The following is a 69394-nucleotide window of genomic DNA, read 5'->3' on the forward strand; positions in this document are numbered from 1 at the left end:
GGCTATTCTAGTACATGTGAAAGATGATGCTACAACAATAAAAAACAGAAAATGTATGCTCTTTCTTTCTCTTTTCTTCCACCAGATCTACTGTGTTATATTCTCCTACATTCAATTAACATTTCCACAAACTTCAGAATGTTTCCATTCAAATGATACCAAGAATATGCATATACAGTGGGGCAAAAAAGTATTTAGTCAGCCGCCAATTGTGCAAGTTCTCCCACTTAAAAAGATGAGAGAGGCCTGTAATTTTCATCATAGGTACACTTCAACTATGACAGACAAAATTAGAAGAAAAAAAATCCAGAAAATCACATTGTAGGATTTTTAATGAATTTATTTGCAAATTATGGTGGAAAATTAGTATTTGGTCAGTAACAAAAGTTTATCTCAATACTTTGTTATATACCCTTTGTTGGCAATGACAGAGGTCAAATGTTTTCTGTAAGTCTTCACAAGGTTTTCACACACTGTTGCTGGTATTTTGGCCCATTCCTCCATGCAGATCTCCTCTAGAGCAGTGATGTTTTGGGGTTGTTGCTGGGCAACACAGACTTTCAACTCCCTCCAAAGATTCTCTATGGGGTTGAGATCTGGAGACTGGCTAGGCCACTCCAGGACCTTGAAATGCTTCTTACGAAGCCACTCCTTCGTTGCCCGGGCGGTGTGTTTGGGATCATTGTCATGCTGAAAGACCCAGCCACGTTTCATCTTCAATGCCCTTGCTGATGGGCATGTCACGATACATGGCCCCATTCATTCTTTCCTTTACACGGATCAGTCGTCCTGGTCCCTTTGCAGAAAAACAGCCCCAAAGCATGATGTTTCCACCCCCATGCTTCACAGTAGGTATGGTGTTCTTTGGATGCAACTCAGCATTCTTTGTCCTCCAAACACAACAAGTTGAGTTTTTACCAAAAAGTTATATTTTGGTTTCATCTGACCATATGACATTCTCCCAATCTTCTTCTGGAACATCCAAATGCTCTCTAGCGAACTTCAGACGGGCCTGGACATGTACTGGCTTAAGCAGTCTGGCACTGCAGGATTTGAGTCCCTGGCGGCGTAGTGTGTTACTGATTGTAGGCTTTGTTACTTTGGTCCCAGCTCTCTGCAGGTCATTCACTAGGTCCCCCCGTGTGGTTCTGGGATTTTTGCTCACCGTTCTTGTGATCATTTTGACGCCACGGGGTGAGATCTTGCGTGGAGCCCCAGATCGAGGGAGATTATCAGTGGTCTTGTATGTCTTCCATTTCCTAATAATTGCTCCCACAGTTGATTTCTTCAAACCAAGCTGCTTATCTATTGCAGATTCAGTCTTCCCAGCCTGGTGCAGGTCTACAATTTTGTTTCTGGTGTCCTTTGACAGCTCTTTGGTCTTGGCCATAGTGGAGTTTGGAGTGTGACTGTTTGAGGTTGTGGACAGGTGTATTTTATACTGATAACAAGTTCTAAAAGGTGCCATTAATACAGGTAACAAGTGGAGGACAGAGGAGCCTCTTAAAGAAGTTACAGGTCTGTGAGAGCCAGAAATCTTGCTTGTTTGTAGGTGGCCAAATACTTATTTTCCACCATAATTTGCAAATAAATTCATTAAAAATCCTACAATGTGATTTTCTGGATTTTTTTTTCTGTTGACTTTGAGATAGGTGTTTTGCGGGTACTATTTAATGAAGTTACCAGTTGAGGACTTGTGGCATCTTTCTCAAACTAGACACTAATGTACTTGCTCAGTTGTGCACCGGGGCATCCCACTCTCTGGTTAGACAGTTTGCGCTGTTCTGTGAAGGGAGTAGTACAGTGTTGTACAAAATCTTCAGTTTGTTGGCATTTTCTCACATGGAATAACCTTCATTCATTTCTCAGAACAAGAATAGACTGACAAGTTAAGTTCTGTTTCTGGCCATTTTGAGCCTATAATCAAACCCACAAATACTGATGCTCCAGATACTCAACTAGTTATCGTCATTAAATCAGAACAGTTTAGCTGTGCTAACAAGGGTTTTCTAATGATCAAGTAGCCTTTTAAAATTATAAACTTGGAATAGCTGACAACATGCCATTGGAACACAGGCCCATTATCAGCAACCACCACTCCTATGTTGATAAATATATATTTTAAATCAGCTACATAGTCACTTACAACAATCTGATGTTATTTTAAATGGACATTTCCTAGTGGCCCTAAACTTTTGAATGGTAGTGTATATATATATCTATATTTTATTCATTTTTGTTTTAAGTACCCACCTCCAGCCAACAATTGTAGCCATTACAGTTCAACATGTAGGTTCTATACATTGTTAATGTCACATTTTCAGCAAATGGCATTATTGTTAAATGCTTTGGCCATTTAATTCATTTACAGACAACCCCCTAAATGTATTCCCCCCCACACACAGCATGACACATTTACAACAGGTAGTTTTTTAAAAACCTTTATTTAAGTAGGCAAGTCAGTTAAGAACAAAATCTTATTTACAATGACGGCCAACCCCAGCCAAACGACGCTGGACCAATTGTGCGTCGCACTATGAGACTCCCAATCACAGCCGATTGTGATACAGCCTGGACTCAAACCAGGGTCTGTAGTGACGCCTCTAGCATCGCCACTCTGGAGGCCCAAGTTTAAACATTTCACATTTATTTAATTTACTCAATCTGTTTATTAGTAGTAAAATAACAACTCGTACAACTGGATTGGTCATAGGGGAATGTTGTCATTGCAGGAATGAGAAGGGACGGGACGTGTACAGGTGACATTTTCTGCATTCTTTGGTCCTTGTCTGACATGTGGTCTAGTTAGTAGACGTAGTTAGCTGTGTGCAGGGACTGCATGGAGGCCTGGTCAGCGCTGCTCACCACTGTGTACTCTCCCTTGGAGGCAAGGCCATTGCTCTGAAAATGTACATTTGTGATTCAGTAATCAAGGTATGTGGTTCCAGAATGAAGCATTGAGAGCGAGAAAGGAGACCGCAAATGGGACACTACTTCAGGATACAAGAAAACTACACCATACAATAGCGTTCCAATGATATTCATGTAGCCTGCACCTCTAAGCAAGGTGTCAACCCTACCCTAAAATAGCATAGCCCCTCCATCTTACCTTGGCTCTGGAGGTGAAGGCATCCTGTGCCGCTTTCTTGTTGGCGGCCTTGCCTTTCCAGGCGGCGAGGGCGGAGGCCTGGAGTGCACGGCCGTAGGAGAAGGAGAGTTTCCAGGGCCGGTGCAGGGCCGTCTGGTTCATGGCGTTCAGGTTCTGAGTGGCCTCTTCCTCGCTCTGGCCTCCAGACAGGAAGGTGATGCCTTGGGGGGGTAGTAGTATGTTTAGCAATTTGGTGATGGTTTCATTTTGGCATCACCGATCAACCAAATACCGTTTTTACTTCAAGTTTCAAGTCTACCTTTTCACCTAACCTCACCTGTTTGGGACAATCACTGTGTTAGATCACATCCCAATACTTACATTATTATCACCACCTCGACAAACCCCCAACCCAGTCTCACCAGGCACGGCGGCAGGGACAGTGCGCCTCAGGGCAGTGACGGTGGCCATGCCGACCTCCTGGGGGGTGAACTTCTTGGGGCAGGAGTGTCCGGCGGTGACCATGTTAGGCTTCAGCAGGGTGCCCTCCAAGTAGACATGATGATCGTTCAGGGCCTTGTACGTGGCAGCCAGAACCTGGTGAGGGTTGGGTTTAGAGAGGCGTTTGGTTCAGGTTCAGTGACGTGAACTTAAATTGGGGCATGACTAAGAGGAGAATGAGGGATGAGTTTGTAATTCCATGCTGGTAAACCAGTACAGCACTGGCTTTGTGGAAGGGAGAGAAAATGACAAATGTGATTCACAAGTGTTTAACTGAAGGCCAACAAAGTATTTGAGAGGACAGCAAGATTATGATCACCTTCTCTGTGACGTACTGAGTGCACAGCAGGTCATGGTCTCCATCAGGCAGAATCTCTGGCTCCACAATGGGCACCAGGCCATTCTGAGGAGAGGACAGTTATCACATGTGGACACAGTATATGGACAAATCTTGCCTTTGAGGAATTTCTCAGTTCATTTGTTAGTTTTGTGCGTAAAGTCAGGTAGTGTATACAGTAGCAGTACTGTGTGTCTAAGACAATTTCCCCCTCTGGGACATTATATTTTATCCTACCCTAAACACTACAGTTTTAAAACAAAGTTCTCATGGCATGCACACACCTGTTGGCAGATACTGGCGTATCTGGCAAGTACGTTAGCATTCTCTGCGATAGCGAGGGCTGAGGGGCAGGCGTCTGAAATCTTGAGCACACACCTCCACTTGGCGAAGTCACAACCGTCCTTCTTGTACTGAGCACAACGCCCCGAGAGTCCATCAAGACCTGATGAGAGGTTTTTATAATACATTGCTTCCATGGTCATGCCACCATGTCAAACTGACTAAATGTGGGCTAGGGAGATTGGAGAAGCTGGTTGATTTTAATGTATAGCTTTAATGCATTTGTTACTTAGAGTTGCAAAAGAAATGAGCTATTCTTACCCTGTGTGGTCATCTCTCCATCTGTTCCATTCAGACCAGCTGTGCCATTGTCCACCTAGAAAACAAACAGTCAAACTATAACCCCTTTCCTAGGGTTGGGTGGTATCCAGATGTTCATACAGTGGTAGCGATTTTGTACCATACCGGAGTATGTACAACCAAAAGTTCACACAAGGGGCACTATTTTCCCAAATGGGGGAAATGGGGGGGCACAATACAATTTAAAAAATCTAATTTTATTAGTCACATACACATGGTTAGCAGATGTTATTGTGAGTGTAGCGAAATGCTTGTGCGTCTAGTGCCGACAGTGCAGCAATAGCTAACAATTCCACATGTTGGGTTCCGAGAATGAAATATGCTTACACAGGTCACTGAGGGAGTGCTGAGGTTTAGAGGGTCTAGTCCAGAAGTTCATGGTTATAGGAGGAAGGTATATAGTGTGGGCAATTAAGCTTGGAATGTGTTGAGTGCAGGGAAGCGATTACATGTGGCAGGCATTGATAAGGGGAGAGAGCCATGGATCAGTGATAAGTGGGGTTGAGGTCAGGTCACCTTTAAGGGAAAAATACAAGTTTATGGCCTGTATCACTTAGTGTCCTGCCTAGCAGTAAAGAATGATGTGTAGGAGGAGACTCAGCCTATGAGGAACCGTTTAATATCAGTGCTTGTGTGAAAATGTTTTTGTCCGATGCAGCTGTATTGACCCTCTGGGAGAATAAACTTGGTTAATTAAGCTTTCATAGTGTCCGTTTAGTTTTTTACTCAGAATTAGAACCTCAACTACCTAATACACACATCTAAGTAAAGACATGGAATAAGAATATATACATATATGGAGGAGCAATGACAGAGCGGCATAGGCAAGATGCAATAGAGGATACAAAATACAGTATATAATGATTTCAAGTCTGTATGTAGGCAGCAGCCTCTGTTCGTGATGGCTGTTTAACAGTCTGATGGCCAAAAAAAAAAAAAAAAAAAAAAGCAGTTTTTCCAGTCGCTCTGTCCCAGCTTTGATGCACCGGTGCGGACCTCGCCTTGTGGATGGTAGCAGAGCGAACAGTGGTGGTTATGGTCCTTGATCTTTTTAGTCTTCCTGTGACGTCGGGTGCTGTAGGTGTCCTAGAAGGCAAGTAGTTTCCCCCCGGTGATACGTTGTGCTCTGCTGTTTCCTGAAGTCCACAATCATCTTTGTTTTGTTGACGTTGAGTGAGGTTGTTTTCCTGACACCACACTCCAAGGGCCCTCACCTCCTCCCTTTAGGCTGTCTTGTGGTTGTTGGCCATCAAGCCTACTACTGTTGTCTGCAAACTTGATGATTGAGTTGGAGGTGTGCATGGCCACACAGTCATGGGTGAACAGAGAGTACAGGAGGGGGCTGAGCACGAACCCTTGTGGGGCCCCAGTGTTGAGGATCAGCAAAGTGGAGATGTTTCCTACCTTCACCACCTGGGGGCAGAACATCGGGAAGTCCAGGACAAAATTGCACAGGTCGGGGTTGAAACCCAGGGCCTCAAGCTTATTGATGGGCTTGGAGGGTACTATGGTGTTGAATGCTGAGCTATAGTAGTCAATGAACAGCATTCTTAGATAGGTATTCCTCTTGTCCAGATGGGATAGGGCAGTGCGATGGCGATTGCATCGCCTGTGGACCAATTGGGGCAGAAAGCAAATTGAAGCGGGTCTAGGGTGACAGGTAAGGTGGTGGTGATATGATCATTTAGGCAACAGGGATCTTGATCGAGGAAGGGATTGAATGTCTCGGCTGTAACCAAGAAGCTTGAGCTTGACATTTAGACACTTAGCAAACATAAATGCATAGCTTGAGCCCTGATCTGGAAATAATTCATTTGACACATCATAGATTTTAGTTATACTTAACTTAGCAATAAGTGGTGGCATAGCATACACTTTCAAAATACCCTGATATATACAGTATAGAGCCCAAGCCTACCCTTTCCCAGTAGTGTTTGATTGTTATAATGCCATTATATTACATCACACACACAATCTTGATAAGTGAAACCGGTATATACTCCAGTAGTGAGTTGTTGGCTGGTTGGGCATATGATTATAATTGCCTTCACCTAACCAATCTTATCAGTAGACTATGGGAAGAGTGTGGCCATGTCCAAATACCCACACTAGCCTACTACATAATTAAACTGCATACTAATTTCAGCGTTTGATCTAGTACAATTCACTTCCCTGATCAAGGATTGAAGGATGGTATTGCTGGTCCTCTCACCTTGATGCCGACCACAATGCCCTTGTCCTTGATGACCTGGGGGAAGAGGACACCCTTGTCAGACTTCTGATACAGTGTCTCGTGAAAAAAGATGATTCCACCAATGCAGTTGGGGTCAACTGCAGAGAACAGGAGGTCGCGGAAAGTCCGACGGTTCTCCTCAGTGTTCTCTACGTTAATCTTCTGCAGGCGGTTACTCATGGTGCCTGGACGGAGAAATTGGCAGGGAAGAACATTAGTGGCATTTCAGGGGGGAGAACAAGGCCTGCAAGAATGACAGATTCCTGCAACTTCTCAAATTAAGGCTACCTCCAACTCTTACCCTTCAGATGCCAAACTCATACAGGCCACCACTACTTGCTGAGAAAATACAACACCCACTTCGCCAACACCCTCTCCACCCCACTCATCCAGTCCTCCATGGCCAGTTTGGCCTACTCACCTGTGGACTCATCTGCTGCCAGAATGCCCTTCCCTGGAGCCACGATCCTCTGGGCTATGTCAGAGAGTTCCTTCTTCTGCACCGGAGAGAGGGATGGGAACTGGGTTGTCATCCTGTGTATGTGAGAAAAGTCAGTTAACAGAAAAAAAGGAATTGAATCAATTCAATCCAGTAACCTATATTTGCTTACATAGGCTAATTTGTCTTGATGGTGGTTCAAGTGTGGTTTATTCTCAGACACTGACAGTACCCACCACCTCTGTACAGGACCTTCACCCTCCTCCCTCAGCAACTGTCAATATATGGCTTGAAGTTTGAACTTTAGTCTGAAAGCTGGGGTGTATTAATTATGCCGATTCTGTTGAAAAAACGTTTAGCTCAGTTGGGTCTATAAAAAAATAAGTGGATGGATGAAGTTTGAAGGAACCGAAGACTTTACTCCACTTTAGAGCATAGAAACATCGATCATGAATATATGTGTAGCTTGTGACAAACACGTCGCCGACTTTTCAGATTGGAATGGCAACGTGTTTAAAACATTACATTTTAACTGCTACAACTTTGTTTAATAATGATTAGCGATTAACCGACATTTATTTTTTGCCTGTTTATTAAACTACTAATTGACCGAGTTCTGTTCAATTACTTGAATTCCATTTTGTTCGTTTTTTTTTTTGAGCCCAACGTGCCTTTTCTCTAGAGAAATCAAATAATTTACGAGAGAAATCAAGTCAAGAACTATGTGGGACGCTGGGCTGAAAGGAGTTTTAGTTTTCATTAAGCAAATATTCAACCTAGTTCTGCGCAGAAGAGTGGTAATTAGCTACCATAATCAGCGCCTGTTTCCGGCTCGGACAGAGACTGATCAGAGATCTATATATAATGACGAGATGCTCATGTCTCCGCCCTAAAAATGGGAATCGTTGTCCCAAAATAACCCATAAACGCATTTTGGCAAGAGTGAAACCTCTCGCTTCAGCTCTTCCCCTATAGACATATACTATTACGCCTGCTACTGTCGATAGACTGCATAGGAGAGGAATGTACACAACTAAATGACAGGTTGAAAGTGTGCTATATCTACTTTGAAGAACTAGTAAAATGATTGTCAATGACAGCGCTGCAGCAAAGGCAGGCTAGCTACACAGGTTGGCTAAAGACAGTAAAGCCTGGGGAGCACAGATAACGTTAGATTTGTCTGGTTGGCTGCCAGACACTACTTGAGCAGAAATTAGATGCCTGCGGAATTAAAAATAGTCAAATAAAAACGAATATACACAAATTACATTTGATTTAATTTCCTATTCTTCTATTGATGTCTACCCAACGTGGACCTGACTGAGACAATGTAATAGTTTCAATGTTTTGGCAGTTAAATTTTCACTTATTTCTGTTGTTGTCTTATGTCTGTGCTTTGCCGCATTTTTTTAAAATCCCATTCCCCGTCCCCACAGGAGGCATTTTGCCTTTTGGTAGGCCGTCATTGTAAATAAGAATTTGTTCTTAACTGACCTAGTTAAATAAAGTTTACAAAAAACATTGACTTTGGAATTTCCATTAAAAGCGCCAAAAATCAGTGTCATTATTTTCTAATGCATTTAATGTTTTAAAAATAATAATTGTAATCGAAAACAGTTATTATCCTAATAGAACTGAAAACGGCCTCGAAATGCATTAATCACTCAGCACTATCGTTTATGTACCCACCAGCTTTTACGTCACCTTTAGTGTTTGGTATAAAACGTTTTGCAACAGAATCTGCGAAATGAATACACCCCTGATAAATTACCCTCTCCCTGGGACAAATAGGTTCACAGTAAACCGGGAGTCAGTCGTACCATTTAAAATATAATTAAAAAGAGCATTCCGGAGGACCAGAAAGGTATATTTTGCCAACATATTCGCGATAACAAGATTACCCTACATCATTAACACAAGTTAAGCCAGCCAGAACATAAGCGCAGGTAGAACGCGGATGTAAATGTACATTTTGTAGGGCATTTCAGACTACCTAAACGCTGACAATCACGAGCTGTCGAGTTACATGATTTCAATTATATACGTGTATATCTACATTTTAGATAAGCAAAAAAAAGTTATAGGCTTACACTTGCATTACAAATAGTTAGCCTACACTGTTTTGACTAGACAGAAGAGGTATCTGACGCATGGGTTGCAGAGGTTCGCATACTTCATCGAGCCTAAAAAAAAATGCGAACTTCCAAAGACTTTCTTGCAACATCGGACTGAAACATTGTAACCTACTACAATTCCATTGCAACATTTCAGAGTATCGACTTTCAGCGCTGCTGTCCACCGGCAACCTTTCCCAACGTTTTAGTACGTTTAGGCTAAGCTTGAAGCTGAAAGGAAAACTTACTTAAAAATATGACAAAGTCAACACCGACAGCTGCAGAAAATGAATAGAAAATAGGTCTTCTACTTCCAAGCAACAATTATGACTCGTTGAGAAGGCCGATTCCGGCTAACAAAGCATTATTTATTGAACGGGATGACGGAGGCGGGAGGCTGCAATTGGTCGAGAAAGTCGGACGGGGGCTTGTTAGTGTATCAATGCATCTTTTGTGGACTTTGAGTTTTATCAGAAGTTGATAGTATGACTTCCAAGATAAAAGGAAGGCCATGTATACTCAGGTAACCTTTTGTTATACATTACAGCACGCGTTGAGTGCTTGATGATGGTGTGTGCGCCTTAAAATAAATCCAGATAATATTTATTATGTTGCTTTTCAGGTTTCATACGGTCTTGTCTATCCTGCTGTTGTGTGTGTGTCTGTGTCTGTAGGCTACATATGTACATCTGTCTGTACGTCAAATCAAAGTTAATTGGTCGCTTACACAGTTTAACAGAAGATATAGCGGGTGCAGTGAAATGCGTATGTAGCTAGCTCCTTACAAAGCAGTAAAATGTCAACAACAAATACACAAATAACAAAAAAATAAATACAAGAAATATCTGAATGAATCCAATGAACAACAGGAATAGCACTGTAACAGTAATTCAAACGCAATATATACCAGTGGCGGCTGGTGGCACTTTAAATGGGGAGGAGGCTCATTGTAATGGCTGGAATGGAATTTCTGCAGATCCAGTTTCTGCTGTTTTGCCTGTGGCCATTGAACCTCCCTGACCTGTTCACCAGATGTGCTACCTTGTCGTGCTGCTGCTCCAGTTTCAACTGTCCTGCCTGCGGCTATGGAACCCTGACCTGTTTACCGGATTTGCTGCATTGTCCCGGACTTCCTATTTTCAACCCTTTCTCTCTCTACCTACCGCACCTGCTGTCTCGACCTCTGAATGCTCGGCTATGAAAAGACAACTCACATTTACTCCTGAGGTGCTGACCTGTTGCACCCTCTACAACCACGGTTATTATTATTTGACCCTACTGGTCATCTATGAACGTTTGAACACCTGGTTTCCATCATAGGAGGTTGGTGGCACCTTAATTGGGGAGGACGAGCTCGTGGTAATGGCTGGAGCAGATTTTGTGGAATGGTATCAAATACATTGAAAAATGTAATCAAATTTTGTCACATGCACCGAATACAACATGTGCAGACCTTACAGTGAAATGCTTACTTACAAGCCCATAACCAACCATGCTTAAAGAAGTTTGAAGGAAAAAAAAATTGTTCAGTAAAAAATAAATGTTTAGGGCCGTCCTCTGACATTGCCTGGTATAGAGGTCCTGGATGGCAGGAAGCTTGGCCCCAGTGATGTACTGGGCCATGGTTTCCATGTGTTTGATACCATTCCATTCACTCCATTCCAATCATTATTATGAGCCGTCCTCCCCTCACAAGATATACTAAGAAGGATATGTACAGCAGTACATATATTAGAGCGAGCTATGTCAAGAATCCAGTATATAAACAAATGTGCAGTGTGTGTGTGTATAAACAGTGTTAACTAAAATGCAATGTACAGTAGAATGAGCTATGTCGAGAACACAGCATTTAAATACACAATACAAAACCCTTTGGCATCTGAGACACCTGTCTCTACTTCTAGGTTTGTCGGTTTTAGAATGGAGTTATCGTCTACAATGGATTGGTGTCGAAATGACAGAAACCCCTAAAACTCAACTAATAAGTAATTTATGTCTGCATAGGTCAGCAGTATCTGATATATTGCTCTGATAAGGTTCCTTTGGAATCATGCTATACCACTTTATAACAGTTCAGGAAGACAAAGGTCGACTGATGTGTGCCAACCAAGTAAGTCATGTTTGAAAAATACTTATTTGGTGGAAATTGAATTGTGTTATGTGGTGCACACATTGTAATTATTTACTTGGGACAGATAAGTCATTACTTTAATGGCCATGGGCAGGGACAACCTACAGTGCCTTCAGAAAGTATTCACACCCCTTGACTTTTTCCACATTTTGTTGTGTTACAGGCATAATTTAAAATGGTTTAAATTGAGATTATTTTTGTCACTGACCTACACACAATACCTCATAATATCAAAGTGGAATTGTGTTTTTCTAAATGTTTACAAATAATTTAAAAATGAAAAGCTGAAATGTATTGAGTCAATAAGTATTCAACCCCTTTGTTATGGCAAGCCTAAATAAGTTAAAGAGAAAAAAATGTGCTTAACAAGTCACATAATATGTTTCATGGACTCACCTTGTGGGCAATAACAATGTTAATAATAACATGATTGGTTAATGACTACCTCATCTCTGACCTCACACATACAATTATCTGTAAGCTCCCTCTGTCGAGCAGTGAATTTCAAAAACAGATTCACCCACAAAGACAAAGGAGGTTCTCCAGTGCCTCGCAAAAAGGACACCTATTGGTAGATAAAGAATTCAAATTAAAATAGTAACCTGACATTGAATATCCCTATGAGCATGGTGCAGTTATTAATTACACTTTGGATGGTGTATCAATACACCCAGTCACTACAAAGATACAGGCGTCGTTCCTAACTCAGTTGCCGGAGAGGAAGGACACCGCTCAGGGACTTCCCCATGAGGCAGATGGTGACTTTGTTGCCGGAGAGGAAGGAAACCGCCCAGGGACTTGCCCATGAGGCCGATGGTGACTTTAAAACAGTTACAGAGTTTAATGGCTGTGATAGGACAAAACTGAGGATGGATCAAAAACATTGTTGTTACTCCCCTATACTAACCAAATTGGCTGCGTGAAAAAAAGGATGCGTGTACAGAGTACAAATATTCCAAAAATTGCATCCTGTTTGCAACTAGGCACTAAAGTAATACTGCAAAAAAATGTGGCAAAGCAATTTACTTTTTGTCCTGAATACAAACTGTTATGTTTGGGACAAATCCAATCCAATACATTACTGAGTACCACTCAACATATTTTCAAGCATAGGGGTGGTTGCATCGTGTTATGGGTATGCTTGTAATAGTTAAGGACTGGGGTGTTTTTCAGGATAAAAAAGAAACATAATGGAGCTAAGCACAGGCAAAATACCAGAAAAAACCTGGTTGTCTGCTTTCCACCAGACACTGGGAGATGAATTCACCTTTCAGCAAGACCATAACCTAAAACACAATGCCAAATCTACACTGAGGTTGCTTACCAAGAAAACAGTGAAGGTTCCTGAGTGGCCGAGTTTCAGGTTTGACTTAAATCTGATTGACAATCTATGGCAAGACCTGAAAATGGTTGAATAGCAATGATCAACAACCAATTTCACAAGAGCTTGAAGAATAAAAAAAAATGTAATGGGCAAATATTGTACAATCCAGAAAGAGACTTACCCAGAAAGACTCACAGCTGTAATCGCTGCCAAAAGTGATTCTAACATGTATTGATCCAGGGTTGTGAATACTTATCGAAATGAGATATTTCTGTATTTCATTATCAATCAATTTGACATTTCTAAAAACATGTTTTCACTTTGCCATTATGGGGTATTGTGTGGGGTATGGGGTCTTTTGAATTCATGCTATAACACAACAAAATGGAGTATGAATACTTTCTGAAGGCACTGTAAATCCCTGTTAAACTACAGATACCATTCATGAAAGAAATGCTCAGATTGATCGAGATAACAGGCCTAAACAACAACGTGGTGTGAGAATGACATTGGGAAGGGGTGCTCTGCTACACAGCAGGGGTTGTGTGATTGACTGCATCAGACAAATGTATTTGAACCCTGGGTATGAGGTAGGCAGGGTGGGACGCTAACGCACAACCTCTTACAAATCAAGCTTACACAAGATGGACCATGAACCCCTGAACAATGGTCTTCCAAACACTTGCGGTCAGAGTACATTCCCATCAGACTCTCATTCACTTGTGAGAGGTGTGTGCGTGTGTTAGAATGAGAGAGCCACTTCTCCATCCCCATAAAACCAAGACTGTCTTCAGCTGCTCTCACTGACCTGGTCACATTCCTGGTAGCAATATGATCTCTCTTTAGTTCTCCAGTTGCAGTCTGTGGTCTAGCATTTCGCTACACTCGCATTAACATCTGCTAACCATGTGTATGTGACAAATAAAATTTGATTTGTTTTGATTTGATTTGATTTAGTCTAGTCTACACTACACTGTCTATTGCAGCTTAGCCGCTCTGTCACTGCTCATCCATATATTTTATTTGTATTTTTTCTCATCCCATTCCTTTACTAGATTGTGTGTATTAGGTTTTGCTGTGGAATTTGTTAGATATTAGGTTTTTTTGTGGAATTGTTAGATATTACCTGTTAGATACTGCTGTACTGTCGGATCTGGAAGCATAAGCATTTCGCTACACTCGCAATAACATTTGCTAAGCATGTGTATGCGACCAATAAAATTTGATTTGATTTGATTAGTCTGCATGATTAGCGTTTAATTGATCCCACCACGTGGTGGCGTCCTTTTAAATTATGAGAGGTTCAGCCAAAGATTTTTGTCTGGTTCGGCTTTCAGTGTCGGTGGCTACTTCCGTTTCTGGAAGACAGGCGGAACATCAACATTCACAGACAGAATCAGTAAATAACACTATTTTATCAAAATTGGTAAGGAGTTGAAATCAAACCACTGAATATACATGAAATAACAGATCAAATGTATTGATTAAAAGTGCCCCAGTAAAGTTTCTGCCCAGAAAGGCTATTTTATAGCGTGTGGCTATTTGAATTAGCTAGCGTACTAGCTGGCTAACATTAGCTAAACGTTACTGCAATCTAAGTTACAAAGTATTTGTGAATTAGCCAATTATCTAGCTAAACGGGTTAATTGAACATGGCCAAATAGCCGAAATGGCTTTGGCATGAATTAAAACAAATGTCTGTTCTTTTGAAATTATATAGCTAGCTAATGACTCTAGCTAGCTAATGTACAGTTAATAACGGCGTTATGTAGCTATGTGGGGTTTCCGAAACGAATATTTGAAGGTAGACTCCGCGATATGACGTTGGTGCAAATAGTAAGCAGCATAGCGGGTAAATGTCCATAATAACTAAGAACGTTGAAGCCAATGATGTGTATAAACCCATCGCCTACAAGTGTGATCGGGGATTTCTATTGGAGAAGCCGTTTTAGCCTATCTTCATAGCGGACTGCCTTTGCTACCACGCTCTTAACAACTTCAAGCGAACCCATGCGCAGATACCGTGCGTGACTATTAGAACGTCCAGCATCTCCTCGTTGCAATATCTGCGGTGCTGCTCGTGGCAACGCCATTTCGCTGATTCAAGCCAGGATGTTAATGTACTAATATATCATCTCTCCCTTTATCTACTGCAGTGGTGTGAGGATGTCGGGACAGAAGCGTATGTGTGACTCCAACATCTCCTCTTCATCCTCCAGTGCGCCCCCCGAGAAACGGAGGGAGCGAGAGGGAGGAGAGGATGGGGGTCCAGGGGTCAGCTCTGCTGCAGGAGGGAGCACTGCTGTGGAAACAGTCATCAAACTCGGGGGGGTTTCAAATTCGGTGAGAGAGCTGAAAAGTGCCTAGCCTGTATTTCTCCTACTGTGTCTGTTTGTCAGTATGTCTGTCTTTACATCTAATAGTTGTTATGACTCAACACGATCAATGACATGGCTGATGTTTCCATCATTTGATTGGTCTCTTTCTCTTGTGCTCAGGAAGAACAGGATGTCAAAGCTCTCCAGGTGAAGAATAGGAAGTTGGGAGAATCCCTCGATCAGAGACAGGTATATATAGTCGGTCTGTCTCACTCACTCACTCTCACATACAAACACAATCCCTCTTTTCATCCCATACATCTATAATACTCAACAAGCGGATTGATGCTTTGCAGGTGATTGAGGATGAGCTGAGAGAGAGAATCGAGAGACTGGAGACTCGTCAAGCTACTGATGACGCAAGCCTACTGATCCTGAACAGATACTGGAATCAGGTAACTAGTCAAATAATGAACAATATGCAATTAAAACATTGCACATGGGTCAACATTTGCAAGTAAAACTATCTGTGTTCTTAATACCATCTACTTCCCTCTCTCTCCCCTTTCTCTTAGTTTGACGACAATGTGTGCCTGATTGGAAGGCGCTACGATGAGTCAGGGAGCGAGTCTGTGGAAACCCCGGCTGGAGAGGGGCGGAGCCTCAAGCCTGACACCCCAGAACCCGACGGCGACTCCAACCAGGAGAGAGCCAAAGACCGAGGTACAGCGGGAGAGAGAAAGATATGTAGAGATGTAGAAAGGAGGGATGGAGAGAGGAGAACACTAAGAGGAGAGGACATGAGATTGGTCAGGAGCAAGAGACCGAGGAACAGGGTACTCTGATGAGTTTGTGACAGGGTACCTAACACAAGAGGTAGAGCAGAAGAGTACAATGTACAGAGATGGATTAAATTAAGCCCTTTTGGTTCAGAGTAGAGAGCTGTTATCTGTTGTATGCCTATTATAGGGATGCAAGCTCATTACTTTTCGGTGAATATCGCCGTGTTGATTTCAAAATAAGTAATCCACATGAATCGTGTAGATCTGAAGAAAAATGTAAAACATTTTTGGTGGGGGGGTATATTTCTCATGTTGAAAATGATTGACTGAGCACAGAATGCCACCCTACTTGTTCTACAATGAGTATACCAGAATGAGTGCTTCATCCAATATCACGTGTGACAGCTGATATTAGCCAGCCACTTCCCTAACCAGTCATTAGCATTAGCCCTGCATTAGCCTACTCAGCTGCTTCTCTCAACCAGTCATTAGCATTAGCCCTGCATTAGCCTACTCAGCTGCTTCTCTCAACCAGTCATTAGCATTAGCCCTGCATTAGCCTACTCAGCTGCTTCTCTCAACCAGTCATTAGCATTAGCCCTGCATTAGCCTACTCAGCTGCTTCTCTCAACCAGTCATTAGCATTAGCCCTACATTAGCCTACTCAGCTGCTTCTCTCAACCAGTTTTAAAATGTAATTCAGCCGGGATGTCCATCTACGGTGTGCAGATAGTGATGAGGCTTCTGTTGTTACATTTGTTTAGTAATTTGAGCGTCTCGCAGCGCAAGCAAAGTGGATGCATTGTATCTTTTAAATTTGCCTGTAAGAACAAGAGCCAGTCTGACTAGGCGAGAAAGAGAGAGTGTGTGTGTGTGTGTGTGTGTGTGTGTGTGTGAGAGAGAGAGAGAAACTGAGTGAGAAACTAAGTGAGCGAGCAAGAGGGTGTGTGTGTTTGAGGGATGTAGAGGGGGAGGAAGGAGAGAGAGTGTGTAGGCTATATGTGTAAAGTTGTCTGAAGAGTATGCTAAAGATGGTTTCATAGTGTGTTTTCCTCCTTACTACCACAAGGAAAATGCAGGTCATTATGCATTTCTATTCCTTAATACATTCCTCCTGCTAAATCACAGGTAGGCCTTTGGATATGAGAAAATCTGCAATTTTTTGCAGTAGCCTATTCTATTGAGCAGTAAGCAGTGTGAAGTTAAATTCAATGGTTTGTAGTGGTGTGAATATCAGGGACAGGTTTTTGTGCAGAACGTATTGAAAACGCTATATTGATACTTGACCTGGTATCACATCGTCAGTAAAATGTTGGTATCGTGACAACCCCACTCTGAAAATAAGCACATTTTCTTGCAATTGACTTGTGTTTGCGCCCTCGACAGTTTGCATCCCTGCTGTTAAAAGCACCTATTTGTCCCACTGTTCACATAGGCTCACATAGGCTCATCCTTTGAGTTCAGTAGCCTACCTCTCCTCTCTTTTGTTGAGCATGCGAGATCATGTATTTTAATATGTATCATGTATAGCTAATATGTATTTTCTCAATTAAATAGCCTGTAGGCTATATGCATGGGCGGCAAAGCACGGTGCAGTTGTCTTTCCATGGACATTAACTTCCTAAATATGATAGACTATTATACAGGACTACACAAGATTAACATTTTTCCCTGGTGGCAGTAACTTTTTCAGTTGGTCGCACCAGCTCATAATTTGGTGGCACCAAGAAAGAAAAAAAAATGTTTTAGCAGTGTCACAATAGAATCAATTTGAGTCATCATCTTATACAGTAGTTTACAATATTTTATTAAAGGGATACTTCTCATGCTAGCAGATGCCCATGGACTTCTAGTCATTGCGCTAACGCTAGTTAGCATTGGTATGCAGAACTACCTCTAACTTCCTTCATAGTGGACACAGACATAAAAATGTTATCCACAAGTTAGTTTGACTATGGGGAAGTAGATAAAGGGCCTCGTTGCCAAAATCCCGAAGTTTTCCTTTCAGAAGTGTAATAGACTGCTGAGATGGTATTCAATAATGAAGTTGTTACATCTAACATGTCCAAGCAGGAATGCATGATTCTAAATATTTTGATATGCAACCTAATCCAGTGATTGGGTTGACAATTAGGCTATTTTTATATTAACAGTACCAGTCAAAAGTTTGGACATACATACTCATTCAAGGGTTTTTCTTCATTGTTACTGAATTATACATTGTAGAATAATAGTGAAGACATCAAAACTATGAAATTAACATATGGAATCATGTAGTATCAGATATCTTCATTGTAAAACAGTGTGCTTTGAACTCAATAACAATCCTTGCAAAATAAATATCATACCTGCATTTTGAAATGATATACAATCACAAGGGAGGAGAGAGAGTGTGAGAGGCTCGCTCATTACAGCAGCCGGCCCCAGCAAAACAGGTAGGCACAGCGGCAGGGAGGACACTTTTATTTCAGGAATCATGAGGATAATGCACTCTACTGTTTTAACGTGTTCATGTTTTTATCTGCCCCAAAAAATATGTTGTTTTGATTGAGGCGACCAGGTAGAATGTGCAGCTCGCACCAGTGCGGGAAAATCAAACATTTAACTCGCACAGCCAAGTTAAAGGGACGCAAAATGTGACTAAATGGTCAGTCTGGAGCCCTGCTATAATTTAGGCTCTGACATTGACTAGGAATAAATATTAATGACACGTTTATTTTACTCTGCCTGCAAATCGTCTCAACCCTAAAAGTTATCCAAAACATATCTCAAGTCAAGTGAAAGTGTCCGCAATGCTATTCTATTTTGCCTCAACTCTGCTCTTTCAAACTATGTCTAGCCTATTGGCTGATATAGCCCAATAATACCCATAGTCTAATATAATGGGCCACGTGAGAATCGCTGGTCTTTAAACCCGATTTCTTAGGCAATATTAATTTAGGCAATATTATTTACATTTTGGGTGTATCTTGCCTGACCTGCATCACTTACACCTAAAACAACATTGTGGGACTGCGGTCGGGTTCAGGACCAGTTCTTGCAGAAGCAGGTGGGAGTTGGACAAGAAGTCAGCAAGAGCGGGCGGGAACAGGATGGAGAACTCAGTCCCACGGAGACCTCTTGTTCAGAGTAGTATTAACTCCTGTCTTCACCTTGTCCTCCAGGCCACCAGGGGGAGACGACCACATCTTTCCTGGCGACGCTGGCCAGCAGCAGCAGTGAGGAGATGGAGGCAGAGCTGCAAGAGAGGGTGGAGTCCAGCCAGAAGCAGGCCAACCGCGTGGTGGAGATCTACGACAGCCTGAAGACCACCGTGGAGCAGCTAAAGAAGGACCAGGACTCTGGAGCAGGTGACAGGGGAGAGAGAAGCTGGGGGGAAAGGGAGGCATGGAGGGGGGAGAGGTTTGAAGACTGATGTGTGGTAGGGGTTAGAGGAGTGAGGGAATGAGATGTGAAGGAGTGTAAGCAGTGAGGATTGTGGGTAGGTGTGGAGGGTAGGGTTTTCGGGATGGTGAGAGCAACAAGGGTGTTGAGTGTCTTTTGTCGGTTTGGGCAGAAGGTAGTATTCTTAGTGAGTGAGTTCCTTGAGGGAGTGAGTGAGTTCCTTGTTGTGTGCGTGAGTGAGTTCCTTGTTGTGTGGGTGAAGGAATTCCTTGAGTGAGTGAATGAGTTCCTTGAGGCAGTTCCTTGTTGTGTGAGTAAAGTCAGGAGTAGTAGTAATGTCATGACATCGAGTCTTGCACTTCCAGAGGGCTCCGTGTGGCAGGTCGCCGCCCAGCTCAACACCCTCCTGTCCAGTGAGAATGACCGGCTGCGTCAGCTGACTGAGGACCTTCAGCAGAAGCACAGTCACATGACTAGCGAGGTGATTTGATGTCTTGCATCCTGGCACGTCTGTTTTATTTATCTCCCTCTACACTATGTACATTACTAATGGATCACCACCGCGGTCATATTAACAGTGATTCTGTGTCCCTGTCCATCTGTAGTCTCGTTCTCTGGGCAGGGCAGTGGCGAGGGCAGACACGCGGGTCAGTGAGCTGCAGGGCCTCATCGAGGAGCTCCAGTGGGACATGGAGAAGATCCGACGCAGAGAGAACCGCCTCAACACACACCTGGGAGAAATCCTGGAGAGGGTAAGACTGCGGCTGTATGTTTTTGTGACTCCACGTCAGACTGAGTCTCTCTCTCTTTGCAGTAATGTGTGTTTGACATCTACGGTGGTCTACCATTTTGTAATGAAGTATTTCTGTGTCATTGTGTTCATATACCACAGAACTATATTTATGTGAATGTAAAAGTGTTTATTCCATGGCCACTGTGTAATTCCTCCCAGGTAAACAGTAAAGGCTACAAGGTGTGTGGGGAGGCCAGCAGTGTGTGTGGAACCATTACCATCAACAAGAGAAAGGTACAAAAATATCCTATTTTTTTTCTGCCATTTGTACTTGTCAGAAACTGCACGGACCTGGAGTTATAACTCTTTCATTCTCCTTCCCACTTCCTCTCCTTTTCCCTTTCTCTGCCCCCTCCCTCGTCACCCCTCTCTTCTCCTCTCTCCCTGTCAGTTTGAGGAGATGAACAGTGAGTTGGAGGAGAACAGGGAGCTGGCGGAGAACCGTCTGAGCGAGCTGCAGCGGCGGCAGCAGGACCTGCAGACGTTTAACCAGGAGAACAACAACATGAAGGTGAGCCTACAGAGCCTGACCCAGGGCCTGGGCCGCCAGAATCCTATGGCTCTCTCCCCCAACCCAGCCATTGGATTAGCTGAGGTCCCACGTCCTTATTCAGCCATCCAAACCAGTCAAATGAAGGTAAATAGATAGATGGAGGTTTTTACTGCCTTCTCTGTTGCTTTGCTCACTACCAATCTGTGTCTCCTCTCTCACCTCTCTTTTATGTCTCTCACTTCTATCCCTCTCTTTGATCTGTCTCTTTCTCACTTCTCTCCATCTCTTTGATCTGTCTCTTTCTCACTTCTCTCCCTCTCTTTGATCTGTCTCTTTCTCACTTCTCTCTTTGATCTGTCTCTTTCTCACTTCTCTCCATCTCTTTGATCTGTCTCTTTCTCACTTCTCTCCCTCTCTTTGATCTGTCTCTTTCTCACTTCTCTCCATCTCTTTGATCTTTCTCACTTCTCTCCATCTCTTTGATCTTTCTCACTTCTCTCCATCTCTTTGATCTGTCTCTCACTTCTCTCTTTGATCTGTCTCTCTCACTTCTCTCCCTCTCTCATGCTGTCTGTATCTCTTCACCTCTCTCTCACTCCATTTCATTTTTCTCTTGTCTCCCTTTCTCTCCTTCTTTCTCTTTCTCTGCCTCTCTCTGTCAGGTGGAGTTGTTGAGTCGTGCTGAGGGGGTGGTGAGGGAGAGCTCAGAGTACCGCTGTCTCCAGTCCCAGTTCTCTGTCCTCTACAACGAGTCTGTGGGCCTTAAGTCTCAGCTGGACGAGACGCGCACACGCCTCAACACCACCAGGACGGCACGCCTCCGACAGCTAGAACACATGGAGGTGTGTTTGTGTGCATGCGTTAGTGCCTGTAAGCGCGCGTGTCTTGACTTTTAACGTCTTTTTAATCGAGAGGGATGTGTGTGAGTTTAGCCTCTTTATTCAACAACGACAGGGCTGTGTGTGTAACCGCCTCTCGTCTGTGTTCCAGAATGACGAGGTGTCACTCCAGAGGAAGGTGCGTACTGAGGTGTTCCAGCTAGAGGACACTCTGGCCCAGGTCAGGAAGGAGTATGAGATGCTCCGGATCGAATTTGAACAGACCCTCGCTGCCAACGAACAAGCAGGTCAGCGTCTTCACCACAAATGAAAATAAATTTGGCCTCACGCTCACCGGCCAGTGTTTAGGCACAGTTTTGAGATACTCCTCGAAAACGTCATCACTTTTTTCTTTTCTCTCTCTCTCTATCCCTCTCTCAGGTCCTATCAACAGGGAGATGCGTCACCTGATCAGCACCCTGCAGACACACAACCAGCATATGAAGGGAGAGGTTGTGAAATACAAACTGACACTCAGAGAGGCACAGACTGACCTCAGCCAGGTAAGGGAGGGGGGGAGAGAGCGAGAGAAAGAGGGCAAGAGGGAGATGGAGAGCGTGAGGGTGTAAGAGGCATGCAGGGAGGGAAGAAGAGAGACTGTATGGGAGTGAAGACCATAAAGATTCATCTGTGCGATTCCCTCCTCTCATAGGCTCGTACTACGAAGGGCAGTGCTATCCTTCAATCACAATCCAGTACGGAGCTGGACCTGAAGGAAGAGACCACCTCCCCTCTGACGCCCGCTGCCTCTGCTGATGTCACCATCAAGATGGAGTCTGACAATGGTTCAGCCACGCCCACCAGCACTAGTACGTGTTATTAAGTGTTAATCATTCATTAACTCTTTGTTAACTCCTTATTAACTGATATTCATCCTCTCTCTCCCTCTCTCTCTCTCTCTCTGTAGGTACCTCAGTGAAGACAGAGCCTGGGACAGAAACAGAGGGAGAAATCAAAGAGGAGGAGAAAGAAAAAGAGGTGAAGAAAGAGAAGGAAAAGGAACGAGAGAGGGAGAGAGAGAGAGGCCAACCCGTGGAGGGGGTGGGACCGAGGAGAAGGAGAAGGCTGGGACCAGCAACCAATTGGAAGAGGTTGCTCCGGAGCGCACGTTTGTGATTGGAGGACCGAAGAGGAAGGAGGTGGAGCAACTGAAAATTGTCCGGGCGGAGCTAAAGTAAGTTTGATTGTGGTGACAGTCATGATTGGTGATTAATAATTGGGGTGATGATGATAATGAGGAGGACGGTAGTAGTGGCTGACGAAGGCTATGTCCCTGTAGGAAAGCCCAGGAGTCTCAGAGGGAGATGAAGCTACTGCTGGATATGTACCGCTCCGCGCCCAAAGAGCAGAGGGACAAAGTCCAGCTCATGGCTGCTGAGAAGAAGGCCAAGTCAGAGGTACACACTTGGCTGATGCTACTGACGCTACTTCGCCAGCAAGCATTGTGTGCTGTTTATGGGTTTAATTGATTGGTTAGTGATGATGGTAATATTCTGTGTATTGGATGGTTAGTATTTAGTGGAAGTAATTGATTGATGGTATAACAGTGATGTAACCACTATGTGCTCTGCATATTGAGCTACTATTGAGTGATAATAACCCAGTGAGCACAAGATGTTGGAAAGCCATATTTTCACTGTCTTTTCTACCAAAAAGACATTTTCAACCAAAAAGACGTATTTTCAACATGCACTGCTCAAAAAAATAAAGGGAACACTAAAATACCACATCCTAGATCTGAATGAATGAAATATTCTTATTAAATACTTTTTTCTTTACATAGTGGAATGTGCTGACAACAAAATCACACAAAAATGATCAATGGAAATAAAATTTATCAACCCATGGAGGTCTGGATTTAGAGTCACACACAAAATTAAAGTGGAAAACCACACTACAGGCTGATCCAACTTTGATGTCATTTCCTTAAAACAAGTCAAAATGAGGCTCAGTATGTTCGAGAACGAGTATGCTCAGTGTGTGTGGCCTCCACGTGCCTGTATGACCTCCCTACAACGCCTGGGCATGCTCCTGATGAGGTGGCGGATGGTCTCCTGAGGGATCTCCTCCCAGACCTGGACTAAAGCATCCGCCAACTCCTGGACAGTCTGTGGTGCAACGTGGCGTTGGTGGATGGAGCGAGACATGATGTCCCAGGTGTGCTCAATTGGATTCAGGTCTGGGGAACGGGCGGGCCAGTCCATAGCATCAATGCCTTCCTCTTGCAGGAACTGCTGACACACTCCAGCCACATGAGGTCTAGCATTGTCTTGCATTAGGAGGAACCCAGGGCCAACCGCACCAGCATATGGTCTCACAAGGGGTCTGAGGATCTCATCTCGGTAATGGCAGTCAGGCTACCTCTGGCGAGCACATGGAGGGCTGTGCGGCCCCCAAAGAAATGCCACCCCACACCATGACTGACCCACCGCCAAACTGGTCATGCTGGACGATGTTGCAGGCAGCAGAACGTTCTCCACCAGTGGCGAATTTGCCAATCTTGGTGTTCTCTGGCAAATGCCAAACATCCTGCACGGTGTTGGGCTGGAAGCACAACCCCCACCTGTGGACGTCTGGCCCTCATACCACCCTCATGGAGTCTGTTTCTGACCGTTTGAGCAGACACATGCACATTTGTGGCCTGCTGGAGGTCATTTTGCAGGGCTCTGGCAGTGCTCCTCCTTGCACAAAGGCGGAGGTAGCGGTCCTGCTGCTGGGTTGTTGCCCTCCTACGGCCTCCTCCACATCTCCTGATGTACTGGCCTGTCTCCTGGTAGCGCCTCCATGCTCTGGACACTACGCTGACAGACACAGCAAACCTTCTTGCCACAGCTCGCATTGATGTGCCATCCTGGATGAGCTGCACTACCTGAGCCACTTGTGTGGGTTGTAAACTCCGTCTCATGCTACCACTAGAGTGAAAGCACCGCCAGCATTCAAAAGTGACCAAAACATCAGCCAGGAAGCATTGGAACTGAGAAGTGGTCTGTGGTTATCACCTGCAGAACCCCCCCTTTATTGGCTGGGGTCTTACTAATTGCCTATAATTTCCACCTGTTGTCTATTCCATTTGCACAACAGCATGTGAAATTTATTGTCAATCAGTGTTGCTTCCTAAGTGGACAGTTTGATTTCACAGAAGTGTGATTGACTTGGAATTACATTGTGTTGTTTAAGTGTCCCCTTAATTTTTTTGAGCAGTGTATTTTGCTCATAGGGAAGCGATTTATTGACGGTGGTAACGGCTTTGTATTCACTGTCAGGCAGAGGAGCTGAAGCAGCGTCTAAGGGATCTGGAGGAGAGGGAGAGGAGGGAGGGGAAGAAGATGGCTGATGAGGAGGCACTCCGGAAGATCTGCTCTGTCGAGGAACAAATCAACATCCTCAACAAGAAGCTCTCCCTGGCCAAGCAGGTGTGTGTCTGGGTTGTGTGTGTGCGGGTTGTGTGTATGTGTGTGTGCATGTCTTTGTGTGCATTTGAGCATCATACTTTTGACTAATTTCTCTCACCGTCATTTCCCCCCCTCTTTGCTCCTCCCTCCTTCCATCGATCCATTCTTCAACCTACTTTTCTGTCAACCTACTTCACTCCCTCTTTACCACCCCTCCATCGCTCTTCTTCTCCACCCCTCCACTACCCTCTCCATACCTCCCTATATCCTTCCACCCCTCTGCTACCCTCCCCTCGCTCTTCCTACCCTCTCTCTCCTTCCCCTCTCCCTCCCCCCTGTCTCTCCCCCTTCTCCCCAGGAGGAGGATGCGTTGCTGAGTGAGATGGACGTGACGGGCCAGGCCTTTGAGGACATGCAGGAGCAGAACATCCGGCTGATGCAGCAGCTCAGGGAGAAGGACGACGCCAACTTCAAGCTGATGTCGGAACGCATCAAGTCCAACCAGATCCACAAGCTGCTCAAGGAAGAGAAGGAGGAGCTCGCCGACCAGCTGCTCACACTCAAAACGCAGGTGAGAGCAGGTGATTGGAACAGTGCAGGAAAGGGACTTGAACGTCTAAATGGCAGGTGCACAGTTCAGGCTGACTTTTGTGTTAGGGAAAGACAGTAGCTTGACACTAGCAAACAATGGAGCCTATGTCTGGCCATCTCTCATTATTTCTCTATCGCTCTCTCTCCATCTCTCTATCTATCTTACTCAGGTGGATGCCCAGCTGCAGGTGGTGAGGAAGCTGGAGGAGAAGGAGCGCCTCCTCCAGGGCACGATCGGTACTGCAGAGAGAGAGCTGGCTCTGAGGACACAAGCTCTGGACATGAACAAACGCAAGGTAGCAAAAACACACCTGTGGAAAATGACACGAGCGCACACACACACCATGGACACTCACACAACGAGTATAGATAAGTACTTAACACAAAGAACACAAACTTCCTTGGAAAAATGGCAACGTGCATTGTATCTGCTTTTTGCACCACCCCCTCCCCCTCCAGACCCAGGAGTCTACGGTGCTGTCGGAGGAGGTGCGTAGTCAGCTGGACCAGGTGCAGCAGAGACTGGGCACCGTCAGGGAGGAGGTCATTGAGAACAGCATCTCCAAAGAGAAGCAGTCCTTCAATGCACGCCGCGCACAGGTCAGGCCACAAACATATGCCACATTTTGGTAACTGTCCATGTGCATGTGTAACCACGTACACATACACAGACAATTCAAATCCACTTGAACAAAATAACAATTCAGTTTATTTACTGATTGGAGCACCCTGCTGAACTATTTTCTTCTTTCCCCTGCTGTGTTTTAGGAGGACATCTCCAAACTGCGGAGGAAGATCGAGAAGGCCAAGAAACCCGCAGAGACCGTCCGCAACGGCGATGACATCCTCAATGAGGAAATCAACGATTACAAGGTAGTCTGGATGAACACGCTTTTTACACCAGGTGTAATACGGGTCTTTAAAAGTGCCACTATAAAGTTAAACTGGGCCAACACTACACGGTTTTAGCCTGATCTACATGTCCCGATCAGCTCTCAACGCATTTTTCCAAATATGGAAGCAAATCGAAGCAAACCCGAAATAAAACGTAACACTACAGCCCGTAAAGTGAAACTCATACCCGATTTGCAGTTGATGCCTGCCACACTTTCTCGAAAATATTAAATATATTTGGCCTCATCTGCCATTATCGCCAAGTGTGAGGAGTGCTCAAAGCAGGCATGTCCCAAGGTCAGCCAAAGAGCTACTCAGAAGTATAAAGTTTCTCTTCACCTACCCCACAAGTTCATCACTCTCACACACACACACACATACCGTGCCTTCGGGAAAGTATTCAGACCCCTTGCCTTATTCCACATTTTGTTACGTTACAGCCTTATTCTAAAATGGATTAAGTAAAACATTTTCCACAGCAATCTACACACAATACCCAATCTCTGCAGCACTCCACCAATTAAGCCTTTATGGTAGAGTGGCCAGATGGAAGCCACTCCTCAGTAAAAGGCACATGACAGCCCGCTTGGAGTTTGCCAAAAGGCACCTAAAAACAGACCTTTAGAAACAAGATTCTCTGGTCTGACCAAGATTGAACTCTTTGGCCTGAATGCCATGCATTACATCTGGAGGAAACCTGACACCATCCCTATGGTGAAGCATGGTGGTGGCAGCATCATGTTGTGGGGATGTTTTTCAGCAGCAGGGACTGGGAGACTAGTCAGGATCGAGGCAAAGATAAACTGAGCAATGTACAGAGAGATCCTTGATGAAAACTGGCTCCAGAGCGCTCAGGACATCAGACTGGGGCGAAGGTTCACCTTCCAACAGGACACCGATCCTAAGCACACAGCCAAGACAGCTCAGAAGTGGCTTTGGGAAAAGTCTCTGAATGTCCTTGGGTGGCCCAGCCAGAGTCTGGACTTGAACCTGATTGAACATCTCTGGAGAGACCTGAAATAGTTGTTCAGCGACGCTCCCCATCCAACCTGACAGAGCTTGAGATGATCTGCAGAGAAGAATGGTATAAACTCCCCAAATACAGGTGTGCCAAGCTTGTAGAATCATACCCAAGAAGACTTGAGGCTGTTATCCCTGCCAAGGGTGCTTCAATGATGTACTGAGTGAAGGGTCTTAATATTTATGTAAATGTAATATTTCAGTGTTTTTAGCTAAATTTGCACACAAAATAAAATCTGTTTTTCTTTGTAGTTATGCAGTATTGTGTGTAGATTGAGGGGGGGAAACTATTTAATCCATTTTAGAATAAGGCTGTAATGTAACAAAATGTGAGAAAAGTCAAGGATTCTGAGTACTTTCCAAAGGCACTGTACACACACACACACACACACACACACGAGTTAGCTGGTCTGCTGGGCTATGTTACAAGTTGCATTTAAAGCCTGTTCTTTTCTCAAGCTCTTTTTGCAAAATCGACAATCCATATTGTCATCTTCACGTTTTATGGATGAAGCGTCCATGCAGCATCTGCATGCCAACCATTAGATCCCAATCAGTTTCATGGGAATATGCATTTGTAATCTTAATCTTCTTGAATTATGTAGGCTAAGTAACCTAACTACTGTTTAATCAGATTTTAGAGCAGAGGGAGTTAAGAAGCTACACTTCCACTTCTATATATATATATATATATATATATATTTTAATCAAAGCATATTAAGCCTAGTGGCACACGCTGTTGAGCTCTGGCCGCATGTGATGTTTTATTTTTTTACCATTTCATCACAATCATACAAATAAAATGTCGTAAGTAGCCTAAATACGTGGTGTTTTTGGGTCTAACGTTAGAGCCTAGCATACTAATGAATCATTAAGAGATCTTGCGAGACATTGATTTGGAAAAAAATCAAACCTTTTTATAAACGAGCACCATTCTGAGAAGTGGAGGAGCGTCGCGCACTAGCTGCACTAGACCCCTGATAACAATGTACATAAAGGAACGCAGCATTTTCCTCCGTTGCCATGATGTTTTCCTTACTACACATGCGTAAACCTGCGGCGGCGCCTTTACAGATTACTAGTTAACTAGGATTTGGCTTGACTGAGTCGTTAAATGTGAGATATTTTCTGATGTGTAGAGCCCGTAGACCCAGCAAAAAATAATGTGGTGTATTTAAGCCCTAACTCACCTGTTCTCTCTCATTGCTCTCTTTATCTTTCTGGCCTCCATTTCTCTCTTTCTCTCTCCTTCTCTTTCTCCCTCCCCCTCACTTTCTCCCTCCCCCAGGCTCGTCTGACCTGCCCGTGCTGTAACTCCCGGGTAAAGGACGCCGTCCTGACCAAGTGTTTCCACGTCTTCTGCTTCGAGTGCGTCAAGACACGCTACGACACGCGCCAGAGGAAGTGCCCCAAGTGCAACGCCGCCTTCGGCGCCAACGACTTCCACCGCATCTACATTGAATAGAGAGGGAGGGGGGGGAGACCTAAATGCAGGGAGCGTAGGGGGTAGGATAGTAGTACCTGGAGGTCAGCAGTGTCCACACAGGCTTTCTCTCCAGCCGAACAAAACTGTCTTTTATCACCCCCGCTACTAGCGTGTGAGATGGAATGAGACTGGACACGTGTGGAAATCTGTGAATATCGGCTGGACATGTAATAAATATGGACACCTTGCGCTCTGATTGGCTAGGTGGAATTTCCGCCATGTTGCTGGGGGCGGGGGGGAGCTGCTTAGGGTTGTTTCTGGACTGGTCCTACATTATATTGTCTTATAGAGATCATGATCATGGTTATATTTGCTGGCTGTGCTCTGCCTGGCTGGCTGGAAGGAAAGCCTTTAGGAGACACTGTGCCTGTGGTTCAGGGTTACAGTACATAGGGCCTTGTGTGGGGGAAAAGTGAGGTTTGACTTGAAGGGTTTGACTTGAAGCTTTTCCATAGTTGACTGTAGCTATTGGTGTTTTATAAAAATTTTAAAAAACACTATCGCCCTCTCCCTTCTTTTTGGATGGACTAGATCATTACAGACCTTTCACTGAATTCTAGTCCTGAAGGGCTGCAGTGATGCACTGAAGACCCTAATAACCTTTTTATAATGGCTTTATAATGACATTTTTGTAGTGTTACTTAAGTGTGTTGTAAGAAACAGGATGCATGTTTTGGAACATTTTTATTCAGTACAGGATTCCATCTAGGTTAGTATTGTGGAGTAGCTTATATGTTGTTGAACCATCCTCAGTTTTCTCATAACACAACCATTAAACTCAAACTGTTTTAAAATCATCATTGGCCTTATGGTAATCTCAGTTACCCAGAAGTAAAATTATTGCAAAGTTGTCACTTCACTTGCCGTTTACATGTGAATCTGTCCACGAGAGATTAGTCTCATGGTGAAATCCCTGAGCAGTTTCCTTCCTCTCCGGCAACTGAGTTAGGAAGGACGCCTATCTTTGTAGACTGGTTGTATTGATACACCATCCAAAGCCTAATTAATAAACACCATACTTAAAGGGATATTCAGCGTATGCTTTTTTATTTGTACACATCTACCAATCAGTGCCATTTGAGGCATTGAAAAACCTCCCTGGTCTTTGTGGTTGAATCCGTGCTTGAAATTCACTGCAAGATTGAGGGACCTTACAGATAATTGTAAGAGATGGGGTAAAACATTAATGTTAACCACTTATTTGTATACAAAATAAGTCCATGCAACTTGTGATTTGTTAACCACATTTTTACTCCTGAACAGAGTATTAGGCTTGTCATAACGAGGTTGAATAAATTTGACTCAAGACATTTAAGCTTATTTTTAATTAATTTGAAAAAATTTCGAAAAGCATTATTCCAATTTAACATGGGGTGACACTAAAATCAAAATGTAATCAATTTTAAATTCGGGCTGTAACAACAAAATGTGGGGAAAATCTAGGGGTGTGAATACTTTCTGAAGGCACCAAAACGCCCTCCCTCCCCCTCCCCCTCCCCCTGTCTCCCAGACCGGTTTGAAGGAAGAGCTGTCGCATTGTACTAAACCAGAAGCCAGCATCGCTTGACGGAAAGGAGCGCCTATACAGCAGCATCTACGGCGTAGTATATATATATATATATATATATATATAAAAACAAGCTTTTATGCAAGACAATCCATCGTGGTGTTGAACTTGATGCAAACCCTGGAACAAAGGAATATATACCAACATCCGTGTGGAATACTGAAGCCCAACACGAAAAATTGAGGACTCGCGCATGGTCAAGACAACGTCATCGCGCCTGCAAAAACGTAGCTTTTTTTTTTTTTAGCGCAAACCGAAAAAGAAACTTGTAAAGTAAATCAATAACCTTGACGTTAAAATATACTGTATCCACCGCAGGGAAAGGATACATTTCTAGAAATTAACGTCATTCTATTCTTAACCCGTTCAATACCAAATATAGGCATTGTGTTAATATTAAATATCATTGAACGGTGCCCTGGTTTGTTGTAACATGGCCAAAGTTTATAATACATTTAAAAAATAGCCGCTGAGCTGATATTAAGTTATTTAATAACGTGCATGTTTGATCATACAACCAACGAGTAGCCTACTAGACTATAGGGCCCAGCTAATTATGTTTTCTCAAGAAGTTTGCAATATTTTAATTCCCCTGCAGAACAAGCCAATAATAGGTCTAACTAGCTACAGCTCGGTCGCTTTGTTTGAATGACTGACTGACAACAGAAGCCATTTTTAAACCTACTTTTTAATACGCCGTTTGAAACATTTGCACATACATCGATCTGGGCTCTATAGATCAAGGCGCTGATCCTCAAGAAACCGTTTTTAAAATATAATTGCCTCTTCTATTATCACTTGAATGAGCGTACATTTTGATTTCCCAACATGACTTCCTACAACCGTGCAGATTCATCCTCAATACCCGTTTTATTATCCACGCTTGTTTTGATGCTTGGCTTGGCAGCGCGATGCGTCGTGCAGGCCATGCCTTCGGAGGATAGCCCTCAAGCGGCCCAGGCATCAGTCAGCCTCCGGTCCCTGGTCACGGGGACCTGCAAAGATGTCCACAAATACGTGGAGTCCGTGGTGGGAACCAATGTAATCGAATCGACTGTTGAGGTAAGGAGGATAGGAAAATATGCCATAAAATGTATGCTACCTAATAGTAGACTATTTGAGTAAATCTAACCAGCACTTAATCCCGGGGCGTATTTATTACGCCGTTTCTTTTTAAACGGTACGAGACGGGGAGGGACCTACCAAAATTTGTTTAATTAAAAACCCTCGTTTGGACTAATGATTACACCCCTGTTTCCTGTGTTATTCTATTCATTAATCAATTAACTATCTTCCTTTTAAGGGTGACATTTGCTACATTTTAAAAGCATTGCTTAATTGTGGTTTTCTGTCAACTAAAATTCTTTCTCAAATCTTACTGTATTCCTTGCTTCATCACCTCCTCCACTCACCTCCCCTCCCCATCTCCTTTTCTTCTCTGACCCATATCTCCCTCTCTTCCCTTTCCCCACTACCCGATAATCTCTCCTCTAATCTCCCCTCTACTCTGCCCTAATTTCATCTATGCTTATATCCATGCACCCTCTCCCTTGCTGCCACTACTCTGTGCGCCCTACCCCAGAGTGTGCTGTTGTATCTAGAGTCAGTACTTGGTCAAGAGAACGTCTATACCATGGCCATGGTAAGAAACCACCAGGTTCCTCATCTAACTAACCTCTCCTCTGACAATAGGCCCAAAACAAAGCTCCTTAAAGCTCTGTTTGCAGGGCACATGTCAGTCACTTCATACAGCATGTGTGTTATACAGATAGGCAAATGACTGCATCACTCTTTCATTTTATGCCAATTGTGGGTATGGTTTGTGTAACTGTACATAGCCACATTAATGCCCATGTTTTAGATTTTCAGTTGGCCTTTTTAAATGTTCCATGCGGACACATTACAAGGTGACCGTGATGGACAGTTGTCTCTGGCCTGCTGTGACACACTAAACAGTGCTGCTTGTGTAGGGTAGCAACAGGTGCAGCGGAGTTAGGCTGTCCTACTATGACTACCCTTGACCTCAGCTAAGCTGTCTGTGTGTGTGTGGGGGGGGGGTTTATCGGTCCAGCCATCAGCTGTCTTTTTTATTTTTTTAAATAACAGGACAGCTTCGATCTCACACACCACACACACACGTGTTACGTCATCAACAACACCCCCATGATGCCAGCTGGGAATGCCATTTGAGCATAGGGACTCAATCATTTCGCTCAGTACAAGTGGATTGCACTTGTATGGTGACCGACTGGCCTTTGGGTTTAACTAAACTAACTAACGGCATGATCAAAGACAACCTTTATTGTAGGAATCAAACATGCCTGCCACTCGTAAAAAAGATCTAGGTCAGTGTTGAGTGGGACGATTGAATCAGTGACCCACACCTGCAGACGCCACCTGTTTTATACTGATTGACAGCTGACCTTGTAGCAACAGCTGTGGTCGTTCTAATTGGTATTACTTGTCACTGTCAGTTGTGCTGCTCTATCACTCACTACAGGATCATGGTAAGAAATACATTTTACTGTACATAAAGTAAGCTATACAGGCAGGGGAATAGTGGGCTGACTTCGTTGGCCACTTTAAAGTGAATGTATGGCCCTCTACTCTAGAATAGGACTAGAATATTTATTTCACCGGAGTAACCGTTTTAATTCTCCCCTTACAGTACAAATATGTAAGCTGTACTGTAAGCCATGTCAAAATTCTTCTCACCCTCCTCTCCCCCCTCTTAGTTCTTTGAGATGTTGATCCGGTTTCTGGCTGAAGGAGCTGCCAGCGGCCTGAATGTCATCGCGGTTTACGTCACAGAGATCCTCAGGGTCACAGGGGTTGATGGTGGGTGACCGCATGTGTGTGTAGGTTCATTCTTTCTACAGCACATCTACTTTGGGTTTAGAGAGCTAAAATCATCATGTATCGCTCTCACTTGCACACATTAAATGCTCACGTTTAGTCCGTCAAACCTGTATCTGAGAAGAACTTGCATTTCCTCTCTGTAATATGGGAACTGGGAAGTGTGGGTTTCATTCTTCCTCTTGTGTCTGTGATTTGATCTCTCTAATAGGATCTAAACCGCACACAGGCTATTGGTTTTCAAAGAGATTGCTCTTCGAATTCACTGAAGTTCAAGAGTAAAGATAGACAAAATAATTGAATTACCCCCGGCAATATTTAAACACGTGTCCTCTCTCTCCCACCATCTCTCAGTCCAGCTGCCGTTCCCTCACTTCACACCAGAGGGCGTGGCCATGGTAGGTCAATGGGCTCTGCTGGCTCTGATTGGCTACTGGGTGCTGTCCATTGTCCTGCGCCTATTGGTGGGCGTGGTGAGGAGGGTGTTCTGGATGCTGAAGGCGGGCACAGCGCTGTGGCTCTTCGGCCTGATCGTCAGCGATGTCAAGGCTGGTTCAGACACCACAGCTGTCCGGTTGGCAGGCCTGGTGCTCGGGTGTGCTCTTCTGGGGCTTGCCAGCTACGGGTCAGAAAAGACAATCCACGTGGAAGATCGCCTGAGCATCCTGGAGGGAAGGGTGAAGGCGGTGGAGAGGAGGAAGGGTGATGGGATGGGAGGATAGTTGGAAGGATGATGGTCTCTGTTTCTCAAGTGAAAATAAAGCAACCTCTGGGATTTTATGATTGGAAATGCATGTAAGAAAGTGGTTTCTCATTTCTTATCCCTTTAGGTGTGTTTGTTACATATAATAACATCTGAAATCTATGATACATGGAGAATAGTTTGTTTTGTTTTTTTTTACAAAAAAAACGGAACGGACAAGTATTCAAGTGGTTTAATACGTTTGTTTTACTCTAAGATACGTCACACAGACCATTTTAAACACAGTGGTTTTAAATGGTTTATATTCTCTCTTGCAAGGCTGTCAGTCTGCATTTACAGTATCTTGCCTAGATTGATTCTAAATTACTCACAGAAGACATTAAAACAGTGCAATACATGAAACCACAAAGCCAAGATACACAAGGAAAAAGTACATCTCTACAGTACATAGTATTTGTTAAATGTAAGGACACTTCCACACTGGTATGCTCATCAGTTTTAAAGCAACATGACATGTTGGTCTTTCAGCCTGCCACAGCAAGCATACATACAGCGTGGTGCATTTTGCTGAGGTAATGCACCATAGAACATTTGCACCATTGGAACATTTAACATAATACAAATAGATAACTTTTTTAAATAGTGTATATATATATATATTAAATTAGTGTGTGTATATATATATTATTAAAAACCTAGTTTGTCAAAAGAAACCTGATAACAGTTTTAATTCATGTTGAAAACAGACAAGTTCGACCTGTGTTTCGCTGGGAATTTTGAGTGGTGGTGATGAGATAATTGGGGGAGGAGTTGCCCTGAACCTCAGATCTAGGATCAGTTGGATGAAGCATCTCTGTTACAAGTGCTTCTTTAGTCCTAGTCAAGACAATGTACAGAGTGGTAGCAGGCCTAATAAGTGTCATAGAGACATCCACTCAACCTTGCTGGTAGAGAATACACTCAGCGGGATCCAGAGGAGCATGATCTACATGGGATACAGTATAGAATGTTTATTATTCGAGATAGGCATTATTTGCAGAAGGCAGTCAAATGTGTGCAGTTGGTGGGAAAAGGTGTAAAGTTAGGGGTTATGATGTTGGAAATGTATATTTTTTTCTTTACCGTATTTGTTTTAATTCTTGAAGAAGCGCCATTTCAACTTAACAGAGAGCAAGATATAAAATATAATTTGCCTCAATACTACAGGAGGGCTCTACAAATTTGTAGCTTAATTTAAAACCACTGTATACTGTACCGTTTCAAACTTTCAGGGTACAGTTGAAGTCGGAAGTTTACATACACTTAGGTTAGAGTCATTAAAACCTATTTTTCAACCACTCCACAAATTTCTTGTTAACAAACTATCGTTTTGGCAAGTTGGTTAGGACATCTATTTTGTGGATGACAAGTCATTTTTCCAACAATTGTTTACATACATATTATTTCACCTATAATTCACTATATCACAATTCCAGTGGGTCAGAAGTTCACATACACTAAGTTGACTGTGCCTTTAAACAGACCGAAAAGGATGTCATGGCTTTAGAAGCTTCTGATTGGCTAATTGACTTAATTTGAGTCATTTAGAGGTGTACCTGTGGATGTATTTCAAGGCCTTCCTTCAAACTCAGTGCCTCTTTGCTTGACATCATGGGAAAATCTAAAGAAATCAGTCAAGACCTCAGAAAAAAACATTATAGACCTCCACAAGTCTGGTTCATCCTTGGGAGCAATTTCCAAACGCCTGAAGATACCACGTTCATCTGTACAAACAATAGTATGCAAGTATAAACACCATGGGACCACGCAGCCGTCATACCGCTGTTAGGTTCTTATTTTTCAAAGTAAATAACTCACAGACACTGGAGAAGCTTTAACCAAGTTTAATTATTCCCAAAGGTTCTGTACAGCTGTATTCGGACAACACAACATTTGTCCTATTCAGATATACAGTGGGGCAAAAAAGTATTTAGTCAGCCACCAATTGTGCAAGTTCTCCCACTTAAAAAGATGAGAGGCCTGTAATTTTCATCATAGGTACACTTCAACTATGACAGACAAATGACAAACAAAATCCAGAAAATCACATTGTAGGATTTTTAATGAATTTATTTGCAAATTATGGTGGAAAATAAGTATTTGGTCACCTACAAACAAGCAAGATTTCTGGTTCTCACAGACCTGTAACTTCTTTAAAAGGCTCCTCTGTCCTACACTCGTTACCTGTATTAATGGCACCTGTTTGAACTTGTTATCAGTATAAAAGACACCTGTCCACAACCTCAAACAGTCACACTCCAAACTCCACTATGGCCAAGACCAAAGAGCTGTCAACGGACACCAGAAACAAAATTGTAGACCTGCACCAGGCTGGGAAGACTGAATCTGCAATAGGTAAGCAGCTTGGTTTGAAGAAATCAACTGTGGGAGCAATTATTAGGAAATGGAAGACATACAAGACCACTGATAATCTCCCTCGATCTGGGGCTCCACACAAGATCTCACCCCGTGGGGTCAAAATGATCACAAGAACGGTGAGCAAAAATCCCAGAACCACACGGGGGGACCTAGTGAATGGCCTGCAGAGAGCTGGGACCAAAGTAACAAAGCCTACCATCAGTTACACACTACGCCGCCAGGTACTCAAATCCTGCAGTGCCAGACGTGTACCCCTGCTTAAGCCAGTACATGTCCGGGCCCGTCTGAAGTTTGCTAGAGAGCATTTGGATGATCCAGAAGAATATTGGGAGAATGTCATATGGTCAGATGAAACCAAAATATAACTTTTTGGTAAAAATTCAACTCGTCGTGTTTGGAGGACAAAGAATCCGTGTAAAGGAAAGAATGAATGGGGCCATGTATCGTGAGATTTTGAGTGAAAACCTCCTTCCATAAGCAAGGGCATTGAAGATGAAACGTGGCTGGGTCTTTCAGCATGACAATGATCCCAAACACACCGCCCGGGCAACGAATGAGTGGCTTCGTAAGAAGCATTTCAAGGTCCTGGAGTGGCCTAGCCAGTCTCCAGATCTCAACCCCATAGAAAATCTTTGGAGGGAGTTGAAAGTCCGTGTTGCCCAGCAACAGCCCCAAAACATCACTGCTCTAGAGGAGATCTGCATGGAGGAATGGACCAAAATACCTGCAACAGTGTGTGAAAACCTTGTGAAGACTTACAGAAAACGTTTGACCTCTGTCATTGCCAACAAAGGGTATATAACAAAGTATTGAGATAAACTTTTGTTATTGACCAAATACTTATTTTCCACCATAATTTGCAAATAAATTCATTAAAAATCCTACAATGTGTAACGGTTCTCTTTTGGTGAAGGAGAGTCGGACCAAAATGCGACGTGTAGATTGCGATCCATGTTTAATCAATAAACGTAAAACACGAATCAATACAAAAACTACAAAAAAAAACAACAAACGTGGAAACGTAACGAAAACCGAAACAGCCCTATCTGGTGAAAACTCAGAGACAGGAACAATCACCCACAAACACACAGTGAAACCCAGGCTACCTAAATATGGTTCCCAATCAGAGACAATGACTAACACCTGCCTCTGATTGAGAACCATATCAGGCCAGACATAGAAATAGACAAACTAGACAATGAAACATAGAATGCCCACTCAGCTCACACCCTGACCAACCAAAACATAGAAATATACAAAGTAAACTATGGTCAGGGTGTGACACAATGTGATTTTCTGGATTTCTTTTCTCATTTTTATAGTTGAAGTGTACCTATGATGAAAATTACAGGCCTCTCATCTTTTTAAGTGGGAGAACTTGCACAATTGGTGGCTGACTAAATACTTTTTTGCCCCACTGTATATATATATATATATCCCACTTAAGACCCTCATCCTTCTCTCCAATGGTTACATATTATGGTTTCACAGGAAGAGAATAAAGAGGGTAACAGGATACCAAACCTTTATTACTTGCAGATGAGAATCTGTCCTCTCCTCCTGACCTCAACCCTTCCTTCATCTAATCCACAGATGTCCATCTGTCTCCCCTGTATCAACACGTTGCTCTCCTCTTGTCATCCAACACATTCCACAGCTATCGGTCTTTCTACAGAGACCTAGTCTCTTTCACCCCTTAATATATACCATGCGTCTGATCTGTCATGTCTTTAATATCTCAATGTTTAAAATGTCAAATCCAACACCGCTCAGGAAGGAGACGCGTTCTGTCTCCTAGAGATGAATGTACTTTGGTGCGAAAAGTGCAAATCAATCCCAGAACAACAGCAAAGGACCATGTCAAGATCCTGGAGGAAACTGGTACAAAAGTATCTATATCCACAGTAAAACGAGTCCTATATCGACATAACCTGAAAGGCCGCTCAGGAAGGAAGAAGCCACTGCTCCAAAACCGCCATAAAAAAGCCAGACTACGGTTTGCAGCTGCACATGGAGACAAACATCGTACTTTTTGGAGAAATGTACTCTGGTCTGATGAAACAAAAATAGAACTGTTTGGCCATAATGACCATCGTTATGTTTAGAGGAAAAAGGGGGGGATTGCAAGCCGAAGAACACCATCCCAACCGTGAAGCACAGTGGTGGCAGTATCATGTTGTGGGGGTGCTTTGCTGCAGGAGGCATTTGTGCGCTTCACAAAACAGATGGCATCATGAGAAAGGACAATTCTCTGGATATATTGAAGCAACATCTCAAGACATCAGTCAGGAAGTTAAAGCTTGGTCGCAAATGGGTCTTCCAAATGGACAATGACCCCAAGCATACTTCCAAAGTTGTTGCAAAATGGCTTAAGGACAACAAAGTCAAGGTTTTGGAGTGGCCATCACAAAGCCCTGACCTCAATCCTATAGACAATTTTGTGGGCAGAACTGAAAAAGCATGTGTGAGCAAGGAGGCCTACAAAACTGACTCAGTTACACCAGCTCTGTCAGAAGGAATGGGCCAAAATTCACCCAATGTCACGACTCCAACCGAAGGTAGCTCCCCTGCCTGTTCGGGCGGTGCTCGGCGGTCGTCGTCGCCGATCTACTAGCCGCCACCGATCCCTTTTTCCTTTTCTGTTTGTTTAGTCTTATTAGTTGCACCTGTTCCTTTTGTGTTTCTTGATTTTGGTCTATTTAAGCCTGTTCGGCCCACCTAGGTTTGTGCGGGATTATGTTGTGTTCTCTGTCGATTGTGGATGTGTTTTGTTCTCTGGATCGTTTGCCCTGTGTTTTGGGTTGGTCAGTGTGTATGCGCCCTGTGTTTGGCGTGACCGTTTTCTCCGGAGAATTAAATTATTATGAATCATTGAACTCTCTGCGCCTGACTCCTACCTTCCACTCCTAGTAACCCGTGACACCCAACTTATTGTGGGAAGCTTGTGGAAGGCTACCCGAAACGTTTGACCCAAGTTAAACAATTTAAAGGCAATGCTAGCAAATACTAATTGAGTGTATGTAAACTTCTGACCCACTGGGAATGTGATGAAAGAAATAAAAGCTGAAATAAATCATTCTCTCTATTATTATTCTGACATTTCACATTCTTAAAATAAAGTGGTGATCCTAACTGACCTAAAAGAGGGAATTTTTACTAGAATTAAATGTCAGGAGTTGTGAAAAACTGAGTTTAAATGTATTTGGCTAAGGTGTATGCAAACTTCTGACTTCAACTGTAGGTAGGACATTCAGACCAGGAAGAAATCGAAATACGTCCTGCTCTGATCTAGCTGAGGAACACTCAACTCCATTCTATCAAGGCGGATATAAGACATTTAAGCAATAAGGCATGGGGGGGTGTGGTATATGGCCAATATACCACGGCTAAGAGCTGTTCTTAGGCACAATGCAATGCAGAGTGCCTTGGTACAGCCCTTTGCTGTGGTATATTGGCCATATACCACAAACCCGAGATGCCTTATTGCTATCATAAACTGGTTACCAATGTAATAAGAGCAGTAAAAATAAATGTTTTGTCATAACTGTAGTATACAGTCTGCTATACCACGGCTGTCAGGCAATCAGCATTCAGGGCTCAAACCACCCAGTTTATAAATAGAAGATATACACTGAGTATACCAAACATTAATAACACCTTCCTAATATTGAGTTTACACCCCCTTTTGCCCTCAGAACAGATTCAATTTGTCGAGGTCTAGACTCTACAAGGTGTCGAAGGCCAGAAATACTATGGCATATGTTGACTCCAATGCTTCCCACAGTTGTGTCAAATTGTCTGGATGTGCTTTAGGTGGTTGACCATTCTTGATACACACTGGAAACTGTTGAGGGTGAAAAACCCAGCAGCGTTGCAGTTCTCGACACAAACTGGTGCGCCTGGCATCTACTACTACCATACCCTCTTAAAAGGCACTGAAATATTTTGTCTTGCCCAATCACCCTCTGAATGGCACACATACAAAATCCATGTCTCAATTGTCTCAAGGCTTAAAAATCCTTTAATCTGTATCCTCCCCTTCATCGACACTGATTTAAGTGGATTTAACAAATTACATCAATATCATAGCTTTCACCTGAATTCACCTGGTCAGTCTATGTCAATGTTTTGTATACATACAGGTATACAAGTTTATTCGGTACACCCATCTAGTGCCATGTTGGACCCCCTTTGCCTCTAGAACAGCCTGGTGTTTAAGCCAAATCCTGACTATGCCATCAGCATGACGCAAAAGGAACCAATATTTTTTATTTATTATTATCACAAAAATGTTTCGATCCTACAGCAGGCAGATGGGCATCGAGGCATTCAGTTACTGTTCGATTGAACATTAGAATGGGCAAAATTTGTGATCTACGCCAGGGGTTCCCAAATTTTCACTCTGGCCCCTCTTCAAGCATTGGGGAACATCCCGCGCCCATCTTGTGCGCAAGCACACACCATGTCTACATCTATGGGCACAAGCACTGTTCATGACACAAACTGTTCATTCCCCTCTTGTTGGTGGAGAAAAGTTTTAAAGCAAATTTTATTGCAATTCTATACATTTGGCCATGTCTAATGTGTATTCATGTGATATTTGAGTGATAAAAAAATTACAACAATATCTATGGGTTAAAAAACCTAAATAAATAAAAAGTTAGCGAACATAGGCTAGTTGATCGGGGCATTTCTGACAAGATATAAATAGCTCTCTAAGGTATGCAATCACTAACATGACAAGAGGAACTGATGATGCACTACCCAATTTCGAAATTGCACCTTGTGCATTCTACGATTACAACTTTCAAGAGTAAGTTTAAAGCAGGACTGAGGTTCCTTTAAAAAAAAACAAGAGAATGGAGGTGAGCATTCCTCAACTAGCTCCAATCAGGCGTAGCCTATCTAACTGTAAACAAAACGTTAGCACATTATGTGATTGAATATTCCAATCAACTCCAGCCCAACACACAAATACAATAGATTCTGGCTCTTTGATTGGACCTTCAATGTCCCATTTATTTCCTACATTCCGTAACCAAGGCCCAGTACAGAGCAGATGTGCTGTAGCCTGAACAGCCACTAGTGGTTGCTGTTTACCTGTTTCTTTTGAAGGTCGTACCAAAAACAGTACAGTATGAAGATAGGCCTTATTTTACTTTTACATCATAATGTAAACAACGTGTTGCATTCTGCGATCGATAGGGGGGTACATTCTGTCAAATTCAAAAGGACCCACTGTACCTGTGTGGCTGGGGCAGGTGAGAAGTGCAGTCATGTGGCTGGATTTCTGTTTGGCCTTCTGGATCCAATCAGCACCGGCATCAAACCTGCACCCCCAAGCTGCTGTTCCCAGGAGCAGAGAGCACCAGCCCTCCAGAAAGGCCAATACAAAATTCTTAGATCTGTAAGAATAGGTAAGTGTCCTGACCTGTGTCAGTGATTTTCCTATACAGTAAAGTATAGTATAGTAATATTGAACACTCTTGGCATTCTCTCAACCAGCTTCACGAGGTAGTCACCTGGAATGCATTTCAATTAACAGGTGTGCCTTGTTAAAACTTAATTTGTGGAATTTCTTTCCTTCTTAATGTGTTTGAGCCAATCAGTTGTGTTGTGACAAGGTAGCGGTTGTACAAAAGATAGCCCTATTTGGTAAAAGACCAAGTTCATATTATGGTAAGAACAGCTCAAATAAGCAAAGAGAAATGACAGTCCATCATTACTTTCAGACATGAAGGGCAGTCAATACGGAAGATGTCAGGAACTTTGAAAGAGTCTTCAAGTGCAGTCCCAAAAACCATCATGCGCTTTGATGAAACTGGCTCTCATGAGGACCGCCACAGGAAAGGAAGACCCAGTTATCTCTGCTGCAGAGGATAAGTACATGAGAGTTACCATCCTCAGAAATTGCATCCCAAATAAATGCTTCACAGAGTTCAAGTAACAGACACATCTCAACATCAACTGTTCAGAGGATATTGCGGGAATCAGGCCTTCATGGTTGAATTTCTGCAAAGAAACCACTACTAAAGGACATCAATAAGAAGAAGAGACTTTCTTGGGCCAAGAAACACTAACAATGGACATTAGACCGGTGGAAATCTGTTCTTTAGTCTGACGAGTCCAAATGTGAGATTTTTGGTTCCAACTGCAGTGTCTTTGTGAAATGCAGAGTAGGTGAACGGATGATCTCAGCATGTGTGGTTCCCACCGTGAAGCATGCTGTGGGGGTGCTTTGCTGGTGACACTGTCAGTGATTTATTTAAAATTCAAGGCACACTTAACCAGCATGGCTACCACAAGATTCTGCCTTTAGGCTGTGTAAGGGATTTTTGACCAAGAAGGAGAGTGATGGAGTGCTGCATCAGATGACCTGTTCTCCACAATCACCCGACCTCAACCCAATTGAAATGATTTGGGATGAGTAGGACCGCAAAGTGAAGGAAAAGCAGCCAACAAGTGCTCAGCATATGTGGGAACTCCTTCAAAACTGTTGGAAAAGCATTCCAGGTTAAGCTGGTAGCGAGAATGCCAAGAGTGTGCAAAGCTGTCAAGGCAAAGGGTAGCTATTTTGAAGAATCTCAAATATAAAATATATTTTGATTGGTTGAACACTTTTTTGGGGGTTACTACATGATTCTATATGTGTTATTTCATAGTTTTGATGTATTCACTATTATTCTACAATGTAGAAAGTAGTAAAAATAAAAACCCTGGAATGAGTTGGTGTGTCCAAACTTTTAACTGGTACTGTATAAATGTATATAGTGTACAGAATGTTTCAGTCAATATCCAAATGTTACATTTGACATCTTCACAAGCAATATCACAGCTTTGTGAAAACAGTTAACCCTATCTGAGCAGAATAGATGCATGTATCTGTAACCTATCCTACAATAGCCGGGGAGATCCTGCATTTAAGTAAGGTTTTGATCCCCTCATCTACCACCAGGTTACTGTCTCTCCAACAACAATGATGAATTAAACTGTTCGCAGCAAAATATTGATTATCAAGATTGCATGGGAGACCTTAGAGATGTGAAATCATTGTGTTTGGTTATAGCTACCATGGGTAGGGGTATATCCAGACATGCCAGAGACTATAGTACTGAATGATGGGAAATCATGCACACCACACCTTCAGTCTACAAAAGGAGTCCAGAATAGTATTAGCAGAGCACACAGTTGAAAGATGATGTGCTTCCAGTAAGTGAGTGGGACTTTCCTTCCAAGTATATGCCACCGCTTAAGCCTGCCCATTAAACTGCGTACCCTTGCAATGGCCACGGACTCTACCAACTCTGGTATGCCCATTTTGCCACTGGGGCGCAGAAAATGAGATATCACAAGGCAAATGTTCTGCTTTGCCAGCGCCTCCCTCACACTGAACCCTCTATCTGCCATGATGACATCATTTGCCTCAATTTTTCTTACCAGCCCACTTTCAAACACTATTTGGTTGTCTGACATGCTACCCTCGAACAGGTCAGAGATTAATGTGGGTATACTGTTTGGACTTATACCAATGAGACCTTCCATTGTATTGCAGCCTTTCATAGTTTGATTATGTGGCTGTTTGAACCTGAAAGTATGAGGGTCTCTCCAGGGCTATTTATGTACACTCAATTAGCACTCTCGCATCCTTATATAGCTTTTAAAAGACCTGAGGGCTATGTGTTTGCAAACTTTACCCTTTGACATCCAAATGTATATGCTACTTAAAACACTGTTCATGAAGTTTACCCAGGTGACAAATATCCTGGTAACTTGGGTATTGCTTATTCCAAACCTATCATAGAGTTATTGGTTTGCTGTGATCCCTGCTTCGATTCAACAAGAGTCAGAAACATCTCATCAACTCGGGGGAAACAGCGTTTTCCCCACACTTCAGTGAATCCTCTGATTTGTCCTCCTGACAGTTTTTAGATCACCAGTAGACCAAGTTGGAGGCTTCAGACTAACATATGTGTAGAAGGTTTTCAGTGCCCCATAGCTGTAAAAGCCTGTCCAAAATCTAATATTATCAGGTCCCTGAAATCTGTCTAAAGAAAACCTGCTATCCAAGTTAAGCTCCATGACAGCGTCAAGCTGTTCTTCTACCCCCGTTAATAGCTTGGTTACCACCATCAACAGTTCTTTCGGTTTCGTAATGTCATTTCGACACTGTGGCATTCAAGGAGGTCATGATGCTGTTCAGCAGCTGGTGTTGGTCGTTGTCGACCCGTGGCTTTGTGGAGGGGTAGTAGTGTACATCAGCCTGAGAAAAAGAGCACAGATTAAGGGCCTTGATTCAACTTATTAGACCCCTTATGTGAATGTTTTTAAAACTTAAGTTTGATCCTGTCCATTTTGCATTGTATAGTCAGAAAACAATGATTAACTGCTGTTACATCGTTCCGTCAACACAGTGCTTGCGGTGCCTTCTCCCACTGTGTACAAGGATCCTGAATGATTCTGAAAGCGACAGAAGGTATTACTTCTTCTCCTCTCAGAAACAATAACACCAATTCTCAGTGTCTCTCTCTGTCACACACACACACATACACCAGTTCTGAGTGAGAACAGAAGATTTACTTTACCTTACCGCAATTAGGGAAATACAACCAGCAGCATACTTGTAGTATAGTACAATAATGTTTAACTGATCTTACATCATTCACTGTCTCCACAGCGCTTGAGGAGCCTTCTCTCACTGCCTGCATGGGCCCAGGAGGAACCTGTGATATATTATTCTTGCCTCTCTCAGAGTCAATAACACTGTCACTAATTATAATAAAAAAACAGATGCATCTTTACACAAAATGGCCCACACAGCAAGGTGTTATTACAGAGGTAAGTTATTTGGCCAATAGAGGTCTACAAGGTTTGGGCATATTCCTATTTCCCTTTTAACGACTGTGGTAAGAATGAATGAATGTGAAACAGACAAGAATCTTGTCATTGTCCCAAACCTGAGACCTGCATATCAACTCCAAACTCATGAAAGTCACATTGTCCAGCATGCTTTTGCGGTGCGATAGGTAGCATGACTTCAGGAATGCGTTGCAAAACATTTTAGTGCCCTCCTTGATAGCGGAGATGCATTTTTTACGTCAAGTTAATTTTGTGCAATTCTCCTAATTTTACCTTGGGGCGGAGAGGAAAATTGGTTGTTTTACAGCTTATTTCCTGCAATTTTACTAATTTTGCAATTAGACCAGATTTTTTTTTTTTGCAGTTTTTAATGTGATAGCAGACTAACCCCAGGACGGTAATTCAACCATGATGTCAAGATTATATAATTGGCCGATAAACTAATTTAGCTATCTAAAAAAATGTTAGTTGATAAAGGCTAATTGACTGACTTTCTGTGCCTGATATAACAAGAAAACTGCTAATGCACTATCCTAACTCGCAACAGTTAACCTAGAATGAACCGAGGGCCTCATCCCTCCATAGACAATGTTCTATATGGCACTATAATGACAGCCTCTCTTCACTCACCAACTACTCTAAAAGCAAGTCACAATATTGTAACGTGTGGACTAGAATAGCCGAGTTATGCATAAATCTGTGATTTTCAGAGTATCTAGATAGTTACCTAATCATTCTCTTGCAGTTCTTGGTCATTACTCAACACCTGAGAGAAAAAAATGTGGTTTTGAACAGTCTCTACTCTCTTCATTTTTATTTTGTCGGATAGCCCAATGCTTGTTTGGAGTCAGTCGGTTAAATGTAAAGTTGTGTCGTCTGGAGTCTGATCCGGAGTATGGTACACAACAATAAAACTAACATATATGCAATCTAAACATACTTCAGTGCAACATCAAAAACATTTTGATCATTTTTGATTGACATTACATCTTTCGGACTTCAGCACATTTCTTCAGATTGTATTGAAGAAAGCTCAGGGCCCCTTTGAGAAAGATGTTTTATTTAACTCTCTGTATCTACTACCATGACATTCTCTCTCTCCTCCCTGGGCCAGGAAATGTGGGTTATTTCCTGCTTAGGAGAAGGAATGCATACTGGAATTGGGTAAGTGAAACCTATTGTATGTGCTCAGCTTTTTGTAAGCCCTGTGAGGCACATAGATCGGGGAACTGCTGAACATAAACACCATTGTTTGCAAGGACGTTTGGTTTGGACCAATTACATAACCATCATTACTGCATTACACTAATAGCATGATTGCATCACCTTCCTCTTCGTCAACAACAGATCTCCTTGTTCCTCAATCGGGATGCAGAGCCTGATCAAGAATATCACATAAAAGGTGAGAAAATTAGTAGTGGATGGACAGAGTCCTGGTGAAGAATGTGGATTTAAAACGTTTTTTTTGTTGATTGACTTGAGTTTCACGTCTTGTGTTTTTCAAAAGTTATTGTTGTGTATTTGATTTTCTGAGTTATTGAGTGTCCTATGTTTTGCTTTGAAGTGGGTCCAATTGTATGAAATCAAATACCTCTTCTCAGAGGCTATCAAAGCATTTACCCACAGCAATTATGTAAAAATGTACATCAACAAAAATGCTTCTGTTTTTCGATCAATTATTATTATTATTTTTTTTAAACAATCATGCATGGAAACATGTCATCGGGTCTAACTGTCGTCTCGTGCTAAACTACGCCTGTGCATGCCGTCAAATCAAAGGCATGCCTTCCGTTTGTCACCTTCACGAGGTTGACATAATAACTGGTTCAACTACTTAAGACATTTGCTAGGTTGTGCCTTTACACTTGGAGAAAATTAAGAACCAAGGAAGAATATTTAACTTCTCGAACAGCAAACCACGGACTTCTCTTGGAAGTCCTGCGATGTTGCGCCTCTGGGTTTAGAAACTGTGGTCGTACGTTTTCACCCTTCCTTAAAGTTTCTCAGTTTTCACCCCGCCCAATAGGTGGCGGCACACATTTTGTTGTTGTAGTCAGTAAATACAAACTTACAGAAGAAGAAGCTGCACCCAATCTTGCTCCAGAGCTGTGTTGATCACGGTTATTTCCCTGCGACAGAGAGAACGTAGCGAAGCAATCATCATGCCTATGTTTTTGGTGAATACTAATGTGGCTAAGAGTGACATTCCTCCTGCTCTGTTGTCTGAGGCAACACATGAACTGGCCAAAGCGATGGGCAAACCTGTGCAGGTGAGTCTTCCAAAGTTGGCACAGCAAAGCCCCCAGCCCCTGTTGTAGATAGCTAATTTTCGTTAATTTGATGCTGATGCGTTTTTCTGCGGTGAGATTAAATTGTAGGGAACCTTTGTTGCAGTTGAGACCCATTTGGCATCCCAATACAAAACTGTTATAAAATCGGCCATGCGCAGATCTTCTTCCTAAAATGGAACACGAGATTCGTGCTGCAGGTCAAATCAAATGTTATTGGTCACGTACATGGTTAGCAGATCTAATTGCGAGTGTAGCGAAATGCTTGTGCATCTAGTTCCGACAGTGCAGCAATATCTAACATGCAATATCTAATATCATAGCAATATCTAATCTAACAATTCCACAATAACTACCGAATACACACAAATGTAAGTAAAGGAATGGAATAAGAATACATAAATATAAATATATGGATGAGCAATGACAGAGGCATAGGCTAAGATGCAATAGATGGTATACAATCCAGTATATACAGTTGAGATGAGTGATCTAAGATATGTAAACATTAATAAAGTGGCATTATTAAAGTGACTAGTGATCCATTTATTAAAGTGGCCAATGATTTCAAGTCTGTATGTTGGCAGCAGCCTCTCTGTGTTAGTGATGGCTGTTTAACAGTCTGATGGCCTTGAGATAGAAGCTGTTTTTCAGTCTCTCGTCCCATCTTTGATTCACCTGTACTGACCTCGCCTTCTGGATGATAGCGGGGTGAACAGGCAGTGGCTCGGGTGGTTGTTGTCCTTGATGATCTTTTTGGCCTTCCTGTGACATCATGTGCTATTGGTGTCCTGGAGGCCAAGATTGAATATGTCCGTAAACACACGAGCCAGCTGGTCTGCGCATGCTCTGAGGATGCGGCTAGGGATGCCGTCTGGGCCGGCAGCCCTGCGAGGGTTAACACGTTTTAAATGTCTTACTCACTGTACTTGTAATAGGTCCAGGACAGGAATACTGTAAATCAAACAACTAGTTCTTATTTACTAAAGGTTTACTTGTGCAATTTCACTGCCATGGTTGGAATTTTTATCGTGCTGTAATCACGTGATTTTTCACATGATTGTTCCAGCTCCCACTCATTGTACGCTCTGTTTTCTCTCTGTGTCTCGCTCTCTCTCTCAGTACCTTGCTGTGCACATCGTCCCAGACCAGTTGATGATGTTTGGGGGGAAAGGAGACCCTTGTGCCCTCTGCTCCCTTCACAGCATTGGGAAGATTGAAGGAGCTCAGAAACAGTACTCTAAACTACTGTGTGGACTGCTCAACAAACACCTGGGCATCTCCCCTGACAGGTAATGGACACACACACACACACAGAGTAAAATCCACATGAAACGTTCATACACTAACACTCCTCTTGTGTCTCAGGATTTACGTGAACTTCTTTGACATGGAGGCAGCGAACGTGGCCTGGAACAACTCTACTTTTGGTTGAGCAAGGGATCTAAATTTCAATGGGAGCTGAACCCTCCTTTCCCCTACACCTTAATGGTATTATAGCACTAGAGTAGGCTATGGAGAGATGAGCAGAGATGCCTTGTTGCTGGGCTGATGTAGAGCGTTATTGATAAATGCACTTAAAATGGACCCTTGCTTTATAACAGACCCTTGATTTGCACTGGACCCTTGGCTTTGATACTACAATAAAGTGATTCCCCTTAATCACAACTTGTTCTGTTTTCCCCGTGTTTTTGACATTTTTTACAGACCGGATGCTTTTCACTGCCATTAATTGAGAACATGCCATAAAGCAGTCTAATTTGACCTCACACAGACAATCTATTGTGTTCAATTGCTAGGTAAAGATTGGTGTATTCACACTCCAAGTGCACTATACAAACAACCATGAACAGGCGAAGACCGCTAGCTGGGAATTTACTTTTGACACGTTTTGTCATATCTGTGATGCCATGCATCTGTTCTAGGGTTCAATCAGAGTCAATAGATAGGTATCAAAATACATTGGATACTGTTCTGAATTGAGAAGCTAGTACTGATATTACACGCATAACTCCCGCTCTTGTGGTAGGAAGTATGTTGCCATTGGTGGATAAAAATAACTTCAGCAGCCACACGCAATTCTAATGGCCACAGTTGTCTATCGTCGAGTATCATTGTGAAGGTCAACCGCCTGTGCTGAAGACCAATCGTATACCTCAGTGGGACCAATACGTCTTGCTTCAAGTAAACTTACAACCATACCGGTTTTCATGGTGAACACAAATTATGGCAAAGCTTCCGTACCAGCTGCACTTCTATCTGAAGCTACGGTGGAACTGTCCTAAGCTATGGGAAAACCAGGACCTGAGGTGAGTTTCAAAATCCATTGGCAATAATTGTTACTGTAAAGAACCCATTTCAAGTACAGGGTTGCATACTGTCTCTCAACTTTTCCATAACTCACAAACATGTAATAGGGATTAATAAACTAAATGGAACTAAAATATATAGCTATAATCTGTACCTAAAACAATGTAGGACCAACGCCAGCTCTTAGAATTGAGGGACATTTGAGAAAAATGCTGTGACTGAGGCCACACCCCACTCACATGCACACATAATCAAAACTGTTTTAAGTGTAGCAGTGTAAAGCTACATTTCCTGCTTTAAGGAGTAAAATTGAAGTAACCATCCATTCCTATTTTCTTGGTGAACACAAATATAGCCAAGACTGCTGTCCCAGTGGCACTTCTTTCAGAAGCAACAGAAGAACTGGCCAAAGCCATGGGGAAAAAATGGCAGAGTTAACTTGGAAACATATAGAGAAATGACATTATAATACAACATTGCAGGGTTATACTCACAATTATATTAAATTACTAATATGTAATTCTATGGTTATATTGTTGTTATATTGCAGTTCTTTGTTGCTCCCATCGTGCTAGATCAGCTGATGACATTCGGGCGAAAGACCGCCCCCTGTACATACTGCTCCCTCCACAGTATTGGAGCTATAAGTGAGGATCAGAACCTGCAGTACTCCACACTACTCTGTGGACTGCTCAACAAACACCTTGGAATTTCCCCCCTGTACAGAACCAACACATTCACTCTACAGAAGTCAGCCTCTCGCTCGCACTCTCTTTCTCACACACACACACACACACACACACACACACACACACACACTGACCCAAGCTGATCCATCTCTCTGTTTCAGGATCTACATGAACTTCTTTGAAATGGTGGTGCAAAACTTGGTGTGGGACAAGACAATGTTCAAAGTTTTCATTGAGGCTTATCATGCCAAGAAATGAAAGAAGAACTGAAGACGTCTGGTCAATGAATGACATAGCAAAACTGCACACAAATTACCTTTGCTCTAATGTTACAATAAATAGTAGAACCTCTATCTGAAGCCACGGAAGAACTGTCCAAGGCTATGGAAGTACCAGCTAAGGTGAGTCTGAGAATCTCTATTTCAATTCTATGTTGAGAATCTAGAAGGTCTTTGCTACAGTAAAGGCATGTTTTATACTGTCTAGGGTTCAATCAGAGTCAATAGAGTGAGAGAGTCTCTGTCTCTCATAGCTCTTCAGCATAGGTAGTTCATTGAAATATGAACTCGAGGGAATTAACTTTCATGGAACAATCTAGATAATAGGTCATCTATTGATTATAGATGCTGCATCCAATAAAAAAATGGTGTAGCTATTTGTTTTATTGCCCTATGTTGTGCGTCAACACGAGTTGATAATGATAATTTTAGAACAAAGACATAATATATGATGGATATAGTGTCATGTCTCCCATTTTTTCTGCAATCAGTTCTGCGCAATCACCTAAGCATGATGATCCTCTTGACGGCATGTCCCATTTCTACAATTTATCTTCTTAAAATGTGATTTTTAAACCTAACCCTAAAAACACAGCTAAATGTATGGCTAATCCTAACCTTAAACAAAGACCAAAGCTCATTTTTGTTTTCATACATTTTTACGATACGGCCATTTGAAATTTGTGGCTGTGGTAACTAGTGGAAACCAATGTAAACACGAGCTAGCTGCTACTTTGAATACAGTCCGCAAATATTACACCATTTGTGGCACTGGGATGAGAGATTGAACGTTTCCGGCTAGCAGATTGACAACGTTTGGCAAGTAATAAAATCATTTTCCTTCGAGTCAAATTAAGACGCTACCGTTATACCCCTGTGTTATAGCTATGTAGCTAGCTAGCCAAGTTAGTTCAACATTAGCTAATGCTAGCAAGGCAAGCTGGACAAAATTCACAATTTGTGGCACTGGTATGAGAGATTGAACGTTTCTGACTAGTCGATTGACAACGTTTGGCAAGTAATAAGATTATTTTTCTTCGAGTCAAATTAAGATGCTATCGTTATACCCCTGTGTTATAGCTATGTAGCTAGCTAGCTAAATTAGTTCAACATTAGCTAATGCTAGCAAGGCAAGCTGGACAAAATTCAGCCATCTAGCTAGTTAAGTACCTAACGCCAGTATCTCTGGTAGTACTTTTGGTCTACATGAAAGAGTAATAACTAACAATTACAACAATTTCCAGATAGCTATTTTGCTGGCCTGAATGGCTATTCGTCGCTGATATTCCCTGTTTCTCTGGCAAGATGACAGTCCACACTGCAGGGTCACCCTTATCATCATGTATTTGACAGTTTGTCCCTGTTTCCAGGTGTACTCCCTGGGTACTGGTGTAATCTGGAAGCTACGTGCCAGTTTCCCAGCTTGTTGAACTCACTGGGAGGCAAGGCAACTGTGACGTTTGGAAGGGAAGTGGGGTTTATTTTCCAGTGTTCAGCTGATGCTGTTGCAGCTATGTCAGAAGCCATCCTCACCTTCCAGTACCAACTCAGTGGCGTTATGGAAACAGTCCTCAAAACCGCCATGCATGAGATCACTCGGCTGGTGAAGGAAGGCTTCCTGGAGGAAGTGACACGGAGCAAGCAGGAAGTGGACATCTTGAGGATGAAGCTGCAGCAGTGGGAGCAGAAATGGAGGGACAGAGAGGAGGAGAGGAAGAGGGAAGTTGAAGAGAAAGAGCAGAGAAAGAAGAGGGAAGCGAGAGAGCCGATGGGGATGTGTGTGAGTTGCAGTTGTACTGGAGACACTGAGAAAGGAGAGGCTCTGTCAGGTAAGTGAGGAGAGATGCACGCACACACACACCCCTGATATAGGATCTCTTACTTGTTTTTTTCCCATCCTCAGGAGCAGAGGAAGGTTGTGTTATCAAACAGGAGGAGATGTTCCAGTCAGAGGGACCCAACACTCTCCCAGAGAGAGAGGGTCCACAGGAAACGGACATGTCCAGCTCTTCCTGTGTCTCTGAAAGGATGGAAGAGAGGGAAGCCCATGTGGTCCACATCAAACAGGAGCCCAATGACTGGGGGGATCTAGTATCCCAGATGGTCACATCCACAGATACTACCATAATGAGCCTGAGTCGTCTGGAGAGATTGAGTGCCCATGCTGGGGCATGGACCAGTGAGCCTCAGCCTCAACTTCCAGCACCATGGACCAGAGAGCCTCTACCTCCAGCACCATGGGCCAGGGAGCCACCACCGCTACCTCCAGAACCAACACCATGGACCAGGGAGAAGCAGCACGTACTCCCAGGGTCAGGTATACCCACCCAGGCAACAGAGTGTGCTGTGGGAGCCCTGGACTCCAGTCCCTATGGTCTCAGCAACAACACAATGGCACAGCCTGGGGTCAAACCCTACAGCTGCCCACACTGTGAAAAGAGCTTCCCTCAGCTACGAAACCTGAAAGACCACCAGAAGTACCACCACACAGGGAAAAAGGCCTTCACCTGCTCCCAGTGTGGTAAGGGCTTTGTGTACATGTGCCACCTCAGGGTACACATGCAGTGCCACACAGGGGAGAGGCCATTCAGCTGCTCTCAGTGCGGTAAGAGCTTTGTCTACCTGTGCAACCTGAAGTCCCACCAGCAGTATCACACAGGAGAGAAACCGCACAGCTGCTCTCAATGTGGGAAGAGCTTCAGCCTTCAGAGTGGCTTGAAGAAACACAGGGTCATTCACTCAACAGAGAGGCCTTACCACTGCACGAACTGTGGGAATAGATTCTATTCTAGAGCAGACCTGAAAAGACATGAACAGATTCATGCAGCAAGGTAGAACTTTGAGATGAAGCTGGTTGATTTAGAAAATCTGAGTGAAGAAAATAACAGCACACGTGTACTATGTTCAATGTATTTGTAGTTACTGATGCATTTCATGTTGAGAGGAATAAAACCCTTAATGAAGAAATGATTCTTATCCTTAAATGATTTGTCAAACGTGTCATTAACTGTTACATACAAAAACAGGTATATTAAAAGTAAAGTAGCCATGTCTGACCCAGAACGGCCCATAGATATCATACGCAGGCAAATAAATACATTTGGTACAGCGCTTCAGACAGCTGTCTCAGAGAATATGTTGAATTCCAAAGATTCTAGACGAGATTTCAACAAAAAGATTTAGGAGTTCTGCGCAATTGTATTGGCAGTATGATCACCTCGATGCCACAGATCGGGAGGTGGAGCCGCAGGACCTCTCCTCAGCTAGTTCGCTGTTAGCTTATTATGTTAGCTAGTACCTGGCTTTGTTACGTCTGTACTACAGGCTATGAGAGATTTGACGTTTGTAACTAGCTGATTTGTTGACGCACAACAACAACAACCAACGTCTAGGAAGTGGTAATAATATTTTAGATTTGAGTCAAATGGTTGGAAAGTTGTTACTACATTGTTCATATACAGTCATTGGTTATTAAAGTTAGCTTAGCTAAGCAGCTAGCAAGCTTGAGAAATGCATTATTTGGTACGCCTAATCACAGGCAAAAATGGATGTATGGGTTCATTAATTTGTTAGTTACACGCATGTTGCTGGGCTAAATCATTGGTAAGTGAGCTTCCTATACTGGAAAGATATTTGGGACATATCACGACCACATTTGGTGTATTTGACAGCTTGCCCTTGTTTCCTGGAGGAAGATTCCTGACTGGGCAGCGGTGTGATCTGGAGGAGGCTAAATCAAAGTCTTTCCAGTATAGTGACCCAAACTGGGAAACAACGGTAGGAAGCTCAGCCAAAGAAGACTGTCTGTACTCTGGGACTGGTACCAATAAGGGAAGTGGGATTGATTTGCCAGTGTTGAGTTGATGTTTTTGCAGCTATGTCTGAGGCCATCCTCAACTTCCAGTACCAGCTCAGTGGCGTCATGGAAACAGTCCTCAAAACTGCCATGCATGAAATCACTCTATTGGTGAAGGATGGCTTCCTGGAGGAAGTGACACGGAGCAAACAGGAAGTGGACGTCTTGAAGGAGAGGCTGCAGAGATGGAGGGACAGAGAGGAGGAGTGGAGGGGGATGTGTGTGAGATGTGGTTGTGCTGGAGACACTGAGGAGAAAGTAGAGGCTTTGTCAGGTGAGTGTTTTTTCACAACTGAAATTTCCCCTCTGGGATTGATTAGGTATTCATCTGTCTAATTACCATGGTTATACCATGTTGATAGTTTAGACAGAGGTAACAGAGCTGTAACCTGTATAGTCTGACATGCACATCATGAATACTATCACTGGTTCTGGTATTTCCTCAGCAGCAGAGGGTTATGATATTAAACAAGAGGAGATTCTCCAGTCAGAGGGGCTCGTTGCTCTGAGGGAGGCCCATGAGGTCCATGTCAAAGAGGAGGCCGATGCACAGGGAGACTGGGGGGATATGGTAAGCCTAACAATCCCATACACCGAAGCCCCCCATAGTGACCTTGGTTTGTCTGCACCATGGGCCAGTGAGCCCCAGCCTCTATCAACACCATGGACCAGTGAGGAGCAGCCTTCACACCCAGGGTCAGTAATACCAGCCCAGGGGATAGAGAGCTCTATGGGCCCCCCTGAGTCCATGTGCCACCTGAGAATCCATATGCAGTGCCACACGAGGGAGAGGCCGTACAGCTGCTCTCAGTGTGGGAAGAGCTTCAGCCATCAGAGCGTCTTGAAGAGACACAGGGCCTATCACACCGGAGAGAGGCCTTACCAGTGCACGGACTGTGGGAAAAGATTTATCGCTAGAGCGGACCTGAAAAAACATGAACAAATCCATTCAAGGTAACATTGGACAACATGTTTTGGAGTACTCGTGTACCAGGGAGAATTAGTTTGCTTGCTAGTCAGCAAAGGTTAACTCACACTGTTCCTGTTTTTTATATTTTCCAGGGGCATCTGTACCATTTCCAAGGCAAAACTGACGAAGGGAGTTCAAGATAATGAAGATTACGCTGCGCCAGTTCCTGTTACATCAAGAACTGGAAGGATTATTCCACTGGCATTATTAGTGAGTTTGAAATTAGCTGAAACTTCTTACACATCGGCCAGGGTTTGTTGTAAAGCAAAGTAGCTAGCTATATCTCCACTTGGTCAGTTAACTTACTGTGCATTTCTTTATTCCTAATAGGCATCAGTAAGACAGGCCCATAAGCAGCTTGGGGAGGACCTAAAATGGAGATTCGGCCCAAATGACTGGTATGCACTTTATTAACAAGGCTGTAGTGATACTGCTCTTTGAAAATATGCTTGGTTTCTTAGTTTGATTTATACTTACAGGGATATTTCACCCTGTAGGCAGTCTATGGACAAGGTATGACGGCAATACATGCTTTGGTTTAGTTTAGTTTCCCTGGCACTGCCTCCCATGCTAACATTTTAGCATTTGTGGCACAAATCCCATACAAGTCATGGGACCGGTATTAGTATTTTTCGCGCATCATGTTCACAAACAATTTTAGATACTTTCGTATGATTGGGCATGTGTGAAATATGCTAATATCGTCCCATGACTTGAATGGGATTTGTGCCACAAATGCTAAAACATTAGCATGTGTAACAGTTCCAGGGAAACTTAACCAAAGCATGGATTGCTGTCATACCTTGTCTATAGACTGCTTACAGGGTAAGGAAACCAATATGTAATTTTGTATTTTGGGTGAACTATCCCTTTAAATATTCCATGGGTTCTTTTCAGTTGGTTGCACCATTGCAGACAAAGTTTCAAATTCAATTTGAAACTTTGCTTATCCTGCCTAGAGTGTCAAGTGGGTGAGGTTTGCACTTTTGGGATGTTTTGATTTCATATAGTATAGTCAAGTTTATTACATGATCATCACACTCGTATTTCTTTCAATAATCACAACATTATGGTTTTTCAGCTTCAGGTCCCCTCATAATGAGGAGGTGACCAAAGCAGTGATGCAGATTGTAAAGGATGGAGGCAAAAACTGGGGTCCCGACAGCCTCATCAGAAGTGAGTCTTAGCTTTAGTAGCTACCGTATGGTATACATTTACAGAATGTAACAATGTAAAGAATCCATATCTCTTCAAAAATATATTGTTAGTATGTAATGTCGTCTCCTGCTGCAGCAGCCTTCCAGGTATTCCAGTCAATTGAAATAAATGCATTAGGCCCTCATCTATGGATCTCACATGACTGGGGTGCAGCCATGGGTGGGCCTGGGAGGGCATAGGCCCACCCACTTGGCAGGGGAGCCTGGCCCAGCCAATCAGAATTACTTTTTTCCCCACAAAGGAGCTTTATTAGAGAAAGAAATACTCCTTAGCACCCCCCCCTCAGACGATCCCACAGGTGAAAAAGCCGACTGTTGAGGTCCTGGGCTGGCGTGGTTGTGGTTGTGAGGCCGGTTCGACGTATTGCCAAATTCTCTAAAACGACGTTTGAGGCCGCTTATGGTAGAGAAATAAACATACAATTCTCTGGCAACAGCTCTGGTGGACATCCCTGCAGTCAGCATGCCAATTACACGCTCTATGAAATAATTCAAATAAATATTGAATTTGAATACTGAATTAAGTTGAAATTGAATTTGAAAACTGAACGCAATATTCACTCAATTCAGTTTCAAATCAGGAGGAAATACAAGTTCAATTTATGAATGCAATTATTGAATTTGTGCATTACAAATATTAAATTCAAATGTTTGAAATTCAAATACAATTTATGTTGGCACTGAAATTGCTCCATAACATACAACAACTTATCACGTTGTATCACATCCACACTATTTTAATATAACCATTTTCCCTTTCCATAGAGGCGTGCAACAGGGCTTATGAGTACTGGAAGGCTCAAGGGAAGATTGAACTGGAGGGCAGTGTGGCAGTCATCAAGAAGAAGAAAATCCTCACCAGCAGGCGGAGCAGGGTATGTTATTAGTAACACACAACACCACTCAATATAATCACACATCACTCAGACATAAGAACATTTTATTGTGCATTTAACTGGAATTTGAATTTTTCATGCAGGATATTATTCACGTTGAAAGCTTATATATACACAATGTCTGTACTCACAATTTCACCAATAAGTTATGTATTGCTAGTCTGAGTACCAGTCTCTTTAGCTAACTGTTGCCAGAAGCTCAGTTACAGCCACTAATACTCTAGATAACATAAAAACAGCCTAAGCAGGCTCTGCCAGGGCGAGTCAAATGGTCAGAGTGCGGTGTTCTCTCATTTGTGTCTGGAAGTAGCTAGCAAACTTTAGCCAGTTAGCTTGGGTGCTGGAATGCCATTGTGAGGTCAGGTCGCTCGGCTCAACCCTACTCCTCGGCCAGAGCATCCGGTGTGCGCTCTAAATGCTCCAAGATGTAAACATTCAGAATTTAGGACAATCTGACAACACTCTGAATTTACAAAGACCCAGAGCACACTCTGACACACTTGAGGCAATTTATGAACGCACCCTAAATATGCGCTGGAGTTGCTCATTGGTGGTTGTAAATAACATTAAAGGAAAAAGCCTTTTACCTTTATTTAACTACGCAAGTCAGTTAAGAACAAATTCTTGTTTTAAATGACGGCCTAGGAACAGTGTGTTAACTGCCTTGTTCAGGGGCAGAACGACAGATTTTTACCTTGTTAGTTCGGGGATTCGATCTTGCAACCTTTCGGTTACAAGTCCAACATTATTTAATTACAACATTACAAATCTTTTCAGAGATTTGAGATAATTAACTTGCGACCTGTAGTACCATATAGCTTTGGAGTCGTGACATTACGTACTTTCGATGAAAATAGGCACGTTTCTCGACATTTACACTGACTTTGAGAAGGGATTGCGTGACGCAGAATAACAACTTGAACGTGATTGGTCTGCTGGATGGGGCGTTATACGTTCCTTCATTCATTGGATTCCTATCTACTTTCTATAATATTTCTGACAATGGCACCATGCATTGTACTCTGGACTGTACATGCCTTATATACCTCCTTTGTCCCACCTCCCACACATGCAGTGACCTCACCCAGTATAACCAGCATGTCCAGAGATGCAACCTCTCTTATCATCACTCAATGCCTGGGCTTATCTCCACTGTACCCGCATTTACCATACCCCTGTCTGCACATTAAGCCCTGAATCTATTCTACCACGGCCAGAAATCTGCTCCTTTTATTTTCTGTCCCCAACGCATCAGACGACCAGTTTTGCTAGTCTTTAGCCGTACCCCATCCTATTACTCCTCTGTTTCTCGGGTGATGTGGAGGCTATCCCAGGCCCTGCGTGTCCAAAAGGCACTCATTTGTTGACTTCTGTAATCGAAAAAGCCTTGGTTTCATGCATGTTAAAGTTTGTTTTACTCACTGCTTTAGCACACTCCACCAACCCCGATGTCCTTGCCGTGTCTGAATCCTGGCTTAGGAAGGCCACCAAAGATTCTGAGATTTCCATACCCAACTACAACATTTTCCGTCAAGATTGCAACTCCTCCCCTTTTGGCAGTTCTATCTACTGCAGAGAGAGCTTGCAAAGTTCTGTCATACTTTCCAGGTCTATGTCCAAACAGTTCGAGCTTCTAATTTTAAAAATGAATCTCTCCAGAAATAAGTCTCTCACTGTTGCCGCATGTTATAGACCCCCCCTCAGCTCCCAGCTGTGCCCTGGACACCATATGTGAATTGATTGCCCCCCATCTATATTCAGAGTTCGTTCTGTTAGGTGACCTAAACTGGGATATGCTTAACACCCCAGCAGTCCTACAATCTAAACTAGATGCCCTCAATCTCACACAAATTATCAAGGAAACCACCAGGTACAACCCTAAATCCGTAAACATGGGCACCCTCATAGATATTATCCTGACCAACCTGCCCTCCAAATACACCTCTGCTGTTTTCAATCAGGATCTCAGCGATCACTGCCTCATTGCCTACGTCCGCGGTCAAACGACCACCCCTCATCACTGTCAAACGCTCCCTAAGACACTTCTGCAAGCAGGCCTTTCTAATCGCCCTGGCCCAGGTATCCTGGAAGGATATTGACCTCATCCCGTCAGTCGAGGATGCCTGGTCGTTCTTTAAAGGTAATTTCCTCACCATCTTAAATAAGCATGCCCCTTTCAAAAAATGTTGAACTAATAACAGATATAGCCCTTGGTTCACTCCAGACCTGACTGCCCTTGACCAGCACAAAAACATCCTGTGGCGGACTGCAATAGCATCGAATAGTCCCTGCGATATGCAACTGTTCAGGAAAGTTAGGAACCAACACACAATCAGTCAGGAAAGCAACGGCTAGCTTTTTTAAACAGAAATTTGCATCCTGTAGCTCTAACTCCAAAACGTTTTGGGACACTAAAGTCCATGGAAAACAAGAGCACCTCCTCCCAGCTGCTCATTGCACTGAGGCTAGGCGACACGGTCACCACCGATAAATCCATGATAATCGAACATTTCAATTAGCATTTCTCTACGGCTGGCCATCCTTTCGTCCTGGCTACCCCAACCCCGGCCAACAGCTCCGCACCCCTCGCAGCTACTTGCCCGAGTCTCCCCAGATTCTCCTTCACCCAAATCCAGATCACAGATGTTCTGAAAGAGCTGCAAAACCTGGACCCGTACAAATCAGCTGGGCTAGACAATCTGGACCCTCTCTTTCTAAAATTTTCCACCGCCATTGTTGCAACCCCTATTACCAGTCTGTTCAACCTCTCATTTCATCTGAGATCCCTAAAGTTTTGGAAAGCTGCCATGGTCATCCCCCTCTTCAAAGGGGGTGACAACTCTAGACCCAAACTGTTACAGACCTATATCCATCCTGCCCTGCCTTTCTAAAGTCTTTGAAAGCCAAGTTAATAAACAGATCACTGACCATTTCGAATCCCACCGTACCTTCTCCACTGTGCAATCCGGTTTCCGAGCTGGTCACGGGTGCACCTCAGCCACTCTCAAGGTACTGAACGATATCATAATCACCATCGATAAAAGACAGTACTGTGCAGCCGTCTTCATCGACATGGCCAAGGCTTTCGACTCTGTCAATCACCGTCTTCTTATTGGCAGACTCAATAGCCTTGGTTTCTCAAATGACTGCCTCGCCTGGTTCACCAACTACTTCGCAGATAGAGTTCAGTGTGTAAAATCGGAGGGCCTGTTGTCCGAACCTCTGGCAGTCTGTGGGTACCACAGGGTTCAATTCTCGGGCCGACTCTTTTCTCTGTATATATCAAAGATGTCGCTCTTGCTGCAGGTGATTCCCTGATCCACCTTTACGCAGACGACACCATTCTGTATACATCTGGCCCTTCTTTGGACACTGTGTTAACTAACCTCCAAACGAGCTTCAATGCCATACAACACTCCTTCCGTGGCCTCCAACTGCTCTTAAACGCTAGCGAAACCAAATGCATGCTTTTCAACCGCTCGCTGCCCGCACTCGCCCGCCCGACTAGCATCACTACTCTGGACGGTTCTGACCTAGAATACGTGGACAACTACAAATACCTAGGTGTCTAGACTGTAAACTCTACTTCCAGACTCATATCAAACATCTCCAATCCAAAATCAAATCTAGAATCGGCTTTCTATTTCGCAACAAAGCCTCCTTCACTCACGTCGCCAAACTTACCCTTGTAAAACGGACTATCCTACTGATCCTCGACTTCCGCGATGTCATCTACAAAATAGCTTCCAATACTCTACTCAGCAAATTGGATGCAGTCTATCACAGTGCCATCCGTTTTCTTACCAAAGCGCCTTATACCACCCACCACTGCGACCTGTATGCTCTAGTCGGCTGGCCCTCGCTACATATTTGTCGCCAGACCCACTGGCTCCGGGTCATCTACAAGTCTATGCTAGATAAAGCTCGGCCTTATCTCAGCTCACTGGTCATGATAACAACACTCACCCGTAGCACGAGCTCCAGCAGGTATATCTCAATGGTCATCCCCAAAGCCAACACCTACGAGTATCACTCGGACTGCAAGTAGTATCACTACTTACACACCATCATCTGCTCATTTATCACTCCAGTGTTTATCTGCTAAATTGTCATTACTTTGCTACTATGGCCTATTTATTGCCATACCTCCTCATGCCATTTGCACACACTGTACAGTGGGGCAAAAAAGTATTTAGTCAGCCACCAAGTTCTCCCACTTAAAGATGAGAGAGGCCTGTAATTTTCATCATAGGTACTCTTCAACTATGACAGACAAAATGAAAAAAAAAAATCCAGAAAATCACATTGTAGGATTTTTTTTTAGGAATTTATTTGCAAATTATGGTGGAAAATAAGTATTTGGTCACCTACAAACAAGCAAGATTTCTGGCTCTCACAGACCTGTAACTTCTTCTTTAAGAGGCTCCTCTGTCCTCCACTCGTTACCTATATTAATGGCACCGGTTTGAACTTCTTATCAGTATAAAAGACACCTGTCCACAACCTCAAACAGTCCCACTCCAAACTCCACTATGGCCAAGACCAAAGAGCTGTCAAAGGACACCAGAAACAAAATTGTAGACCTGCACCAGGCTGGGAAGACTGAATCTACAATAGGTAAGCAGCTTGGTTTGAAGAAATCAACTGTGGGAGCAATTATTAGGAAATGGAAGACATACAAGACCACTGATAATCTCCCTCGATCTGGGGCTCCACGCAAGATCTCACCCCGTGGGGTCAAAATGATCACAAGAACGGTGAGCAAAAATCCCAGAACCACACGGGGGGACCTAGTGAATGACCTGCAGAGAGCTGGGACCAAAGTAACAAAGCCTACCATCAGTAACACACTACACCGCCAGGGACTCAAATCCTGCAGTGCCAGATGTGTCCCCCTGCTTAAGCCAGTACATGTCCAGGCCCGTCTGAAGTTTGCTAGAGAGCATTTGGATGATCCAGAAGAAGATTGGGAGAATGTCATATGGTCAGATGAAACCAAAATATAACTTTTTGGTAAAAACTCAACTCGTCTTGTTTGGAGGACAAAGAATGCTGAGTTGCATCCAAAGAACACCATACCTACTGTGAAGCATGGGGGTGGAAACATCATGCTTTGGGGCTGTTTTTCTGCAAAGGGACCAGGACGACTGAGCCATGTAACGGAAAGAATGAATGGGGCCATGTATTGTGAGATTTTGAGTGAAAACCTCCTTCCATCAGCAAGGGCATTGAAGATGAAACGTAGCTGGGTCTTTCAGCATGACAATGATCCCAAACACACCGCCCGGGCAACGAAGGAGTGGCTTCGTAAGAAGCATTTCAAGGTCCTGGAGTGGCCTAGCCAGTCTCCAGATCTCAACCCCATAGAAAATCTTTGGAGGGAGTTGAAAGTCCGTGTTGCCCAGCAACAGCCCCAAAACATCACTGCTCTAGAGGAGATCTGCATGGAGGAATGGGCCAAAATACCAGCAACAGTGTGTGAAAACCTTGTGAAGACTTACAGAAAACGTTTGACCTATGTCATTGACAACAAAGGGTATATAACAAAGTATTGAGATTAGCTTTTGTTATTGACCAAATACTTATTTTCCACCATCATTTGCAAATAAATTCATTAAAAATCCTACAATGTGACTTTCTGGATTTTTTTTTTCATTTTGTCTGTCATAGTTGAAGTGTACCTATGATGAAAATTACAGGCCTCTCATCTTTTTAAGTTGCACAATTGGTGGCTGACTAAATACTTTTTTGCCCCACTGTATATAGACATACTTTTTTTCCCTATTGTGTTGACTCTACGTTTGTTTATTCCATGTAACTCTGTGTTGTTGTTTCTGTCGCACTGCTTTGCTTTATCTTGGCCAGGTCGCAACTAGCTTACCTGGTTAAATAAAGGTGGGGGGAAAAGAGGAGAGAAAAAAGAAAGATGTGGTAGACCCTCTGTTAAATTACAAATTTATTTTGGTATTAATATTGCAAAAATATGATCAATGCCTCATTTGAGAGAAGACATAATCCCAAGTTATGACCAGTGCATGCAGAGGAGTATTTCTGTGGGTGAAAAACTCCTTCTGATTGGCTAGGCCTGGCTCCACTGTGGGTCGGCCTGGCTGCCATGGCTGCACCCCTACCCAGTCATGTAAAATCCATAGATTAGGGCCTAATTAATTTATTTCAATTGACTGATTTCCTTATATGAACTGTAACTCAGCAAAATCATTTAAATTGTTGCGTTTATATTTTTGTTCAGTATAGTTTGAGAATTTAGAGTGAGCTAGCAAACTGGTTTCTTCTGGACAAATAACTGTTGCTTCTCAACCGGATACTAAAGTGTTCTTTGAAGAAAAAAAGTTTTAGTTCCATAATTTGTATAGTCGTTGTGATTGGAGGATAGCTGTGAGGGTGCTTGAGTCTGGATCAAATCCTATGTTCTTTTAGAGCTCATTAATGATTGAATGTTCATATTTGAAGATGGCAGAAAGGCCAAGCTCTTTGGCACATGACATGGAGTACAGGGAGTGGATTATCTAAAGAGACTGGTACCCAGGCGAATGTATTGCTGCTTATTCAAGTCCTTTCTCTGTAAAATTTCAGCTCTTCCAGAAGAGAGTAAAGGTGGGAGGAGAGCTGCTCGCCCCAGAAGATCTGGACTTCCTGGTTGGAGCAGACCCCAACTTCATGTCGGATGAGGAAAGTGATGCTGAAGACAAGTTCACCTATCATGTGCTCCCTCCCAGGTGGCGTTGCTCGAGGTTGACCCAGATCGTCCGACTCTGTCAGATAACCTTAGATGACAATCGCCTTAAGGGCGTTGAGCCAAAGTCGGCTCGCTCCAGAAAATTACAGGGGGGTAGATTTACCCCCCGCCATCCCCCAAAAGGAGAGGCTAAACAAGTGTATGTGAATAAAAATGATAAATGAACTGAATTGTTGTCATTATTTCTTAAATGGATTAAGTGAATGGTCAAACATTGTTGTTGACTGTTACAAATGCACTATGAATCAAGACTTCTTACTGTTCACATTCTGGTAAATACATTTTGAAATTTCCTTCTGTTTTGTGGAGAGTCTAGATTTAAGTTGCCTCTTACCAGTGATTTAGGATAAACTAAACCTAACCCCATCCTGAGCAGTGATTATAGGAAGTGAAAAGCAAAACTGACCCTAGATCTGTGTCACAGAGGTAAAGGGCTGTCCATTTTTGGTTGTGCCAGAGCTTGGACCTATTTAGCAGGAATAATGGTTTAATGCAGACCACAATGATGATACCTGCCATTGGACAGTTCTGGTGTTATGATGGTTTCTTGACACAGAGGATTTGTTTACATAACCGGTTAGGATAATTCACACGGCAGGTTAGGAAAATGGTTAGGCGTAGACACAGTTGTCAACAACCATTATCCCCGGCAAACATGCCACAGACCAATGGCGAGCATCAATGGGTGTCAACTTGATAACAAGAAACGCCTATATCAGAAAACGCCCCTAATTGCGGTCTGCCAACGCAACATCGAAATCCCTAGGTAAAATCGCGAGGATAGGTCGCCGACTGGAGAAAGTCCACATGGAAAAATGATGGCTACTCGAGTAGGGTTTGAATTACAGCGGACAGTTCAACAACAGTAAATATTGATATTGCAGTCTACATACGTTGAAGATACACACAACGACAAAGTCAACGGAGTCCGTTGTTTTAGGGACCGCTGTTTTTGCAGGTTTGTGTTGTCCGTTATAGCCATCAATGTGACGAAGTCTTCGCTAACATGTTTACTTGTCGCGCGCGGATCCTCCTCTAACTGTGCATATTCCAGCATGTTGTGTTGAACTTGCTCGTCTGTAAGCAATGCATAAAGCTTTGTGAATGATGGCAACCTTATAAACCGTATACCATGCAAGTATAGAGGTATTCTATACAGTTAACTAGATAGCTAGCGATTGTGACATGGCATCTTACATCGTTTATGCTAGTTAGCCCACAATGTCTTTATCGGGGTCGAGTAAGTTACTTGAATGTTACATAAAAAGTATTAAGTTTGTAGCAAGATGACAAAAACATCCCATTACTAGCACATGCTGCAAGACCGCTTTGATCACTAGTCGACTATTACTCAGCATCTGTCTTTTTAGTTTGAAACAGCTTTATCTACCGATTTTATTTGGTTAAATAAACAACCCAAATACTTTCCCTTACCTTGAATACATTACAGTGTTGGTCTACTGCATGTAACTAACTATACCACCTTGCCTGTGGCCTTGACATGATTCTTCTTTATTGACAGTTGCGCTTCCAGCTGGTGCAGCTGGGTGACTTCACACGGACCTGAGTCAGGTGGAGGCGGAGCCACTTAAACCAGAAATGTCAGAGAAGGTGCAGAAGGCCTTCAGGGTGCAGCTGTCCTCTGTCATGGACTCCCTGCTCACAGCTGCCGTGTGTGAGATTGCCAAGATCTTTGAGGGCAGTCTGAATGAGCAGCAGGAGGAGTTGACACAGAAAGGAGACGAGATCTCTGCATTGATGGAGAAGCTGAAGCAGGCAGAGGGGAGGTTGAAGGAGGAAGCAAAAGGAGGAGAGGACCCGGACAATACCTCTGGACAAACAGTCTCTTCCGTGACGGCAATTTCTGAGATGGAAGGTAAGTTGACAATGTATAGACAAATGGCAACATCATTTCAGGGCTTGTTGACTGTGTAGATATGCACAGTCAACGAGTATGTTTTCTCTCCCAGTTGGTGTCAGCTGAGCTCTATTATGTTTCTCATTCAATTTTTACCTTTGGGTTTCTATGCAGTATCCGATTGGTGCGAGCCTCTTCAGTCAGAAGATTCCTTAATTCCGCCCTCAAAGATCAAAAAGGAAAATGAGTGGTCATGTGTGGACCTCCGACCACTGAGTGTGTCTCTATGGCGCATCCCTAACATCAAAATAGAGGTCAGTGACCGGTCCGGTGTAGGAAACCTGAATCAGTCAGACGGTCATTATGCACACCCGAATGTAGCCAATGGGCTGAACACAATAAGTGGCTTCTGTTTAGAATTAGGTTAAATGTCTGCTTTATCAGTAGTTTGGTGGTGTAATTGGTTTGCGATCAGAGACTGATGATATTCTTATCATATTCATTATGAGTCTGTGTTTTAGCAGGCTGAAGGTTTTGATAACCACCTGCTGACGGCCCTAGCCAGGAGTCCTCCACGAAAAGGTAAGAGTAAATCATCCTTGGCCCTCGTAATTGTAATTCAGCTCCTGGTGCAGGGCATCACTGACTCCACTCTTTTTGCTCCTCTTTTGCAGGGTTGGCTGCAGAGTGGTTGTTAAACAGACGGCTAAGAGACTTACCTGAACTGAGTGCGACCGGGTCAGGGTACAGTCATGTTTCAGTGGGACGCGGTCGGGGCCAGGGGCTGAGGAAGACCCATGGTCGTCTGCTGCGCATGTTCGAACAAGAAAACCCGGAACCCCAGAGCAACCCGGAACCCCAGAGCAACAACATATCAAACAACAATGTCTTGAGTCACCACACAAGACAAGGAAAAGATAGTGACTTACAAAACAAACACAGTGAGGGGAGTCATGGGAAAACGAGTGACATAGTGAAGAAGGTAGGAAGGAGAAGAAAGCATTTCAAAATGGAACCCGATACGGATGGACAAGCGGTAATCAGTGGAACTGACAAGAGTTTCAGATGCAAATACTGTGGGAAGGGCTTTGGCCGTGAGTTTGGTCTTTCTGTGCACATGAGGTCTCATAAAAAGGTGAAAATCAAGGGGACATACAAATGTCCTAAGTGTCCCAAAAAGTTTCAGTACCCAAGTGCTCTTAGTGTGCACACGCGGGACATCCACGAGAAGAGCATACCTTGCTCCAGCGTCAAAGACATTTCAGACTCAGTCAAGCACAATGTGAAACCCCTCTCCCCCAGCAGAGCCAAGCCTACTTCCTGTGACGACAAACCCCTCTCCCCCAGCAGAGCCAAGCCTACTTCCTGTGACGACAAACCTCTCTCCCCGAAAGACAAACCTGTGTCCCCAAACAATAAAGCTGACACACCCAAAGAAAGCGGCACACATCCAAAAGTGTATTCTTGTTACGTTTGCCATAAGAAATACACTTCTGCACATTCCCTGCGGGACCATGGGCGTATTCACACAGGTGAGAGGCCATACCCTTGTAACCAGTGTGGACAGAGGTTCCGTGTAAAGCAGTTCCTGATATTACACTTGCGTAAAGCCCATGTGGATGTGTACGGGGGTGAGGAGAGCAACGGAGACCTCTCCTGGACTGCACCTATTGAGGAACCCATAGCAAACGGTGCAGAGCAGCAACCTGCCATCAAGTCAAAAGGCAAAGATGATCGACGAGTAAACCTCAAACGGAAGCAAATGACAGAAACAGACGACCTGTTCCAATGCACAGTGTGTAAAATGCTGCTAAATTCACAGATTAGCCTCGTTCAACACTTCCACATCCATACAGTTGAGAAACCACTGAGCTGCGAAGTTTGGCAAAACATTCCGCTACCATCCCGTCTTGATCAGCCACTGGAGGTCCACCCACCCGGGAAAGAAGTACTGGTGCCTGAAGTGTGTGAAGCAATTAGAGACAATGGCAGAACTTAAGACATTTGCAACAAGTTCACCAGTTCAAGAAACAGAACCCGCTGTCCTCGCTGTAGCGGGACTTTCCACAACAGTAATGACCTTTTAGGGTCCACTATGAAACTGTCCATGCCTGAGTATTCAGTAGGGCCGGGGGTCAACTCCAATTACATTCAGGAGATACATTTGTTACATTTTTGTAATCATTGACTGAGGAAAAAGGAATTGACCCCAACCCTGGTGCCCCGTGAACTAACATGATGCTGAGAGAGGATGAAGAAAGAGAACTCAACTTGATATGGTGATCAGTCAGTTGTCTTGTGGGCAGCAGGTTCTCAGCTGATCACCTTTTTTTTTTAAAGTCCGTGCCAGACTGGTTTATGATGATTTTTATTCTAAAAGTCTTGGGGGGTTTTGTTTGATGTTTGATGTTTTTGTTCCATGTAAATGTGTCTATTGATTTATATTCTGTATTATGACAAATGTAACATGAATTGTACTGTATATTCCCCCTGTTAAGAAAGTCACAGGGCAGAGAAGACCCATGTTTATCTCTTCTGATAATATACATTTGCTCCAACTGCTTTTTTAAAAAACAAATAAAATCGGACATTACCGGAGGTTGGCATCTTTTTAATAAGGCATTCAAAATGCATACTCCAATTAGGGTTTTCAATGATTATCAAGATTCTTAGTGACCTTTTTATGAATTACAATGATTTTTTAAAAGTGGTGATTTACTTTAGTTAAGTAGGCAAGTCAGTTAAGAACACATTCTTATTGACGGCCCGGCAAAAGGGCTATGGGGATGGAAGCTGGGATTCAGAATAAAAATGAATTCAAAAATAAAGGACCAAACACATCACGGCAGGAGTGTCCACAGTGGACTTCATCCCCTTTTAGAGTATTTCTTACAATCAGGTTGATTGTGTGGGCAAGACATGGATGATGGGTCCATTTGAACATTTCCATGGCTTTGGTTATGTTAGCTGCATTGTGGCTAACACAACAGACCACTTTTCCATCTACTTGCCATTCTCTGACCACTCTCGACAGT

General features: G+C 43.3%; 7 protein-coding genes across 16 annotated transcripts; 6 read left to right on the top strand and 1 right to left on the bottom strand.

Moving 5' to 3' along the window:
• Window positions 1-2511: 2511 nt before the first annotated feature.
• On the bottom strand, window positions 2512-9741 carry LOC112220781 (fructose-bisphosphate aldolase B). Of its 2 annotated transcripts, none has more exons than XM_024382672.2 (9): window positions 9603-9741; window positions 7223-7335; window positions 6781-6986; window positions 4530-4584; window positions 4211-4371; window positions 3909-3992; window positions 3511-3685; window positions 3110-3309; window positions 2512-2901 (listed from the first exon to the last, which is right to left on the bottom strand). In XM_024382672.2, exons 2-9 carry the CDS (start codon window positions 7332-7334, stop codon window positions 2806-2808), a joined length of 1089 nt encoding a protein of 362 aa, XP_024238440.2. In that variant the 5' UTR covers window position 7335; window positions 9603-9741; the 3' UTR covers window positions 2512-2805. The 2 variants fall into 2 exon arrangements, with proteins under 2 accessions (XP_024238440.2, XP_024238438.2); XM_024382670.2 differs by lacking the exon at window positions 9603-9741 and adding an exon at window positions 7413-7431.
• Window positions 9742-14165: 4424 nt separating this feature from the next.
• On the top strand, window positions 14166-29337 carry LOC112220782 (E3 ubiquitin-protein ligase BRE1A). Its single transcript, XM_042302924.1, is given in 23 exon segments — window positions 14166-14208; window positions 14966-15152; window positions 15308-15376; window positions 15484-15582; window positions 15703-15850; window positions 19074-19259; window positions 19659-19774; window positions 19899-20045; window positions 20246-20320; window positions 20478-20597; window positions 21242-21421; window positions 21570-21705; window positions 21839-21960; window positions 22110-22266; window positions 22365-22466; window positions 22469-22631; window positions 22737-22854; window positions 24721-24870; window positions 25208-25420; window positions 25611-25736; window positions 25900-26040; window positions 26209-26313; window positions 28643-29337. Coding segments are annotated over 22 exon segments (3027 nt in total). The 5' UTR covers window positions 14166-14208; window positions 14966-14975; the 3' UTR covers window positions 28820-29337.
• Window positions 29338-30337: 1000 nt separating this feature from the next.
• On the top strand, window positions 30338-34133 carry LOC112220783. Of its 2 annotated transcripts, XM_024382676.2 has the most exons (4): window positions 30338-31469; window positions 31990-32049; window positions 33143-33245; window positions 33618-34133. In XM_024382676.2, exons 1-4 carry the CDS (start codon window positions 31236-31238, stop codon window positions 33983-33985), a joined length of 765 nt encoding a protein of 254 aa, XP_024238444.1. In that variant the 5' UTR covers window positions 30338-31235; the 3' UTR covers window positions 33986-34133. The 2 variants fall into 2 exon arrangements, with proteins under 2 accessions (XP_024238444.1, XP_024238445.1); XM_024382677.2 differs by lacking the exon at window positions 31990-32049 and having other exon boundaries at window positions 30340-31469.
• A 13165-nt stretch (window positions 34134-47298) lies between these two features.
• On the top strand, window positions 47299-49196 carry LOC112220788 (macrophage migration inhibitory factor). The gene is made up of 3 exons (XM_024382689.2): window positions 47299-47510; window positions 48651-48820; window positions 48897-49196. Exons 1-3 carry the CDS (start codon window positions 47403-47405, stop codon window positions 48961-48963), a joined length of 345 nt encoding a protein of 114 aa, XP_024238457.1. The 5' UTR covers window positions 47299-47402; the 3' UTR covers window positions 48964-49196.
• Window positions 49197-49610: 414 nt separating this feature from the next.
• Window positions 49611-53772, top strand: LOC112220787 (zinc finger protein 629). Of its 6 annotated transcripts, none has more exons than XM_024382683.2 (5): window positions 49611-49837; window positions 50414-50588; window positions 50689-50928; window positions 52176-52634; window positions 52709-53772. In XM_024382683.2, the coding sequence occupies exons 4-5, from the start codon at window positions 52319-52321 to the stop codon at window positions 53638-53640; spliced, it is 1248 nt and encodes a 415-aa protein (XP_024238451.1). In that variant the 5' UTR covers window positions 49611-49837; window positions 50414-50588; window positions 50689-50928; window positions 52176-52318; the 3' UTR covers window positions 53641-53772. The 6 variants fall into 6 exon arrangements, with proteins under 6 accessions (XP_024238451.1, XP_024238453.1, XP_024238454.1 ...); XM_024382685.2 differs by having other exon boundaries at window positions 50414-50485; XM_024382686.2 differs by having other exon boundaries at window positions 50419-50588.
• A 138-nt stretch (window positions 53773-53910) lies between these two features.
• Window positions 53911-64666, top strand: LOC112220786. 2 transcript variants are annotated; one of them, XM_024382680.2, is made up of 8 exons: window positions 53911-54203; window positions 54477-54935; window positions 55108-55615; window positions 55724-55841; window positions 55962-56029; window positions 56713-56807; window positions 57614-57723; window positions 64339-64666. In XM_024382680.2, the coding sequence occupies exons 2-8, from the start codon at window positions 54683-54685 to the stop codon at window positions 64663-64665; spliced, it is 1479 nt and encodes a 492-aa protein (XP_024238448.1). In that variant the 5' UTR covers window positions 53911-54203; window positions 54477-54682; the 3' UTR covers window position 64666. The 2 variants fall into 2 exon arrangements, with proteins under 2 accessions (XP_024238448.1, XP_024238449.1); XM_024382681.2 differs by having other exon boundaries at window positions 53911-54935; window positions 55111-55615.
• Window positions 64667-64711: 45 nt separating this feature from the next.
• LOC112220784 (zinc finger protein 331) lies at window positions 64712-68957 on the top strand. Of its 2 annotated transcripts, none has more exons than XM_024382679.2 (5): window positions 64712-65459; window positions 66024-66377; window positions 66534-66673; window positions 66884-66941; window positions 67034-68957. In XM_024382679.2, the coding sequence occupies exons 2-5, from the start codon at window positions 66101-66103 to the stop codon at window positions 68356-68358; spliced, it is 1800 nt and encodes a 599-aa protein (XP_024238447.1). In that variant the 5' UTR covers window positions 64712-65459; window positions 66024-66100; the 3' UTR covers window positions 68359-68957. The 2 variants fall into 2 exon arrangements, with proteins under 2 accessions (XP_024238447.1, XP_024238446.1); XM_024382678.2 differs by having other exon boundaries at window positions 64714-65459; window positions 66881-66941.
• Window positions 68958-69394: the final 437 nt, after the last annotated feature.

Source organism: Oncorhynchus tshawytscha, linkage group LG21, assembly GCF_018296145.1.
Source record: "Oncorhynchus tshawytscha isolate Ot180627B linkage group LG21, Otsh_v2.0, whole genome shotgun sequence".
In the NCBI taxonomy this organism is placed as follows: Eukaryota; Metazoa; Chordata; class Actinopteri; order Salmoniformes; family Salmonidae; genus Oncorhynchus; species Oncorhynchus tshawytscha.

Coding starts and splice junctions, on each gene's coding strand:
- LOC112220781 (XM_024382670.2), bottom strand. Junction 3,310..3,510: donor TGTCCCTGCCGCCGTGCCTG/GTGAGACTGGGT, acceptor TACCCCCCCAAG/GCATCACCTTCCTGTCTGGA. Junction 2,902..3,109: donor CCTTCACCTCCAGAGCCAAG/GTAAGATGGAGG, acceptor GTACATTTTCAG/AGCAATGGCCTTGCCTCCAA.
- LOC112220783 (XM_024382676.2), top strand. CDS start 31,236: ATGACTTCCTACAACCGTGCAGATTCATCCTCAATACCCGTTTTATTA. Junction 31,470..31,989: donor TAATCGAATCGACTGTTGAG/GTAAGGAGGATA, acceptor GCCCTACCCCAG/AGTGTGCTGTTGTATCTAGA. Junction 33,246..33,617: donor CAGGGTCACAGGGGTTGATG/GTGGGTGACCGC, acceptor ACCATCTCTCAG/TCCAGCTGCCGTTCCCTCAC.
- LOC112220788 (XM_024382689.2), top strand. CDS start 47,403: ATGCCTATGTTTTTGGTGAATACTAATGTGGCTAAGAGTGACATTCCT. Junction 47,511..48,650: donor CGATGGGCAAACCTGTGCAG/GTGAGTCTTCCA, acceptor TCTCTCTCTCAG/TACCTTGCTGTGCACATCGT. Junction 48,821..48,896: donor CTGGGCATCTCCCCTGACAG/GTAATGGACACA, acceptor CTTGTGTCTCAG/GATTTACGTGAACTTCTTTG.
- LOC112220787 (XM_024382683.2), top strand. CDS start 52,319: ATGTCAGAAGCCATCCTCACCTTCCAGTACCAACTCAGTGGCGTTATG. Junction 52,635..52,708: donor GAAAGGAGAGGCTCTGTCAG/GTAAGTGAGGAG, acceptor TCCCATCCTCAG/GAGCAGAGGAAGGTTGTGTT.
- LOC112220786 (XM_024382680.2), top strand. CDS start 54,683: ATGTCTGAGGCCATCCTCAACTTCCAGTACCAGCTCAGTGGCGTCATG. Junction 54,936..55,107: donor GAAAGTAGAGGCTTTGTCAG/GTGAGTGTTTTT, acceptor GTATTTCCTCAG/CAGCAGAGGGTTATGATATT. Junction 56,030..56,712: donor AGATTCGGCCCAAATGACTG/GTATGCACTTTA, acceptor ATGGTTTTTCAG/CTTCAGGTCCCCTCATAATG.
- LOC112220784 (XM_024382678.2), top strand. CDS start 66,101: ATGTCAGAGAAGGTGCAGAAGGCCTTCAGGGTGCAGCTGTCCTCTGTC. Junction 66,378..66,533: donor GGCAATTTCTGAGATGGAAG/GTAAGTTGACAA, acceptor GTTTCTATGCAG/TATCCGATTGGTGCGAGCCT. Junction 66,942..67,033: donor CAGGAGTCCTCCACGAAAAG/GTAAGAGTAAAT, acceptor CCTCTTTTGCAG/GGTTGGCTGCAGAGTGGTTG.